This window comes from Vulpes vulpes, chromosome 13, assembly GCF_048418805.1.
Source record: "Vulpes vulpes isolate BD-2025 chromosome 13, VulVul3, whole genome shotgun sequence".
Taxonomy (NCBI): Eukaryota; Metazoa; Chordata; class Mammalia; order Carnivora; family Canidae; genus Vulpes; species Vulpes vulpes.
Genome location: NC_132792.1, coordinates 144,136,200 through 144,208,288, shown reverse-complemented (window position 1 = coordinate 144,208,288; position 72,089 = coordinate 144,136,200). Strand labels below are relative to the sequence as shown.

The following is a 72,089-nucleotide window of genomic DNA, read 5'->3' as shown; positions in this document are numbered from 1 at the left end:
AAGCATCTTGCAGACATTTCCTCATTAATATAAATTGCTTTATCGAAGAAGGTGGAGTTTTGTTTTGTTTTTACTCTTAAAGTGAGAAAGGAATCCAAGAAAAGATTTAGAGGTACATTTTGAAATTCACTGAAAGAGAAAAAAGGTCTACAATGATGGCTATTTTATTATTATTAATAATTATTATAGTTGTGGGTGTAAAGCATACATTAAATACTCATAAATCACTTAGGAAGTAATTCTCAACCATTGGTACAAATTGGAATAACCTATGTAGATTGGACCCCACCACAGAATTTCTCCCTCAGACCCAGAGAGCAAAATCCCAGCCCTGTGTTTTAACAACACGCCCTATGTGAGTCTACCACTGAGAGGGTTTAAAAACCACTACTGCAGAAGCCTAAGAAAGATAAAGTTCCAAGGAGGGAATGGTTTGGGGTTTGAAGGTGCACAAAGATGGAACAATATGGAGATGGAAAAAGGTGTATTTGGGGGAACATTAGTGACTTTGGTGAGAGCAGCGACCCGGAGCCATGGGGATAAAAATCCGATTACAGAAGTTTGCTTATCCTAATAGGTACTTGGCACTCAACAGGATATTTGAGGAATCATAAGCCTGAGACAAGAATAGAAAATAAGAAAATGGGCAGGGAGTACAGACTTTAAAATAGGGCTTTTAACCTGGGGTTCCTATTTCCCCTCCTCTAAGGGATCCATGAATAGAATTCAGGGACCTAATGAACTTGGGAGTGGAAAAAAGACTGCATCTTGATTTTTGCTCACCTCTGAAATGCAGCCTTTCATTCTATTATAATTGAAGGCATCACTCTTCTCTAATAGAAGCAGCACCCGTGACTTTGCCATCTGTAAAAATCACGGCTATTTTATTTTTATCTTATATTGAATTATAGTTGACACATGATGCTACATTAGTTTCAGGTGTACAACGTAGTGATTCAACACCTCTATATGTTATGCTATGCTCACCCCAGGTAGAGCTACCATCTGTCACCACACAACCCTACTGCAACACCACTAACTATATTTCCTGTGCTGTACCTTCTATCACTGTGACTTATTCATTCCATAACTGGAGACCTGTCCCTCCCACTCTCAACCCATTTTGCCCTTCCTCTGAACCCCCTACATTCTGGCAACCATCAGCTTACTCTCTGGGTTTATGGGCCTATTTCTGTGGTTATTGTTTGTTCATTTGTTTTCTTATTTAGAACCCCCCCCCCCATGTAAGTGAAATCATATAGTGTTTGTCTATCTCTGACTTATTTCACTTAACATAATATCTTCTAGGTCCATTTATGTTGTCACAAATAGAAAAATCCCATTCTTTTTATGGCTGAGTAATATTCCATTGTATATATATACACCACATCTTTTTTTTGGTTTTTATTTTAATTTTAGTTAGCTAACATACAATGCAATATTGCTTTCAGGAGTAGAATTCAGTAATTCATCACTTACATACAATACCTGGTTCTCATCACAAGTGCCCTCCTTGATACCCATCACCCATCTAGCCTAACCCCCACCCACCTCCCTCCAACAGCCTTCAATTTGTTCTCTATCATTAGGATTCTCTTATGGTTTGTTTCCCTCTCTCCTTTCTCCCCTCTCCCATATGTTCACGGTTTTGTTATATATATATATATATATCTTCTTCTTTATCCATTCATCAATCAGTGGACATTTGGGCTCTCTCCATAGTTTGGCAACTGTTGATAATGCTGCTATAAGCATCAAGGTGCATGTACCTCTTGAATCTGTACTTTTGTATCCTTTGGGTCAATACCTAGTAGTGTAATTGCTGGATCATAGGGTAGTTCTATTTTTAACTTTTTGAGGAAATTCCATGTTGTTCTCCGGAGTGACTGCACCAGTTTGCATTCTCACCAACAGTGCAAGAGAGTTCCCTTTTCTTTTCATCTGTTTCTTGCCAACATGTTTCTTGTGTTGTTAATTTTAGCTATTCTGACAGGTGTTGGTGTGAGGTGGTAGCTCATAGTGGGTTAGATTTGTATTTGCCTGATGAATAGTGATGTTGACCATCTTTTTATGTGTCTGTAGGCCATCTGATGTCATCTTTGGAAAAATGTCTATTCATGTCGTCTGCTCATTTCTTAACTGGATTATTTGGGTTTTGGGTGTTGAGTTTGATAAGCTCTTTAAAGATTTAGGAAACTAAGCCTTTATTTCCAAATATCTTCTATTCCATTGGATTCCTTTTAATTTTTGTTGATTGTTTCCTTCACTGTGCAAGTAGCTTTTTATCTTGATGAAGTCCCAATAGTTCATTCTTGCTTTGGTTTCTCTTGCCTCTGGCAACATGTCTAGTAAGAAGCTGCTGCAGCTAAGGTTGAAGAGGTTGCTGCCTGTGTTCTTCTCTAAGATTTTGGTGGTTTTGTCTCACATTTAGGTTTTTCATCCATTTTGAATTTATTTTTGTTATACTACATCTTCTTTATCCACTCATCAAATGATGGACCGTTGGGTTGTTTCCATATCTTGGCTATTGTAAATAATACTGCAATAAACATAAGGGTGCATATATCTTTTTGAATTAGTGTTTTCATTTTCTTTGGAAAAAACCCAGTAGTGGAATTGCTGGATCATATGGTAGTTCTATTTTTAACTTTTCAAGGAACCTCCATACTATTTTCTACAGTGGCTGCACCAATTTACACTTCCACCAAAAGTGTGAAAGGGTTCTTTTTTTCCCACATCCTTGCCAGCACTTCTTATTTCCTGTCTTTTTAATACTAGCCATTCTGACAGATATAAGGTGATATCTCATTGTGGTTTTGATTTGCATTTCCCTGATGAATAATGATGTTGAACATATTTTCACATGTCTTTTGGCCATCTGCATGTCTTCTTTGGAAAATGTCTACCAGGTCTTCTGCCCATTTTTTTTATTTTAATTCCAGTATAGTTAACATACTGTGTTATATTAGATTCAGGTGTACAATGTCGTGATTCAGCTATTCTATACATTATTCAGTGATCATTGTGATAACTGTACTCTTAATCCCCTTATCTAATTCATGCATTACCCCACCCACCTCCTCTCTGGTAATCATCAGCTCGTTCTCTATAGTTAACAGCGTTTTGGGGGTTAGTTTTGTTTCTTAAATTACACATATGAGTGAAACTATACAGCATTTGTCATTCTCTAATTGACTTATTTCACTTAGCATTATACTCTCTAGATCCATCTATGTTGCTGCAAATGGCAAGATTTCATTTTTTGTTATGGCTGAGTAATATTCCATAACATACACACAAACACACACACTCCACATTTTCTTTATCTCTTCATCTGTCAGTGGATACTTGGGTTGTTCTACATCTTGGTTATTGTAAATAATGCTGCAATAAACAGAAGGGTGTTTTTTTAATTTTCCTTGGGTAAATATCCAGTAATGGAATTACTGGGATATATGGTAGTTCTATTTTAAATTATTTGAGGAAACTCCATACTGTCTGCCATAGTGGTTACACCACTTTGCATTCCAACCAACAGTAGACAAAGGTTCCTTTTTCTCCATATCCTCACTAACACTTGTTTTTTGTTTTTTGTTTTTTTATTTTAGCCTCTAACAGGCATGAGATGATACCTCACTGTGGTTTTGATTTGCATTTCCCTGACAGATAGTGATGTTGAACAACTTTTCATGTGTCTGTTGGACATCTGTATGTCTTCTTTGGAGAAATATATGTTCATCTTCTGCCCATTTTTAATAGATTATTTGGGGGGGGGGTTGGTGTTGAGTTATAGAAAGACTTAATATATTTTAGATACTAACCCTTTATCAGATACATCATTTGCAAATATCTTCTCCCGTTTAGTAGGTTGTCTTTAATATTTCCTTTGCTGTGCAGAAGCTTTTTTATTTTGATGTTGTTCCAATAGTTTATTTCTGTTTTTGTTTTCCTTGCCTCAGGAGACATATCTAGAAAAATGTTACTTTGGCTGATATCAGAGAAATTACTGCCTGTGCAGTAATTCTGAGGTTTATGGTTTTAGATCTCACATTTAAGTCTCGAATCCATTAAAAAAAAATTTGGTATGATATAAGGAAGTGGTCCAGTTTTCCTAGCACCAGTTATTGAAGAGACTGCCTTTCCCCCCAAGTATATCGCGGCCTCCTTTGTCATGGATCAACTATTATAGATTAAGAGTGGGTTTATTTCCAGGTTGTCCATTCTGTTCTATAGATCTATGTGTCTTTTTTGGTACTAGTTCCATACTGTTTTGATTATTATAGCTTTGTAACATATCTTGAAATCTGGGATTGCAATACCTCTAGTTTGATTCTTTTTTAAGACTGCTTTGGCTTTGTGGGGTCTTTTGTGATTCCATACAAATTTTAGTATTGTTCTAGTTCTGTGAAAAATATTATTGGTATTTTGATAGCGATTGCATTAAATCTGTAGATCGCTTTGGGTGGTATGAAAATTTTAACAACACTAATTCTTCTAATCCATGAGCTAGTACATCTTTCCATTTGTTTGTGTCATCTTCAATTTTTTAAAGACTTTTCATTTATTTGAGAGAGAGAGAGAACATGAGCAGAGGGAGGAGCAGAGGGAGGGAGATAGAGACTCTGCTGAGCAGGGATCCCAAAATGGGGCTCAATCCCAGGACTCCATGATCAAGGCAGATGTTCAACCAACAGAACTACTCAGGTGCCCAGTCATCTTCAATTTCTTTCACCAAAGTTTTATAGTTTTCAGAGTATAGGTCTTTCACCTCCTTAAGTTTATCACCAGGTACTTCATTAGTTGTGGTGCAATTTTAAATGAAATTGTTTTATTAATTTCTCTTTCTGCTACATTGTCATTAAAGTATAGAAATTCAACAATTTTTATATAGATCATGGCCATTTTAATCTCACCTTACAATTGATATAATGTAAAATATTACAATCATCCCTATTTTGACATTGTAGGAGTTATTAGACACACTTCAAGATTTAATGCATTAACAAAAGACACACAAAAATAAAATAAGTACACTCTGTGCCAGTATGGTTGCCTAACTTAACTCACAGAACCTTTCTCCTGGGACCTTCTATCCTGAGCCCTCAGACACAAAACAGGTGGTATTCCATTCTTCCCTTCCCCAAATGATGATGTTGTCTTTAATCTCCTATCAACTCTCCAATACCCCTTAAAAATGAGGGCTAAGGAACACAGGAGCAAAGGAAGAGGAACTGGGATAGGGTTAAAAAAAAAAAAAAAAGAACAACAGTAGTAAATACAGGGCAAAAAGTGGTGAGTAAGTAAGGGAGAAGAATCAAAGGCAATCCATAAATCCTAGAAGCTGATAACATACACACTCCTCAATATTGAAATTCTCATCTCTCCTCTAACCTTGTTCTATCTCACTGTGCACTGTTCCCTTCCCTGCTCACAGTGTTGTCAGGGGGAATAAAGCCACTGGACCACAGAGGAAGAAGACAGTATCATACAGTGCTCCCCAAATGCCACCCCAGATGGGGGCTGTTCTGGGCAGAGCTTTTACAAGGCCCCAGCGAACTGGGAAAATTAATGACAAGGTACTGAGTATGCCACAAACTAATATATCCAATTTCGAAGAATGTTTTTTATTCTAAAATTATGGCTTTTTTATATTTTTTAAATTGAAAAGTCCTTTTATGAAATAGCTTTGTATTTTAATATTCTTACTTGGCAATATAAAGAATAAAATCCCTGTGTCTATTCCCTAATTTTTAAAACTATTTTTATTGCTCTATGAAATCCACAAGGCTGAGCACTACTACCTTATGCATTTTGTTTTATTTACTCCTCTCCTTTTAGAAATGAATTCCAAACAAGGCGATGTGGCTTCTACTCCTGAATGTGGGTTTAGAAGCACAAGCATCAGAGCCTGGTTTTGAGACCTGGGTTTGAACCCCTGGTTCTGCCTCTCTCCACGTGTATGACCTTGGGCAAGGAACTTGATCTCCCCAAGTCTGTTTCCTCATCCATAAAGTCAGAATCATTTTTACCTTATGAGATAAAGGAAAAAATGAGATAATGAATGTAAAAGTACTTTACATATTACCAAATAAAGTCATTATTATTACTATCATCACTATAATCATTTTTACTATTGTAACTCAATATCTCATGGTTAAATGGCAGAACTTGGCCTCCACTTTAGGCTGACTCCCTGTCCAGTGATCTTCAAACTATCACTTACTGAATCTATGCTGGATAGTGTTTTCAATTTAGTGCACAAAACATTAACCACTTATTTAATATTCCTGCCAAAATTGCATAAGCTGACTCTAATCATGAGGGAATATCAGACAAACCCAATTTGAGGGACATTCTAAAAAATAACTGGCCTAAATTCTTCAAAATTATTCATCATGAAAATCAAAGAAAGGCCAGAAAACCATTCCAGATGTATGATTCTGGATTGGATCCTAGACCAGAAAAAAAAAAAATTGCTATAAAAAATCATTATGGGAACAATTAGTAAGATGGAAGATCTATAATTACATAATAGTATGAGACCTAGTAGAGAAACTGGTAATTTTTTTATGTTCTCCTTTTCTCACACCAGTTAGAACACAATGCTCATGATATGTGTTGCAAATGAATTTTTACAACTTAAATAAGACTTTACAATTATTCTTATTAAGTTTATCCCTATTAAATTTATGTTTTTATATATATGGAAAGAGAAACAGAGAGAGAGAGAGGAAGGTAGAGAGAGAGATAATGATAGAACAAATTTTATAAAATGTTAAATGCAAAAAAAATTAAATTAAAATTTTAAAATGTTAAATGCACCCATTCCATGTAAGGTACTATGTATGATACTAATACCTGATATTAGGTAGGACTTCTTAGTTTACAATATACTTTCACATGACTTCCCATTTGATTTGATTCCTACTGAATTCTAAGTGAAGTACAGCAAGGCCATGTCTTATGGGATTAGGGTGGGGAAAAGTGGTCTAAAATTTCAACCACAAAAAATAAAATAAAATAAAATAAAATAAAATAAAATAAAATAAAATAAAATTTCAACCACAAAGGAAAAACTCATAAATAGTTTTTAAATATTATCTTCCAAAAATAAAATAAAATAAAATAAAATATTATCTTCGTAGAATACTTTTTATGCTTACCATTTTATCTTGTAAACACAAAGGATTTGGTCTTGTGTCTGACCCAGACTGTGACAATAATACAACTCTTTGATCACTTGGCTCCCTTTTCCAGAGTACACAAGCCTAGACAGCAAGGTTCTCTGACTGTGCAATGTACACCAAGGAAACAGACAGCCCATGTCCCCCTCCCATCACACACTCACACCAGATCTGACATTCTCTCCTGGAGTAGAGGGTTCAGCATAATTGCTAACCATATTTAACTCTCTCTCTCTCCCTCAGTGAACTGGTTTGGTATTGCTGAGCACATACTGTTGAATTGGACAGCTTGATGTGTATATAATGGGACTCAGGTAGGGCAAGGTGCAGGATTTGATAAACTGTGGCTCAGAATCTGTTCTCACTTCTTTCCAAGTGCTTTCCAATGTGACAGAGGCTGGAAGCAAAAAGATACACTTTCCAGATTCTGGTTAGAGGATGGTAAGCTATCTTCCTGCTGTTTTTCTATTTTCTGTGAACAGAGATGATTTTAGTGTTATCAGCACCTAGTCCCCACCTTTGTGAATGTGGAGAGGTGCTTGGGCCATCGAGATTACCAGACTCCACAGTCCACTGTTTAATTCCCCAACTCAGTATCAGTAGCTGCTTCTTAATGCTGTCTTTCTGATCTCTTGATCTATGTCATTGTGTTCTGAAAGTCTATGATTATAGTCTCTGGCTGCCTTTCCTAACAGGGAGAGAGATCCTCATGTCTCTCATGGGTCAGTTTTGCAAAGTACTCGGGGTCATTCTGGAGGCTTAGCCTAGAGCACATTCCTTCTACCTCTTCCAGTAATTTTGGAAGCACCCAGTCTCCTATGTTAATCCCCCTTCTGTTTAAAATACCTCAGGTAATTTCTCTTCCTGAACACAACCCTCACTGACATTTCCCTGTCTCCCAGATACAAGAGATACCTATGTACAAGAGGTTACAGTGGCACAGTGCTTGAATGAAGTTCTCAAACAATCACATACAATAGTTGGGATATAGTACACTTAGTCCATGGACACTACACTGACTTTGGGCCTCTGGACTCTTTCTCTCTTAGATGACATGGTCCTAAAACACAGATGACATATTAACCATTTGCAAAATAATGCAGCTCTGCACAAAGTATGTAAGGGTGCCTAACACTAAGTATTTTCTTCAGGAAAATAAAGCAAACTTCCCTTCATTATCAGTTCATTTTTAACATCCTAAGACAAGAAAAAGAGGGTAGTGTTCCAGACAGAAATGAATACAGGTGATGTTAACCCTCCAGATTCAATAACGAAGAGTAGTGGGGGAAGACACTCAGCAGGAAATTTAACCAGGATCAGGGGTTCTAAACCAAACAATCCATAAACAAATACAATCTCTATCTTACCTCTGAAAAGATAAAAAGAGAAAAGATAGATACATAATGGAGAGAGTTAACATTTATCCAACATAAAAGGCTCTTACTCAATTTTTACAGCAAACTTACGAGGCATGTGCATTATTACCACCATTTCCTGGGTGTGGGGACCAAGGATCAGGTGAAGTAAGCACTCAAAGTCACACATCTATTAAATATTCTAACTCAGATGGAGGCACAAGTTTCCTAGCCCAGGCTTCTGTAATGCCAAAGTCTATTCCTTTAACCATTTGCAAAATAATGCAGCTCTCCACAAGGTGAATGATTGCCAATATTTTTTCCACTCCCCAAAATAGTGTTTTCTAAGCTGAAATAGACAACCATTGATTAAACCCAGCAGCCCTCATTAATCAGTTTCTTGAGTGAAAATAAAACAGCAGGTTCCAGCATTTTTATTCTTAGCTCCCTTTCTAGGAGGAAAGAGAGGAAAAAGGAAAGGAAGGAAATTAGCATCAAGACCCAAGAGGACTGATTCAAATCCATCCTTGTGCCGCCCTAGCCAGTAGCCCCTGGAATCCCTCCTACAGATCCTTCCCCCAGTTCTACAACACCAGAACTCCTATGTCTCACCCCTGAACCCATGCGAGATTTCCATTCTCTATTTTCTCTATATTGTCTACCATTTATTCCTCCACAGTGAGTAAAGGCCATACAATTTTGTTTCCCTAATCTTAATAATGAGTTTTCCCCAAAACAGCAAGTAGCTAAAATTCTCCAGTTAGAATGACAATGGATCTGCCATGAGAGCCCTCTTAAGGCCTCACCTGCCCCTTCTGTCCAGGTAGCCCAGGTAGCCCCTGCTTCTCTTGATTATGGTGCCAAGGTTCAGACACCCTCCCGCCACCATACAAATGGCCAGTGATTCATTCATAACTGTCACCCAAGCCTTCACTGCTCACTGTTGCAAAAAGAACTTGTGAATATCTGGGAGTTGTAACCATCCCCATTTTTCTTTTTTGCTGATAAATTCTGGAGAGCAATAAGGATAGCAGTAAGACATCCGTCATCTTGTGGGGTTTGCAAGCAGCTGGCATGACATTCTCAGCCAATATAACTGCAAGCTGACTTTAATCATGGTCTGTTGATCTCAGCTTCCAGGAATATTGCCTTGATACATCATTCTCTCCCTTCTCTAAATGCTCTGAGGAAGGCTGAGTCTCACCATCTAAACCCCAGGGAAGGTGGTGGAGGGAATTCATAGCACTGTTATTTCATTTGCAAAGGTAACTAGAAAACAGTTGGATCTTGAAAGTCCACAGACCTGGAAAGAAGACAATTTAAGCTAAAATCTGAGCACATGAAAGTATTTGCAAATGTTAGGAAAATCTGTGCCAAACAAATGTTCCATCTTGCTGAATTTCACTGATTTCTTCCAATAATGTTCACTGAGTATTTCCACATTTTCTAAGATGACCCTTGGATTACCAATAGGCTAGTTGCTTTTTATATAATTAATGGCGATCTGCATTTGAGGCTTCCTAAAGATTTTCACTTTCTGCGAAACTAAAACTCAGCTTATTTAAACATCATTCCATGATAATTACAACTTTTAATTAAGTGAGGGCATGGCTTAGAAATGGCAAGCTGCTGTCCCCTGCATCTGACAGGATAAGACAACTCTGACATTTGCATTTGGCAAGTACTATGACCAGTGGCCTCTGAATATTTTTCACATGCATCTCAATAAAAAAATGTTAGATATGCTCCCTGTATGCTAAGCAGAAATAACAGAGACTGGGACATGTGTCATGACTCAAACACACAAAAGTTTATTTCTTGGTCCTGTAATAGCCTGAGGTAGATGTTCTTGGTAAGTGAGTAGTTCTCCTCCCAGCAATGTTTCAGGATGCAAGTTCCATCCATCACAGACCTCCATCATCCCCAGGACCAGGCTATTTTCTGCATCTAAGCCAGCAAAAGAGGTAAGAGTACAAGGGAGGCATGCCTGTTTCTCAAAAGCTTTGGTCCCGAACTGACACCTATCAGTTCTACTCACATCCTATTGGGGAAAACCCATAACAGCTACTTATGAGGGGTCTGAGAGAGTTGTCTCTGGCTGAACAGCTACTACAGCTACAACTACTCCCAGCTACTACTGTATAATCTGGAATGAAGGACAGACTTCAGTGAACACTTAGCTATCCACTACAACCCTCAGTTTATTCTTTTTTTAAATTTAGTCATTCTTATTTATCTATAAGTGATATGCCAATGTATATATATAAAGCATATATATATGCATATTATAAAGCATATGTGGACATACACTTTTAATAGGATGAGAAGAAAAAACAAGTTTAAATAGTTTAAATTTTAAATGTTCTTCCTTCAATCCACTGGATCATCTTGCAGCTCTCCTGGTCAAGATTGACATCCAAGGGACGCCTGGGTGGCTCAGTGATGGAGCGTCTGCCTTTGGCTCGGGTGTGATCCTGGGGTCCTGGGATTAAGTCCCACATGGAGCTCCCCAAAGGGAGCCTGCTTGAATAAATAAAAATAAAATCTTTAAAAAATTTTTTTTAAAGATTTATATCCAAAATTCATTGCTCAAGACTCTAGAAAGTCCCAGGAATTAGCAAGTGTTCTTCTGGCCGAGTTTTAAGAAATGAAGGACATCCCCTTCCCCCTAGACTTTCCTATCTTTAGACAACAACACACACACACAGCTACACAAGCCCCAAACCTGAAAATCATTTTCAATTCCTCACTGCTCTTTATGTCCATATCCAGTACCCAGCTGGTCCTATCTATTTATCTTCCCAACCAGATCCAGAATCCCCAGGTCTTATCTGGACCTCTATAATAGTGTATTGTCCTGAAAATCTGCTCTTCATGGGAGAGTTGGTACAATCTTTAAAACATGTAAAAAAACATTCTTGGTGACTACCCTGTAGATTCCCCAGTGGGTTGACACTTCAAATGAAATGTAACCTCCTCATACAAGCTTACGAGGCACAGCAAGAACTCAAATATCTCTTAAATGTTGTTAAATGTTGTATGCATAGTAAAAAGACGTCTGAAAAAAAATATAAACCACTCGGTAGTTGAGTGTTAATTTGCTCAAGGGCATCTTTTATAATTAAAAACAAAGTTATTTGCATTTTGTAAAGAAAAAGAAAGAGAAGGAAAGAGGAGGAAAATACAAAGGAGAAATGAAGGATATCTGCTTCCATGTAAATTCTACCCTAATGACCATTCCTGTTGTTTTTATTACTACTTTCCCCTTCTAATTCAAGTAGAGTCTAGCTTACATGCCTTACAGGAAGTTAGCAGCAAGAACAAAGAGAAAAGATACCTCACTTCCCAGCTTGCTTTTTTTTCCTTCTTCCAAGGAGAAACAACCCACCAAGGAGAATTGAAATTTGATCATTGAAAAAGAGCAAGAGCGTCAGAGGGAAAATGGGGAGGGATTTCCCTCTGAGAAAAAGAACTGGCCTGGCTTAGGGAGAAGAGAGACAGGTCAAAGGGATTTCAGAGGAAAAGACCCTGTGTCATTTTGGGGAATCTGAGAGGCTGGATTCTCACTTAGGTCTCCCAGATTCCTCATGGATTTCAGGGCCCCAAGTGCCAAATGGATCCTGGGAGCCGAAAGTAGCTAGTTGCTGTCTCCATGGAACCAGTATAGATAATTGTTCTACACCACGCTGGCCCTGCATCAGAGCCCAGAATCTTGACACAAGTTCACAGGGAGTAAGAAGGGTTAGCTCAAAATAACAGAGGCTAAACTTCCTCTCAGTCCAAGAGGCTGCGTGTCCAGAGCCAAATTTAAGTTGATTTACAGAAACAAAGGAAATATCATATTTCTCAGATACTTTTATTTGTGCCCTGAGATATATAGACACTATTTTCCTGTATGAAAATATGCAAAGGATTTATCATCTTCATAAATTCATTCTGATTCATAATAATGTCACTTACTCATGTGTATTGTAATATGCTTTTCCGGGGCAGGAGGGTGGGGTAAAAGGGGAAAGGACTGAAATTATGCATAATGCTGGTGTTGTCCCAGAGAATGTAGCTCATGCATGCCTCTCGGATGGCATACACTTCAGTGATCAAAAGACTGAGAACCAGTGTTCTGTACCTGTCTCATTCTGACTTGATTACAGTTTGTCATTTGCATCCCTAACCATGCCTGCTACAGAACCTTGGACATAAGGAGATGACTTGGCACAGCAGGTTCTGGACTAAGATGATCTGTGATGAAAAGCTCTCCCAGCTCAATAAGCTATGTCACATGGAGCAAGTTTCCTAATCCTTCCATTTTCTCCTCCAGGGGTAATAATGTTCCTACTCTGTGGGGTTATTGTGAAGACAAAATGTGATCATTTTAAGGTGCTTAGCACAGTGTCTGTAAGGGGTAAGCTCTACTAATGGTCATTGTTATTACCAGCTTTTATTACAGTGCATATTTAAAGATGCTGAAAGGATAAATGAATGACCTATCTCAGAGTATCGAGAGCAGAAAATTACCAAAGAAATATGGAATTGGCCAGGTGATTGATCCTTCACTTAGGTCCTGCTCTAGGACAAATATGGCCATACTTTGTTGTTGCTACTAAAGTACATACCTTCGAGCACACACCACGTATCCTGAGGAGATGGTAAAGTACGACATGGAACACACTATCTCACTTGGTGATCAACTGCTAACAGCGGCAAGAACTTTGGCCATGACCAAGAATATACTTTGTGGTAGATTTTCTTCCAGAAACGCTAACTGCCTTCTGTGGAAATCCATTTGCAATTTTGATCTCAAGTTGCAGTAGAATAAATCAATTTCAGGAATAATGGGAAATGAAGAAATGCATATCCTTCTGGGGATGTATTTAAAACAACCCTCAGCCGACAAGTTAGCAGAGTGAACAGTTGGACAGTAGTCATTTAAAAACACTCAAATTTAAGAAATGGTGTTGATAAATTCCTTTCCAAATATCCTCTAGGAAAACTTCTGCAATGAAAGAAAATGTGTGTATGTTGAATGGCTCTATGTTGCCTTCCCACCAAAATTCAAAGCAAGGATCACAAGTGTGTCGTATTTTCTCACATCCTTGGGCCTTTGCCTATGCTGTTTCCTCAGCCTGAAAAATCATCTACACCCCAGCTCATGCTATTCCAACCATTCCCCTAATCCTAGCAAATCACAGAAGTATAGTGCAGAGGTTAGTGGCACGGATTCAAATCCCATCTCTACGGTTCCCCAGCTAGTTGACATCTGGCAAGTGATTTAACTTCTCTGTGAGTCAGGTTCCTATGGGGACGATAACTGAACCAACCTTATAGGGTTTTTGAAAAATTAAATAGGTAAATATATGGAAAATGTTTAGAACAGGATAGTTCGTGGAACATAGTAAGCACTACAGAATTGGTATCATTCTTATCCTTCAAATTCTAGCTCCAGTTCTTTCATTCCCCTGGGCAGAGTGACACACTTGTCCCATGCTTGCTCTTATCTCTACACATTCAATTACAACCATCAATGTGTGCATGTCTGCTTTGCCACTATGTACAAATAGGAGGAATGAAAACAACACTTTACCTTGAGATTCTCCAGGCCTTACAACAGAACCATGGACACAATAGATGCACAATAAATATGAGTGGTTTTTGAGTTTCCTATGCAATCCATATGTTCCCATTCTCGCATGAAACTGCTGAGTGATAGCTGTTGCTGTGCGTGCCTCTAGATCCAAACAAGTAAGGTTCTGAGCTGCCTCAGACTTTGTACACTAATCATTGGCATCAGAAAAATTCATTAGCACCATTAACAGAGTGGACCAATGTTATCAGAGAGACGGCAGAAGGATCAGCCCAACACATGGTATCTCTCATGATGAGCCTTAACATTTCCCCCAGTAGCTCTCCAGCCTTGCATTCCTCCAGCACTGCTGGGACACAGGACAGGTCACCCTTCTGAGGAGTGATGCAAGAGTGCTTAGTCACAGCAGTCTATCTGTCAGCAGAGAAAGGCTTTGGCAGGGATGTGATCCAAGGAGATGCTGAAAATAGCAAGTCCATCGAAGGCCAAGGGAACTTCCTCTTTGAAAGTGGGGAAAAAGGGATTGATGAAAGAACCTGCTTCCTGGCAGAGGAAAGAAAACATCCTGTTTGAGCTGGACTGAGAGAGAGGAACCAAGGAAAGTTCTGGCTGCCTTGCAATGGCAGGGAAAGCACCAGATTTGGAATCAAAACAATCAAGTCTTAATCCTTCCATTTGGTAAGCTTTCTCCTCTTCAAAATGGAGCATCAAATGAAGAAAACTGTAAAGCGCCATATAAATGTTTAAGACATGATTCAATACTCTTGGAAAAGGTTCCTTCCTACACCAAATCACAAAAGGGGCTCCCACCTGAACAGAAGCCTCTCCATCTTCATTTAGGGTAGAAAGAGATGTCTATGCCTCCTGTTCATTTAAATTAGCAAGTTTTAAAGAAGTCTAGAAGGACAATACATGTCCAGGTTTACTTGGGATAAAACTTTCATTAGGAATCTACCTTTGCTTTATTGTTTTTTTTGGTTTTGAGCCAGTGTAGCTTTAAGATATATGAAACTAAACAGTATGTTTTATGGCCTACATTGAGTTTTCTTAAGATCAAACATTTACAATGCAAACAATGGCATGCTTTGGGAGCTGGCTGCCTCCAGCTAGCTAGAACTGATTTGCCCATGTCCTCCCAACCCCATGTTTTGTGACACCACATGGGTAGCTTGAAATTAGCCATGGTGGGAGTATTTCACTCTGGCAACTGACAAATGTTATAAATTAGAGGGTTTTTTTTTCCTCTCCAAAAGGTGGCTGAGCCCAAAAGGACTCAAGAGTCCTCCAACCATCACTTTCTAGTCTAAATGCCACAAAAAGATCAATGGAACACACATAAAAATATTGGATGGGAAACATTACAGAGACATATCACTATACAGTAGAAACACAAAAACAAAATGAAAAACCTTGGTAAATTAATTGTACATTCCTACCACACAAGGTTCTGGCAAGGAGGTGTCAAGTTTTGTTGTTGTTGTTTTTTTTAACTGAGAGTAACTGTAATATGCTAGAGAATTTTGAATCAGCCTTATCTGGAGTCACAAATGAATATACTCAAAAGACGTTTCACAGCTGAAATTCAAACATCTCAATTGCTCACTAATATAATGAGGGAATAACCCACTTGTCAAAATAGGTGATCTGTCACTTTCCCAGTGAGTGAATGTAGTATTGCATTTATAATCTTGTAATGGTCAATGAATAATAACAGTCAAATGAATGAATGGTCTTTGTATCCTCTTAACATGTTTTATCTATTCTCTTATTGTTTTGGAACTCTAAGTATTATGCTATGTTCCCAAGGCTGGCAATTGTGATAGGAGATGCATGGATTAGGTGCTTGATGGTTCTCAGAGACCTTTTTCAGATGCAATTCCTGAACGCTTACACACGCCCTCTAAAGTAAAGCACACCCATTTTCAGAGAAGGGAAAAGATGTCCACCATGAGAGTAAGTGCTGTGGACTCTGCACCCTACTGTCATCATCACTACTGAACATTGGAAGGTGAACATCATACCAATGAATACTGCAGCCACTAGAATGACTAGTCCTAGAATGACTAGCAAACTGCCATTGCTTCTTTGTCACTCTTACTGTTGGACAGCTCAGGACAAGAGCTTGTCTCATGTCCACATACTGTCTCATGTCCAAATTTCAAGCAAACCAGCATCTAGCCTTCTTTTGGCTTCTATGGGATGAAGATCCTTTACCTAGCAAGACTCTCAAAATGGTGGATTCCCCAAACAGAAGAGAGTTCAGATTCTAGACAGTAGATATCATTATCTTTGCTATTATGTTACTATTATTACTACTACTATTATGGGTATCTATCCTAGTCATGGCACCTTATTATCTTTTTTGAGTCTCCTTCCTCAATTTGGAAAAAATATTCAAATCATGAGTTATCACCACTTCAACATCGGAGTCCCAATGCAATCTGCAATCTTAGGATTCAGGCACATGGATTAGTTCCTGCCCATCAGGGACACCATCATAAGCTACTGATTCAAAAGTAAACAACAAAAAGAAAAAGGTTCTACATGGACCTTCCATCTTGGCATCTTTGCTGGTGAGAGGGAAGCAGAGCTGTCCGGTTTTTGTGGTGACTGTTTCTCATGGTTTGCAATAATACCTTTCTGATGTAGAAACAGCAGCTGTGGAGCAGCAGGAGTTTCCTATCAGATCTGTGGATTGGTTTGGGGTTTTGTATGCCAAGACTTAGCCTCAAGCCCAGACTTCCAGTCCACTCACCAGTTCTGTGATCCACCTGGTATTTTTTAAATAAAATGTATTTCCATTTATTCAGCCAAGAGTCAGCTTCTATTGCCTAGAGAACACTGACTAATACAGGAACTCTAATATAATTACTTTTTCTATTTCCTAGATATGAAAACTGAGCTTGAGGAGGTTAAATTGCTTACAATCATAAAGTTAGTCAATGAGAGAGCAAGGATTTGAACCAAGACTATCATAATCCAAAGCCCATCTCTAACAGAACATGAGAGACTCCTAACTGGGAAACGAACAAGGGGCGGTAGAAAGGGAGGTGGGTGGGGGGTGGGGGTGATAGGGTGACGGGCACTGAGGGGGGCACTTGATGGGATGAGCACTGGGTATTATGCTATATGTTGGCAAATTGAACACCAATAAAAAATAAATTAATTAAGTAATTAAGTAATAATAAATAAATAACAAAGCCCATATCTAAATCAGAAAGATTATATGAATTAGAGTTGAATTGTGGCTGTTTTTTTAAGCTAGAGTAAATGATATAAATATGTAGTCTTATCTAAAGTTCTGAAAAATACAGTGTCATAGCAAAGGTCACAAACCTTCAGACCTGATGCACTTTCCATGGTACCTCTCTTCCTCATCATCCTGCCACATTGTTGCTGATGAGTTTTTAAGTGTAACTGGGTTTAAGAATATTATACACGGAAGAGGTGACCGATTTTTTCTTGCATCCAACACTTTCCTTCTGTATTCAATGTCCACCTTACCAAAACATATTCTTTGGTAGGTCTTTCAGCAAAAGTCTATTTTTAAATTATTTATCAGAAAATGCCTTTATTTTTTCCTAATTCTTGAATGACAACTCAATTGGATATAGATTTCTAGGTTGAACATTATTTTTCATCAACACTTTGAAGATATTTCATTGTTTTCTAGTGTCTGTTGAGGCTAATAAAAAGTTTACTACTGATCTACTTGTCCTTCATCTGTGATTAATCTATTTTTTCTAGTTGTTTTAATATTTTGTTTTTCTTTAATAGTCTGCAATATTAGTCCATTGTGAGATTTGTTCTTAGTTATCTTGCTTGGGACATGCTCTAATTTTCATTCCTAGCACTCTTATCTTTTGTCAATTCTGGGAAATTAATTCCCCATCATGACCTCTTCTAGCATTGCCTCACTTCTGCAGGATAAACTGCTAGGTGTCCTCTCATATCCACTGTTCTCTATTTCCTTTGGGAGAAGAACTATCACTTTTTTTTTCTGGGAACACAGGACCTCCCCCTGCTTCCCTAATGGGTTTGTGATATAAGAAGTGATATGTGTATCTTCTAGATAGTGTTTTTAAAAGACATGGGCAGACATGACTCCTCTCTTCCCTTCAACTCCCCGCCCCACTGTCCCACTACTGCCATGCCTGCTTAGGATACAGACCCCAGAGCCTGAGCTAAAGAAATCAAGTGGGATCCTGAAATAAAAGCCACAGATTAAAACAACAGAGCCACTCACCAGCCCTTGGCATCTAGACTGTTATATGGGAAATAAATTTCTATATTTTTTAGGCCTCTATATTGTAGGGTCTTTTTAAGATTTTTTTTTAATTTATTCATTTGAGACAGAGCGCGCACAATGGAGGAGGGGACAGAGAAGCAGACTCCCCACTGAGCAGGGAGCCTGACATGGGGCTGGATCCCAGGACCCTGAGATCATGGCCTGAGCTGAAGGCAGATGCCCAACCATCTAAGCCACCCAAATGCCCCAGGATTGTTTTTTAAAGCAACTTCTATTATACCTCAACAATTGGACCTCTGTTCTATTGTCCCCTTTCCTTACACTTTCTTTAATGTGTGCATACATGTATGTTTGGGGGGGCATGTGCACGCACATGCACAAGTGACCTCATTTTAACCTCCATTTCTCTTATTCATGTACATTTTTTTCTACCTCCTTATTCCTCCATGCTGCATTCTAGGTGAATGTCTTAGCTCTTTCTCTCTCTTTTTTTTTTTTTTTGTCTTAGTTCTTTCTTATAGTTCACTCATTCTCTTCAAAAGTCTAATATGGTATTTAACAGGTCCCTTTGAATTTCTAAAGTCCACAAATATATTTTCTAATTCTTATGCTTTCTATTTGGTTCTTTTTCAAATAAACCTACTCTTCTTTCATAATACTCTTCTTTTATCCTGTGTCTTCCTTTATGTCTTTGACATTTAAAAGTCACCTATTTCATGATTTCTTTCAGATTTTTTAAGTTAGTTCACTTTTAGGATAACTAACTTTCCTGTTTATTTTATCTCCAGGTTCCCCTTCAGGATGATTCATTTCCTCATTTGGTTTGTAATTTTTTATTAAGACTTCGTTTTCAGCAGGACCAGTCATCCTAATGGATACCTGTGTGCTAAGTTGTAGAAATATCCCTAACATAGCAGTTTGTCTCTGGTGAAATTCTGAGGTTCTAAAGGTCCTAGACCAGTTTTTATGGTAATTTCTCAGGTTGAGATTCCTATATTCCATAGGTTATATAAATTCAAATCCTACATTAATTCATGGTAAGGCCTGGGGGACACTTACATTTTCCCACCAATAGCCCCAGATCAATTAAAGCTTCCTTTATGCTTCCTCACAACAGTTGTAAATGTTACCCCCAAGGTACTTAAAGTCAGGTAGTTCCACAACCCTTTCATGGATGAGACACCCCACCTGGCCCCCAGGATTTATTGAGAGAACTCTGTCATCGAGTTGTCAGACAAAATACAGAACACCTGGTTAAATCTGAATGTCAGATAAACATTTTTTAGTATACATATGTCCCATTCAACTTTTGGAACATACTTATCTTTTTTAAAAGTGTTCATTGTTTATCTGTAAACAAACTTAACTGGGATTCTGTACTTTTTCTTTAATTTTTATTTTTTTTTAGAGAGAAAGAGAGAGTACACAGAGGGGGAGGGGCAGAGAGACTCTTTTTTTAAGATTTTATTTATTCATGAGAGACACAAAGAAAGGCAGAGACACTCACTTTCCCTCCTTTCCGTTATAGTCCCTTTCACTATTTCTTATTCCACATGAGTGAAACCATCTGATGATTGTCCTTCTCTGATTGACTTTTTTCCTGTCCTTCTTTTTTAAGATTTTATTTATTCATGAGAGACACAAAGAGAGAGCCAGAGATACAGGCAGAGGGAGAAACAGGCTCCCCACAGGGAGCCCGATGTGGGACTAGATCCCAGGACCCCAGGATCATGACCTGAGCCAAAGGCAGATGCCCAAACATTAAGCCACCCAGGTGCCCCTTTCCTGTACTTTTAAATGCTAAATCTGATAGCCCTAGTCACAGTGCCCAGCCTAAACTTGGCGTTGGGGCTACATATCCCGTCCCCACATGGCCTTAATATCTGAGCCTCCAGATTCTAGGACCCACATGTAGCTCCAGCAACATTAGCTATCACCAACAACAATTATCACACTGGCTCTGAGTTCCTTTTTCATACTAAGAATGAGACTATTTTCTTTACTTTTTTAAAGACTGGTAGTATATAAATATTTGGTATTTTATCTAGGCTTTCTATGTGGCAGTAATGGAAGGGAAGGCTTGTCCATGTCAGCTCAGGCTGCTATTTGTCACAAATATTTCAGCTGGGCACTATACTTGTCTCATCCAATGGAAAGCCTGGAACACAGAGGGATTAATTCACCCAAATTAATTGAAAGACGAGGGAATGTGTAGGGACAAGTCCTCACAACTTGTAACTATGGGGATGCTGCCCACTTTGGCAAAAGGAAATTTTCCTACAGGATGGATTCTTCAAGAGAAGTAAACATGTCCCAGTTTTAGCTAAGGTTTGACTTCTCAAAAACCTAGGTATCCAGGACACCTGGGTGGTTCAGTGGTTGAGCATCTGCCTTTAGCTCAGGTTGTGATCCTGGGGTCCTGGGATCGAGTCCCATATTGTGCTCCCCACAGGGAGCCTGCTTCTCCCTCTGCCTGAGTCTCGGCCTCTCTCTGTCTCTCATGAATAAATAAATTTAAAAAAAAAAAAAAACAAAACCCTGGGTATCCAAGGAGTTTCCATCTATTGGGGAAGGGGGTGGGCACAGGAAAGATGGTAAAATTCTGACTTCACTGTACTTTATTTTCACTGGACCAACAAAGAGATGAGAAGCTAGATGAGGAGGTAAAAATAGAAAATTATTAACTAGAAGGGGTTGAAATATGTATATTTTAAGACTTTAAATTAGTCAAAATCTAGAAAATGGATGAAAATCTAGAAATGGAATTAGTCACCAAGTCATCAGATAAGAAAATATCGTGCTTTTGTATTGAAATCTTTCAGAGAAAGGCCCTTTTCAACATAGTTCTAAATTAAGTTCTCAGAATAGAAAAAGAGTATTTTGTTTTCACTTTAGACATGGAAAATCCCCTGAACCCAAAATTCCAAAGTCTTTCCCAGATATTTTCCGATGTTTTTCAATCATCCCACATCCCCCACATGGTTTCCAGGCAGGGCCTAATTTAGCCTGGACTCAAATATTCACCAAAGATCTCAAATCCACACTTTCAACATATTCTTAACATGAAGTTTAACTTCCTGTTTTTGTCTTCTCTGTGTTAAAGGTACTGATTTCCTCAAGATAAGCATTTTTAGAACACCACAATTTTTAAAACTCTATTTTGGTACTCTATACTATTTTCTTTTTTTTTTTTTTTCTTTTAGTATTCCAGAAATCCTAAAAATTGATCCATGTCCTGGGCTTTCTGCCCCCTGACAGGCTCTGCTTCTAAAAATTTATGTTTTAAAAACTTTAAAGAGTATGCATACTTCTCATTACCTCCTAGCTTGATGTGAGTTTGTGAAAATACGTACACATTCTGCTAGATAGGAATTATTTATGATTCAAAGAAAAATGGAATAATGTTTCTTTTTTAAAAAAAGATTTTATTTATTCATTTGAGAGAGAGAGAACATGTGAGCAGGGAGCCTGATGTGGGGCTCAATCCCAGGACCCTGGAATCAGGACTTGGGCTAAAGGCAGATGCTTAACCAACTGAGCCACCCTGATGCCCCTGAAATAATGCTTCTAAAGCTTATCTCTTGGCCCAAAACTTCTTTGCTGCATAGTATCTGCAGCTCTCACTTACCTCCACCTTCTAGGTCTGAAGGAACCCTCCCAGGACAGGTCTGCTCCACTCTCAGGATACTTACTGGATGATGACAGTCCAAATTGTGACTCTCCAAACTTTCAATACAAATCAGAGAACCACAGGATTTTGATACATGTTTTCATTCAGAGTAAACCATGTAGCTTAGAAAACATGTGGAAATTTCACTAAAGCATAAAGAAGTGGAAATAACATATATCTTCACCATTCAAACATGTTTCTCTGCGTAAAACACGTGTTTCACAAAAATGGAATCACACTCTAGGAGTTGTAGCATTTTCTTTTCTCGCTTATCTATATATTGTGAACATTTCCCATCACATTAAATGGTTTTGCGTGGCCACATTTTATTGATGACACACTCCATTTTTACAAGTATGTTGATTCATTTCATTGGTCCTCTATTTGGGAGCATTTAGATTGTCCCCAGTTTCTCTCAACTCTTCGACAAGGATCCTTGTAGAGGAGTTATTCTTACAGTCAGCCATGATTACGCCGTTAGGATAAATTCCCAAAGAAAAACTGATAGTTGAAAGAACAGGCACATCTTCAAGGTCTGAGGTGCCCACTGTCAAGTTACCTTGCATAAGGTTTATCAATCCTGCCACTAGTAAACAAGAGTATCTATTTACCTGCTTTAAGAGGTCTCATACAAACTAGTGATTATCTGTCAAGTACTCTTCATTAACGAAAAGGATTTACAACATGAGTTCTGTAAACACTGAACTCACCTAGTACCAAGGAGACCATCATTCAATTTAAAATATGATTAAAATCATATTTTAAAAATTAAAATATCATTGTAAATCACTTCTGATCCCTGGGTGGCTCAGCGGTTTGGCACCTGCCTTCGGCCCAGGGCGGGATCCTAGAGTCTCGGGATCGAGTCCCACGTCGTGCTCCTTGCATGGGGCCTGCCTTCTGCCTGTGTCTCTGCCTCTCCCTCTCTCTCTCTCTCTCTCTCTCTGTGTCTCTCATAAATAAGTGAATAAAATCTTTTTAATAAATAAATAAAATATGACTGTAAGTTTCTGTGAAAATTTTCTGTAACACAATTAATAGAAAAAATAAGGTATTTCTTTACTGGATCTTTATTTTAAATGGAGAAGGCCACCTCTCAAAGAATCCTTTCCCTTTCTGCCCTCATCCAGACAGAGAAGAGATATCAAAGTACAGCACAGTTATTCTGCTGTTCATCCATCCTCTATTTCGTATTCAGTTTCCCGTCATGCACCGGATAAACACGGCAGCCCTGACATGATGAGAAGCCTTCCCTGAAGACTGCAGCCCACACTCATCCATCCCTTCACTGAACTCCTATTATACTTATTGTCTGTACCACACAATTAGCACTTTATTATATACTGTCTTGTTCTCTAATTGTCTGTACCACACAATTTAGCACTTTATTACATTCTGTCAGATTCTGTAATTGTGTCACGTATTTTTGCCTCGTCTCTCCACCTAGATTACAAGCACCAGGGTGGCAGGGGCCTGTCTGGTGCGGCTCCGGCACTCCCCATAGCATTAAACGCTGACCGAGGAACAACAAAGTGGGCCTGTGACAAGTGCTTTACTGGTTGGTGGGTGGGGTGGGAGACCGGTAGATTGATCTTGTGACAGGTTCGAAGAAGGCAGAGCTAGGGAGACCCCCAAACAGGGGACACACTGGGTGGTGGGGGGCTCCAGGGCTGTGGCCTTTCCCGCCACTCCCCTTCCGTATGACCTGCTGTCACCTCCCAAATCATTTCGTCCCTACATTTTTCTATGTACATAGAACATGGAAACCAAAACATGTGACCAGACAAGACCTTCTTAAAATCACAGGAGAGTGACGTTTCTCATCTGAAGATTTTACACCATAACATCCTCCAATGGCGGAGGCGCTGCTGTGAAGAGAAAGAGGCCACGCTCTAGAATTAGAGAGACTTCTTCCTGGGTGTGACCTTCGACACACTGCTTAACACCTCCCTCTAAAACTAAACCCTCCTTCCCCATCCCTGAAAGTATTCAGCGACTGTGATTATTTGTGACACTGCCCCTGAGTATCCAGAAGCCTGCTGGAATATTCTTCCTTTTTCTAGTTTCTGCAAATGCGGTGCCTTGAAGCCAGTGTGGAATATTGTTATTATTATTATAATAAACATAATTAGTACCTCTGTGAGTCTCACACGCGAGCTGAAGAGTGTCTGCCTCGGCTGTGATTCATGGGTTTGCTTCTCAGAGAATAAAGTCAGGTAGTTACACAACTTCTTTCTCTTTCTGGAAGAGTCGTTTACGCTTAGTGGTCTATTACATGACATCAGACTTACTTCTAGTAAATAACAAGAGAAGGGACACCCGAGAGCCAGCATTAGCAGATCCGTGCCTTAGTCTGTACTTCTACTTCCTCTGTGAACATCTAGGTGACTGGAGCGCAGAGTTAACCAAATTTCTCCGAATTTGGGATGATACAAATAAAAATGTCCTTTCCCTGTATGCCATCTGCCTTTTCCCTTTCCGATCGGTATGTTTTGCCAATACTGTACCCTGTCATGCTTTTGTCCTTGTTTTTTTTCAATTGGCAGGTGCACAATACGATGTAACCAGACAAACAGTTGCTCAACATGTTATTCTCTTGAAAAGACCAGTGCAAGCCTCTCCCAGAAGTGCCACTCTGCCCCTGCATCTTCTCCTCCCCTGAGGACTCAAGGAACCCAGAGAGCCCTGAATGGCTATTTTGTAGGGTCGGGGATATCCCTTTAAAATAGCTCCCCCTCCCTCTGTGTGTGATGCCTGGATGTCCCTCTGGTAAAGACAAGAGGTTTTCTTTTTCGTTATCTATGCAAAATGACTGTATTTGATTCTTCTTCAAAAAATATGCATCAAGGTCTGCCACGTGACAGGCAGGGGCTGGGTGCTGGCCATACAAAGATGAATACCACACAGTTAGGAGCTCCTGCTTGAGGAACCAGCAGTCTAACAGGGAAGCCGACGTGCCAACCGATAATTACCACGCAGTGAGATAAGTATGAATAGAACATGTGTGGCCAGGGTGCCAGCCGGAGCCCAGCTGTGCCCACCACAAAAGGTCAACTTCGTTTGATAAATCTATGGGCACAGTTGACCGGGTTAGGAGTTGATTAGACTCAAGGAAGCCACTGCTTGAAGATGGTTTTGTGACAGCCTTGGGTGGAGAAAAGGAGGACAGGAAGGGTTAGCCTTGGGGTGGGGAAGCAGGATGGGAAACCAGAAATGCCTTGTCTCCTTCTTTGGTTCCCTGCCCTGGCTCCATAGACTCAAACCTGAGCCCTGCAGAGGCACATCCTGGGTGACAGGAAGAGACAGGGCTTCTCTCCACACCTTGAGGCACCAGGCACGAGCCACCTTGGCTGAGTGGCTGAGACGAGACACTGCCCCCCAGTGGCTTCACAGCAGGGGACACCAACAAGGAGCTCCAAGCTTAACAGGAAAGGATGGAAGGGGGCCCACTGCTTGTGCCACCCTGCCTCCTGGACACAGCGGCAGGACACGGAGGCAGGGGTGGTTCTGCACCAGCAGACGGAGGCACACAACAATGCAATGTGAGTTATCACCGTGGTTACAATGACCAGTACCATTGAGGCTGATGCTCAGACAAAACTTAGGGAAGTGCAGGTGCTGCAGACACAAGAGTTGTGTGAACACAAAAAAGCGCTTATTGTCTGTCCGCGAGAATAGGCCGAGTAACATCTCTCCTAGCTAGTCATGGACCTGAGGTCTGGTGAGGTGCAGAGACAAGAGATGCAGGATAAGTAACCAAAGGAGACTGATTCAGACACCCACATAGAGCACTGGGGGTGGAGATGGCGCGGGTGCAAGGGGGTCAGCCAGGTGAGCAGAGGGGTGTAAGCAGAGCCCTGGGTGGGAGGGCTTCTGTAGGACAGCAGTAAAGAGAGCAGCCCTGCGTCTGTAGGCAGACTGGAGTCGGATGACTCGACAGAAATGTCCAGAACCAAATGCTAAAAATAAGACTCATCCCCCGAGCCAAACAAAATTAAATTCGATCTCCGAGTACATGACTGAATAGGATTCAAACAACAACAAAACATCTCAAACAGTACTAAAGGGCATAGTGAAAAAGAAGTCTCTCCAACCCCTGAGCCCCCCCAACTTCCAGGAGAAACGGCTGAGAGCTGTCGTCATCCACTAGGATAACCACACGTTGTTGAACCATTTAAAGAGTCTCTAGATTGGTACCCAGCTGCTGCTTGAAGCCCTTGGAGTGATGCCCCGCTGAATTGCAACCCATCATTAAAGAGTTAAAGCTTAGGGGCACCTGGGTGGCTCAGTGGTTGAGCATCTGCCTTTGGCTCAGGATGTGATCCTGAGATCCTGGGATCGAGTCCCACATCAGGCTTCCCATGGGGAGCCTGCTTCTCCCTCTGCTGTGTCTCTGCCTCTGTGTGTGTGTGTGTGTGTGTGTGTGTGTGTGTGTGTGTCTGATGAATAAATAAAATCTTTAAAAAAATAAAAATAAATGAAGAGTTAAAGCTTAGATCCTTGAGGATCTTCAGCATGCTTCCAGATCTAAAGCCAGCAGCCACCCTTTTCCCAATGCTGACCCAGTTGTTAAATATTTGAATATCACTGTTAATTCCTCTAGACAACATGCCTACACATACAGGCACGTCTCTACGCGCACCTTTTTTTCGTTTAATACAAATGGAAGAATCGAATAAATACCGTTCTGTACTTCGCTTTTCTTTCTTGCTTTTTTTTTTTTTTAACCTACTCGGCCCACCTTTAAAAGTATGGCCAAATATAGATTGTAGGCATTTCTTTCAGAGTTGACATAGTTTCGCTGTAACTAAGATAACTAAGCTGAGAAATGGAGCACAGGAGTAAGAGTGAGACTGTAGAATAACTTGTGGGAACTCTTGGGTAGGCTCAGAAGGACCTGGTCGATGGGGGACGTAGTGGAAGCAGAGTCTGCTAGTCCAAGACAACAGCACCCAGATGGCTTGGGCACAAGTGAGGCCCCAATGCCCCCTCCAGAAGCCATCTGAGCTCTGGCCTCATGCTACTGGCTGACAGGAGGCGCCCCAAGTTCCCTGAACCCAGACTGTTAGTGCTGGAACTAGGCTATTACCCAAAACTGAAGCAGCCTCAGGTGGAAGCAAATGAAATTTCAAGTTGCACTTACCTCACTGAACGCGCTCCAGAGAGTTTCTCCTTCACTCAGGAAGGACATAAAATGAAAGTTCTTCATAAATGAGCTACAATATATTTCTCCTAAGGGCTCCATCTTCACTTCAAATGCTGAAAGGAAGCATAGAGTTATATTCGTGAGGGAGAAAATCCTCATAAACTAAACCTAAACCAGATTTTTTTAAGTATTCCCTACACATCAAAAAGTCAAGACCACTGAGAGTACTCTTTTTACAGCCATATTTATCTCCAAAACCCAAAGAACTCGTTTATGGGGGACTGAATTTTCTAGGTCTGATTTCTGTTTCCACACATCATTTTTTTCATTATTTTAATACTGAGACAGAAATTGAAGAAGAATCTTTAAAATGGAGGATGTCAGCTCTACCAATTTTTGGGAAAAACAGGATACGGAAATGGGGTCAGAAGAAGATTACTTAATGTTTTTATTTTTACTGATATTCCCAGAAACTTTCAATGGGGGAAAAGTCATTAACTGAGAAAGCAATTTCTGCTGAGAGACTGTCACCTAGTGGTGAGTTTTCACCTAATTCATAATATGAGCTGCTTGAGCATTGGGATGCTTTTGACAACAGGTTTATTTCTCTCTGAGATCCCTGAAGAATCTTACAGGGTACTGTCACAAGTAAAACAAGCCGCACTTGTGTGCTTTCCAACAGCCTAATGTTCACGTAGGCAATACCTAATACAGGCTGGACATCCTTCAAAAGGAGGTTTGCCTCTGTAAGTATTTTAATATTGTCAAAGAAGCCCTGCCAAGCAAAATAAATATTACTAACTTCCTCTTCTGTCTTCAAACTATGGCATCCTCATAATTCCCCCTTGCTAGTCATCAAACAAGGCCCAAATTTTCTTTTTTTTTAAAGATTTTATTTATTTGGGGATTTACCCCAAAGATACAGATGCAGTGAAACACTGGGACACCTGCACCCCGATGTTTATAGCAGCAATGTCCACAATAGCCAAACTGTGGAAGGAGCCTTGGTGTCCATCGAAAGATGAATGGATAAAGAAGATGTGGTTTATGTGTACAATGGAATATTACTCAGCCATTAGAAACGACAAATACCCACTATTTGCTTCAACGTGGAGGGACCTGGAGGGTATTATGCTGAGTGAAATAAATCAATCGGAGAAGGACAAACATTATATGGTCTCATTCATTTGGGGAATATAAATAATAGTGAAAGGGAATAAAGGGAAAGGAGAGAAAATGAGTGAAAATATCAGTGAGGGTGAGAAAACATGAGAGACACCTAACTCTGGGAAATGAACAAGGGGCAGTGGAAGGGGAAGTGGGTGGGGGGTTGGGGTGACTGGGTGATGGGCACTGAAGGGGACACTTGGTGGGATGAGCACTGGGTGTTAAGATATATGTTGGCAAATTAAACTCCAACAAAACAAATTTTTTAAGATTTTATTTATTTATTCATGAGAGACACAGAGAGAGGCAGAAACATAGGCAGAGGGAGAAGCAGGCTCAGGGAGCTGGATGCGGAACTCGATCCCGGGACCCCGGGATTGTGACCTGAGCCGAAGGCAGATGCTCAACCACTGAGCCACCCACGTGCCCTAGGCCCAAATTTTCAAAAGGTTTTCCAATTATTATGGAGATGATAAATCAACGTGGGTAGCCCATTGGCATTCCAATCCATAGATACAATTCAGAAAGAGGGTCTCAAAGTCAGCAATAAGGCAACCTCCTCCAGACTTAATCCACATCAGGAATCCCGCCTTCCTCCTCTCAGAGGGGTATTACAGTCCTTTTTTATCTGGCTCCTGTGTCCTCAGTGCTCCCTAGGTCTAATTCTCTGTGTCAACACCATCCCTTTTGGCCACGGGGGTCCTTAATCTTGTATCAACACCAGTGAACAAGGAGGTACCCTCCTCCCATCAGTTCAAAAGTCTATGTTCAGGCAACAGAGCTAGGATACTGCTCTCACCTATCAAGATTCATTCTGCATTGCGTGTCATTTCAACTATTTTTGAGTGCCTACCATGTTGCAGGCACTATATGTGTCCCAAGGAAGAGAAAAAACAGATCACTGTCCTCAAGAAACTTACCACCTCATGGGGAGAACTAAACATACTACTGACTTGTGATAGGAAGGAAAAGCATTGGGTGCCAAGAGGAGGGTCTGTGCAAGTGAACTTCTCCAGAGGGTTACATCTGAGCCATGATCTAAAGAATGAGTCACTGTCAGCCTGAAGCAGAGCAGCCCGGGCACATGCAAAAGCCCGGACCTTGGTAAGGACTTAACTCCACTGGAAAAAGGATACCACAATATTCCAAGAGATCTAAAATCTGCCATCACAATAGTGGATTATTTAATAATCCATAATAACTATGGATTATTATCTATAATAGCTAGAAAACAGAAATAACTCAAGTATCTATCAACCAATGAATAAAATGTGGTATATCCACACAATGGAATATTATCTGGCCATAAAAAGGGATAAAGTACTGATTCCTGCTGCGAACCTTGAAAATATTACACTAAGAAAGAAGCCAGACTCAAAGGACTCCATAATGTATGATTCCATTTAGGTGAAATGTCCAGAACAGGCAAATCTATAAAAACAGAAAGATTCACCGTTGCTTAGAGCCAGGGGGAGGAGAAGAAGGGGAAATGACTGTTACCTATATGCATTGTTGGGGGAACATGAAATTGTTCTAAAATTGATTGCAACAATGGCTGCACAACTCTGTGAAATTACAGTAAAGAATAATAAAATTTGCTAAAAATAGGTGAATTGTATCGTATTGAATAGTATCTTAATAAAGATTGGTATTATTAAGATTTAGATTATTGCTATTACAAATAAAAATCTGTAGTCACAGATCCCAGGCTAAGAATGCCACATATGGAAGTGCATGTCCTGTTTATTTTTCCCTTTATGTTGGAACCCAATATGCGTTCATCAAAGGGCTAGGTCAAGAGACAGTTGACTGCTCTCAAAACTATCCCTTCCTGTGACCCCAAAACGGTTCTCTGAAACCCAGCTTCTGCACAGGACTTTTCTCCCCTCAAGAGATGTCACTCTACTAGTTGGCATTCAGCAGAAATAAAACCCTAAAAGGGAAGGGTCTTTGTCTGGGGGCCAGCAATCTGTCCTCAGGGCCTGCTCCCTGCTCTAAATATCTCTGGACTTTGATGTAAAATAAACTTCGGCTTTTCCATCAGCCCCATCGACATGCCCACACAATCAGAATTTCCAGGAGTAATTCTCCTACCTATGACTTGATTATATGTCTTTACAAGGAATGCAAAGGACTCTTCTTGCTCACCTCTGGACTTTTTCAGGCCCACCAATGGATTGCAACACTTCCAAGATCCAAATTATGTTCTCCTTCCTTCGTGAGTGTTCCCCAGTGTAGCAATATTCTGGCTGTCTACAATCCGTTTCCTCTTTTCTGGTAAGGACAACTGTCATATTGTGATTTATAATTTTTTTTAAAATGTGTATTTGGTCTTCCATTTCCAGCACAGAGCTCCTAAAACTCTTGGCATTTTCTAAGAGATGAGAGCAATAAATGTCTTTTGTTATGTTAATAAGGTGACTTTGGAAAAGCACCTTAGGATGGGGGCTGGTTGCCAGGAGAACCAACCTTGTGATTAGAAGGTTGAAACTTTCAGTTCCACCCCCAACCTTCTCCAAAGTTGAATTAATCACCAATAGCCAGTGATTCAATCATGCCTATGTGATGAAGCCTCCATAAAAACCCAAAAAGGAGGGCTTTCAGAGGGCTTCCAGTTGGTGAATATGGAGATTCTCAGAGAGTGGTGAACTCGTACTCAGAGAAAACATGGAAACTATGAGCCCTTTCCCTATCCCTGCCCCAGGAATCTCCCCGACCTGGCTATTCCCAAATCAGATCCTTATATAAAAGCCAGTGATGGCGACGCCTGGGTGGCGGTTGAGCGCCTGTCTTTGACTCAGGGTGTGATCCTGCGGTCCCAGGATTGAGTCCCACATCCCTGTTTCTCCCTCTGCCTATGTCTCTGCCTCTCTCTCTGTATCTCTCATGAATTAATAAATAAATAAAATATTTTAAATAAATAAATAAAAGCCAGTGATCTAGTAAGTAAAATGTTTCTTTGAGTTCTGTGAGCTGGTGTAGCAAATTAATCAAAGAAGGGGTCATGGGAACCTCTGGTTTAGGGCCAGGGGGTCGGAAGCATAGGTAAGAGCCTGGGTCTGATGTGGCATCTGAAGTAGGGGTGGGGTGGGGAGGGCATACTTGTAGGACTGAACCCTTAATCTGTGGAATCTGATGCTATCTCTGAGTAGATAGTATCGGAATTGACTTAAATTGGAGGACACCCAGCTGGTGTCAGAGAACTGTTCCTTCTTAGCATGGGGAGTACCCTCCGTACACTAGAATTGGTACTCAAACATTTCAGCATCATTACACGAAGGTGAGGGGGAACCCTCCTAGGGAACCACCTTCTCCCCCCTGTCAGTTCAGGAGGCTGCAATAGGGCTACACTGCCGGCTCCCAGGATGGAACATGTATCCCCCAAGCTCTTTTCCTCACATCACTGAGTTTCAAACTTGAATTATAACAAACACAATATGATGTGGAACCTCAACATATTTTTTAAAAAACAAAGGAGAGTTGAAGGGAGTAAATGTCCCTAAATCCCACTCTCTAGGCCTGTAGGTAGATAAGCACCGCATTCTGCACCGTGGAAAAACAAAGAAACAAGACATAGCACCTGCCTTGACCACCTCGTAGTGGAATTAGGGGGCAAGAAATAAAAGCGTGAAAATTAATGATTAGACAATACTGTATAACCACAGAAGAAAGGTCCCAGGGCCCATGCCACTTATCAGACAAGTGTTAGAGGACTTCTGGCCAGTAGTGAGCCTTTTGTTGTTGCCTCTCCCTTCTTCTAAGGCCTACTCCTTGTCTAAGACAGCACAGCTCAGGCGTCACCTCCACCAGAAAGACTTTTCAAAAAGACTCCACTGCCTCAACATACACAAACATACACACATACCCACACACTCACCTCTCTGCCCAGATTAAGGTCTTCCCCTCCCTGTTTCATATCTTTGCACAGGCATACATATTCTTAAAGACCAATGTTTTCCCTACAATTCATTGGAAAAGCTGTGAGTTTCTTAAGGGCAGACAGTGGAGGCTCTGATGCAATGCTTCCCTCATTCCAGTGAAATTCGTCCTTCTCCACCCTCTTGTTTCCATAGCTTCTTCCACAGGTGTCAGCCCTGCATGGCAATCAAGGCTCTCCCTGCCTTCTCTGGGTCCCTCCTCCCAATATATTTCCTGCACACCAAATCCCATTTTAGCATCTGTTTCTTAGCAAACTCCCAACACATTACTAGAAGGCAGTGCTTTGTACTACTGTATTTATTTAAACAGTAGTTTATTCATTTAGCGTACTGGTTTAGTGGTTGACAAAATTCAGCCGAACGTCCTATACCTTTGGGGTACTGAAATATTTAATTTTGCGTGCATTAAGGTGTGACTTTGAAAAAAAAATTACTAACCTTTTCCCAGTAGGATATAATATTCTTATCAACCTTACAAGACAAACAGATACACCTAGGCCTTTTTCTTTCCTTTTTTGCAGGATAACATAAGAGTAGTGGTTCAAAGTATCATCTCGGGACACCCGGGTAGCTCAGCAGTTGAGCGTCTGCCTTTGGTTCAGGGTGTGAGTCTGATGTCTTGGGATCGAGTCCCGCATCGGGCTCCCTGCACGAAGCCTGCTTCTCCCTCTGCCTGTGTCTCTGCCTCTCTCTCTCTCTCACGAATAAATACATAAAATTCATTTAAAAAAGAAAGTATCATCTCTCAGACTACTGGAATCCAAATACCACTCAACTACTCGCAGGCACGCTGGCCTTTGGCAAATCACTTTAAACTCTCTAAATCTCTGAACGGGATGGTGCTTCCCCAACTGTAAAATATGAACTTAAAGACTAGTACGCACCACAAACGATTGTTTTATGAATTGATAAATGAATTAATTTCTGGAGCTGTGTGCAATGAAAGAACTTCTCTACTGGATTTTAAAGCACGTTGCAAACTAGAAGGACCTTTGGGAAATTTATTTTTGCTAAGTGAAATCAAGCATCGGTACTGCCTTTTACGGAAAATTGAGGTTAATTCACCTCAGCAAGAGGGAGCTGAGGCCTTGTTTATGGCTGTGTTTCTGATTTATTAGCAATAAGCACACGATATTAGAAAATAAACTCTGGACACTCCTGCAAGTAGAGGAGTAATTTTTGTCTAGAACGACTCCTCCCTTTCAAAACTCCTTCAACTGTTCTCCAGAATATTCCGGAAAGCTACCGCTTTAGGAGCTAATCCGCTTCTCATCCCCGTCCCGGCTCTGAGCTTGAGAGCAGGCGGGGCTGGGCCCGGCCGCAGGGCGCTCCGCGAGCTCCGGAGCAGCAGCCGTCCAAGGCCCTCAGCCGAGGTCGGCCCGGCCGGCTGCTGCGGGGCCCCGGGGAGGAGCTAAGGCGAAAGGGAGCCCGGGGGCACCGCCCGCGGGAGGACCCGCTGAGCAGCGGACCAAGAGGCAGTTTGCCTCCGGAATCCGGGCGCGCGGCCCCACGCGGCGGGAACCGCGGAGCCCGCTCAGGTGCTCGCAGCCCCGGGCCTCGCCCCGGCCGTCCAAGGAGCGGAGGGAAGGGAAGCCGCGCGCGTGCGCAGGGTCTCGGGGCCGCGCTGAGAGTACAGCCGCGGGCCCTGCAGACCCCGGCCCGGCGTGGGGGCACGTGGTGCGGGGCGGCGGGGGGCGCGGCGGGGCGGGGACAGGGGCACAGCGGGGCGGCAGGGGGGCACAGCGGGGCGGCAGGGGGCGCAGCGGGGCGGCAGCGGGAGCAGGGGCACAGCGGGGCCGCGGGGGCACCTGGTGTGGGGCGGCAGGGGGCGCAGTGGGGCGGGGGCAGGGGCACAGCGGGGCGGCAGGGGGCGCAGCGGGGCAGGGGCGTGGCAGGGCGGCTCGCGGTGTCGGGGAAGAGAGGGGCAGCGGGGCGGAGCCGGGGGCAGAGGGGCGGCAGGGGGCGTAGCGGGGAGGAGGCAGGGGCGCGGCGTGGCGGCGGGGGCAGGGGGCGGCAGGGGGCGGCGGGGGCAGGGGGCGGCAGGGGGCGGCAGGGGGCGGGGCGGGGGCAGGGGCGCGGCAGGGCGGCTCGCGGTGGCGGGGAAGAGGCGCAGCGGGGCGGCGCCAGGGGTAGGGGGGCGGCAGGGGGCGCAGCGGCGGCGGGGAGGGGAGGGGCGCGGCGGGGCGGGGGCAGGGGCGCAGCTGGGCGGCAAGGGGCGCAGCGGGGAGGGGAGTGGAGGGGCGCGGCGGGCGGCTCGCGGTGGCGGGGAAGAGGCGCAGCGGGGCGGCGCCAGGGGCAGGGGGGCGGCAGGGGGCGCAGCGGCGGCGGGGAGGGGAGGGGCGCGGCGGGGAGGGGAGGGGCGCAGCTGGGCGGCGGCGGGGAGGGGAGGGGAGAGGCGCGGCGGGGCGGGGGCAGGGGCGCAGCTGGGCGGCAGGGGGCGCAGCGGGGCGGCGGCGGGGAGGGGAGGGGAGGGGCGCGGCGGGCGGCTCGCGGCGGCGCGGGGAGAGGCGCGGCGGGCAGCGGCGGACGGGCGCGCGGCGGGTGAGCGCGGCGGGACCGCAGAGAGCCAGCCCCCGGGAGGCTGGGGCCGAGGGACGCGGGACGGGACTCGGGGCTGGGAGGGGGCGAGAAGGGCCGGAGGAGGCGAGGGCAGAGCGGCTGGACGCGGGGCTCTCCCGCCCGGAGGCTTCCCGGCCCGGGGGCTTTCTCGAGGGCTCCTTCGCTCTAAGTGCCCCGAGGCAGCGGTGGAGCGAAACCCCTTCTGTCCGTGGGAACTTGCTTGTATTTCTGGGTTTTCTTTCTGTGTTTGTTTCGTTAGTTTCTCCATTTTCTGTTTCCTTTCCATGTAGTTTTCGAGTCATACACCATACCCAGAACCGCATCCTTTTCCCCCAAGAGACTTTTATATTTTTAACTGTGTCGTTTTAAGAAGATTTGACTTAGGCAACTTGAATTCTTTGTACTTAGTGTCTTCTGTGAGTAGAGGTACAAGATTTCGAGAGTAATAGCCCCTTCCCAGCGTTTCAGTGTTAACATACAAAATTCACGTCAAGCCTTAGGCTGGAGAACATTCTATTTGCTTCCGATACACACTATAAAGAATACTAAAGCTTGGCATTACCTAGTTTATTTAAAATTCAAACTTACAAAATAGCAACCATTATCTGTTACCGTTGTTGTGACCTTTTCCCCCTTCTCTTCCTGGAGTTTCAGTGTTCACAGAATCAGCAAATTTTGCTCATTTAGTGTATGGCTCTGTGCAAAAAGATAGATTTTTGAAGCTGTTCCTGCCCCCTGGTGGCTTATCTTGTAGAAGAGCCTAATAACTGATGCAGTTTTTAAGGAAAAGCAAGTGTTTGAGGAATAAGAAATTATCTTGGCAGATCAGGGAATGTTTGCTAGCTTTCCGGTGAGTTTTAAAAGTTGGCTGGCCTCGAGGGCCTCAAGTGGGAGATGTCATTCCTGATGAGAGCGCTTCAGGAGAAAAGAAGCAGGCCAGACAAGGTAGGGAGGAGCAACTGCGATCAGTTGAGCAGGTGCATTCCGGCATGAAGAGATCTATACAGAGACCTAGACTAGAGAGTTTGGTTATTTCTCCTACAGGAGCCACGGGGGAAGTTATTGGCCTTTCTGAGCAGGGCAAAGGCAGGACCAGAAATGTCTGTGCTGCCAGGAGATTAGCCGGGCAGTCTGTGTGGATTGATGGAGGAGAGTGGGGATTAGAACAATCATTCCCAATTCTGACCCCACACCCCCACAGGCTCTATGTTTCTGAAATTTTTTAACCACACTGCATGTACATGCACTTGATTTTATTTCTTTTGATCAAAAGCAGATATAAAACTACCCATCCAAGCTTCTGACAGTCCTAAGAATGTCAATGCCATTGCCCTAAATATGAAATGGATGCAGCTGAAAGCTCAGAATACAGAAGTCTAGTGTGAACAGCCTGGTAGTGTTTGAATCAAGAGACTTTTAGCAATGAACCTGGCTCTTGAGAGTCTTATCACTTGAGCCTTCTTGAGTCCCTTTGGGCCCCTTGTTCCTGAGGTTGTGCTTGTTGGTCTAGATAAGAAGTAACAAAGGGTAAATTCTGAGAGGGGCAGTAAGGGGTGGGGGAGGGAAGGATTGTAGGGAAGGAAGAGAAGAACACTGAAACGACTTAGTCCCTGGATGGACCAGAGTAGTGAGAGTCGGAGAAGCAGTACCAGTAAAGCTGAAATGGCAGGAAAGAAGGCCCTGGTAAAAAACAAACGATCCTTGCTAACATCCTGTAGCCATCTGACAAAACTTCATAGTTGTACTTACTATGTGCCTGGCTCTCTTGTTAAATCACTCTATAAGAATTAATTCATTTAATTTCAACAACCTATGAACTATGACTACTGTTATTTACAGGAGTGAAAACGAAAGCACAGAGAAGGTGAATAACAGTTCCAGGGGCACCCCGCTGGTAAGTGGTGGAGCCAGGATGCAAACCCATGACGTTTGACTCCAGAGCTAGTGCTCCAACCCCTCCACTGTAAGGAACAAAGGAAGAAATCTGAGGGGACAGGTTGGCAGGTTCACTTTGAGGTATCTAGAGTACAGATGCTTGTAGGAGTGCTGGGTGAGGATTTGCAGCAGGCATAGCATCCATCTCAGTTAATGCACAGACATTCCTCTGGGATGGACAGGGCCTGTGTCATGGCCTTGTGTTTTCCTGGTGGACTCCCATTTATCTCTCAAAACCTCTAACAGGATTTTAGTTTCATCTTCAAACTAGGAAAAATCCGAGAAATCCTAGTATCCCATATATCAGATAAGGTGCCCCTTTATTGCCCTTTTGTACAGAGCAAAGCTACTTGAAGGATTTGGGCTTAATTTCAGGAGCAAGTTTGGCTAGGCACATACCTATAAGGGGAAGTATCTTGTTGGTTTTCTACAAAAGCAGTACATTTTGCCATCCTGTGCCCTTTCATGTCTTTTTCCTTGTTTTGTCCTGTTTCAGATTTTAAGGGCTCTCCCAAGCCAGAACTCTTGGGGGATATAGAAAGAGTAGAAGATATGATCTTTGTACTCCATAAATTTATATTCCCGTTTAGAGAGATGAGATGAACAGTTATAAAGAGCAAACAAAATGAAATAGTTTGTAATCACTGCATTATGTAGGTCAAATTTAAGTATAGTAGGCACTGGGATTTTAAATGTGCCAGTGACTTCAGAACTGTGATATACCCCATCTTGTCCATTACATATAGGCATCACTGAGCTTGCTTTAAGCCAACCATCTTTTGTTTAATTGTCACGAAATACTATCTGATTGTATTTTCTTCTGTAGTTGTTAGACTTTGCATTTGTGGCTTTGAATTTTTATGTCTTACAGCTCAAAAAATAATGCACTTCTATAACTGGTAAATGGCAAAGATGATAACTGAACTAGCGGTCAGCCTGTGGAATTGAAGCTATTAGCTATGATATTCTGTTGCCTCTCATTGCCTGTTTTCAACAACCTCTAGACTTTCTTCCACAAGTTTAGACAGGTGTACTGTCTGCCAGATGGTGAGAGATCCCTTTTGCCCCAAATGAGTAGAGTCAGGTTGAGTCTCTCAGCAGATCTCCCTGTGTGTGGAAGTCATCATCCAGCTACAGTTTAAACACCTCACTCAGTTACTCACATATTCATCACTTTTTTTTTATTTTTATTTATTTATTTATGATAGTCGCACAGAGAGAGAGAGAGAGAGAGAGGCAGAAACACAGGCAGAGGGAGAAGCAGGCTCCAAGCACCGGGAGCCTGATGTGGGACTCGATCCCAGGTCTCCAGGATCGCGCCCTGGGCCAAAGGCAGGCGCTAAACCACTGCACCACCCAGGGATCCCCTATTCATCACTTTTTAATTGAACATAAGGTGTCCAGCAGGTAACTCAGCACAGGAAAAGCAAAGACAAATGAAATGTATTCCCTGTCCTTGGGAGCTTGGTCTAGTGGGTTGAGAGGTGCATAAACACTTCTGATGGAATTTACATGGTTTACTAGAGGCAGGAAAACAGGGCAGAACTGGTCAAAATTAGAATATGAAAGGGAAATCTGAAGATAGTGAAGCAGATCACACTGAAGCCCTTAAAACTTGTAAGCGCTGGATTTAGGTGAGATCATTGCTTAAAAGAATGAAGATACAGAAAAAGGGATTTCCTTTTTCTCCTGACTATATTATAATTTAAGTAATAGTTTCTTTATGTATTTGACCTCCCTGAGTTAGATTCATGTTCCTTCTTGAGTCTGCTTTTACTTACCCCTGCTCCTCAAGGTTTTAGACTGCCTGAATCACCTGTATAAAGTGGGAGGCCTTTCTGATAGTTCTCTCCCAGCACACTGCTCCCTTCTCGTCTCCCCGCTTCTCTTGTCTTTAAAAATAGTCTCCTCCTCTGCAGAATTAAGCTCTACATTTTACATTCTGTTCGTTTGCTCTGAGTGTTTGTGTACGTATAAGCATTCTTCATAGTTCTAAACTGGGAATGGACTTTGCCTGGGAGTTTTATCATTAATTGACATTCCTTGAAGAAGGAGAGGAATTGCACTGTATGTTTTGCAGACTTTTTTCAGCAGCTCAATGGCCTCCCCGAAGAAGAAGCTTCAAGGTCTTGTTGCTGCAACCATCACACCAATGACTGAGCATGGGTAACTATCATTTGGGACCTAAGGGGGTCTGTTCTCCCTCCACCAAAATGGACAGAAGTTCTAACAGCAGTCACTTAGATCTCTGTGGTACTGTTGCCAGGTAGCTATTTCTGTCATCCTCTCTGTACTGTCTCTAATCCCAAGTCAGAGAAGAGGTCTCTATATCACAAACTACAGAAAGAAAGAAGGTGAAATAGGATCTTGCCTTTCTCCCAGTGTCGGTAGCTCCACAAAAGAAATTCGTTTTGGATTTGCCCTGACTTTCCCAAATAAGGCCAGTGGAGTTGAATGAGGAGAATCTCATTTTAGCAGAATTTGCTCCAAAGCCCTGGCCCGGGCCCCTCTAGATCCTGTCCCTAGGTAGCTGCATGATTCCACTTCAGGCTATTCACAGATGTGATGAAAATGTCCTACCCTGAGGAAATTGGGAAAGTTAACTGCAGGATGGACCCCTTAGTATATTTACAGTCTCATTTCCACATGGGTTAAATGTTGGGGGCCTGCAGGAGTGAGAGGTAGCAACAGATGATTGCTGAGAACTCATTATCCAAACAAGCACTTAACTCCCAGGCGAATGTTATGGCAGTCCTTTGCTTGTACTGTCAGCTAACGGTCATGTGCCATGGGTGTCCACACGCTGTGTATAGCCCCTCTGGACATTGCATGAACATAAGGGGATTTATCTAAATACATTTGACATGTTAGGGGGCTCAGTCTGCCAAAACAGAATTCTAGCTTCTTTAAGCCTCTGGTTTCTTTCTTTTTAAAATATAATGATAACCTGCATGGTGGAGTTCTGAGCGTCAAAGCGAGATAATCCACATAATGGTGCTCTGCACAGGGTCAGGATGCACTTAGGTCAGTAGGTTCCTTTGAACCATTATTGTGGCATCAGATGGGAATAAAAGGAAGGTGTGGCACTTAAAGTATCTTTAAGAAAAGCTTTTAGTTAGTTTGGTCTTCTGTTGCTGAATTTGCAAACCTTTACCCTACTCCTTTATTTTTTAAAATATTTTGTTTAGGGGATCCCTGGGTAGCTCAGTGGTTTAACGCCTACCTTCGTCCCAGGGCATGATCCTGGGGTCCCGGGATCAAGTCCCACATCAGGCTCCCTGCATGGAGCCTGCTTTTCCCTCTGCCTATGTCTCTGCTTCTCTCTCTCATGAATAAATAAATTAAATAATTTAAAAATAAATAAATAAATAAAACATTTTGTTTATTTATTTGACAGAGAGCACAAGCAGGGGGAGTGGCTGGGAGAGGGGAAAAACAGGCTTCCTGCTAAGCAGGGAGCCCAACTCAGGGCTCCATCCCAGAACCTTGGGATCATAACCTAAGCCAAAGGCAGACAAACAACTGAGCCACCCAGGTGCCCCTACCCTACCCCTTTAAAATATTGAAGTTTCGGGATCCCTGGGTGGCGCAGCGGTTTGGCGCCTGCCTTTGGCCCAGGGCGCGATCCTGGAGACTCGGGATCGAATCCCACGTCAGGCTCCCGGTGCATGGAGCCTGCTTCTCCCTCTGCCTGTGTCTCTGCCTCTCTCTCTCTCTCTCTCACTGTGTGCCTATCATAAATAAATAAAATAAAAAAAAAATTTGAAAAAAAATAAAAATAAAAATCTATAAAAAAAATAAATAAATAAAATAAAATATTGAAGTTTCTTAGGACTTAGTATTCTCATTCCAAGTTGGCCGAATCACAGTTTACCCTTAGATCACTGGAGTTCAAGACTTCCAGCTTCTCAATTTCATGAAAAATCCCATCCTGACTAGATCTAAATCAAATTCATGCTGAGATAGCATTTAGATTACTCAGTGATTCATACCAATTTCTTTTCTGTTGCTTCTCCATCTCCGTAAGTTCCGAGGAAAGGCTGAAGTCAGCTCTTTGTGGATGTGCTAGCCACTTGTGAGGCCAATAAAATAGATAAATCATGTGATTGCATGGGCAGGCAGGATTCACTTCCTGTTATTGAGAAGGATTCTGTTTGCAGGCTCCCAGCACTACATCTGGTTGATGCTGCTGTAACTTTTTTAATCAGACCCCTCAGCCTAGAAGACACTTCTCAAACAGTCTCATTTGTACATGTGGGACTCAATGTGTTGGTGTGTTCTTCCTCCCTATTCTGGTATTTTCCAGAGGACGCCAGACCCTGTGTATGGAGATAAATGACTCTGCTTTTCTGGATCCTTCTCTATCCCCCAAGACCTCTGGCCCTGCTTCCTCTATTTCTCTGTTTCTTCTTTTTTCATCAATTCTTTTCCCTCCCAGGACGTTCTAGGACCTTCACTTTCCTGATGTGTGAGATCAAAATAAGAATGCATTTTTTTTTTTTGCGAGGGTCTTAAGAATTAAATTAAATTAAAACGTATGTCAGTACATGGCATGTAGTAGGCTTGTAAGCTATATTAGCTCCCCTTTCTCCCACCATCTGCTCCATCCAAACATTACTGTGGGTACAAAACAAGATTGGAGCAGCCACCAAGAGCAGGTCGGCATTTGCCTCCTTGCCCGCAGGGAAGTGTGAACTTCTGACATGTTTCTGGAAAGAAGGGTCCAATGGAATCGAATAACTGGAAATTCTGGCTGGTGACCTGCCATCAGGGGTGTTTTCCTAACCTGGCTCATAACGTAGGCCACAGTCTCCATGATTAAGAATGGCTGAACAAGAGCTGTTGCCCTGCGTCCTTTTTTCTTTATAATTCTAAGAAATACTCAGATTCAAATCTGAATATAAGTTGATGTTTAAAGTGGAGAAGTTGGCAGGAAGAACGTAGTTAAATGGGTTTTAGTTAGAGTATCTGGGTTCTTGAGCTCCAACTTTACCATCAACTAGCTGTCTGACTCTGGGGAGGCCTTGTCACCTGTTAAAAGAAAAGTTCTCTGTCAAAGTAAAGGGTTCGGCCGTATCATCTCCAAGGCCCATTTGAATTCAGAGAGGGTAGCCTCTGGTGTTAAGAATCTCTGCTGACTCCTTTTTGTCTCAGGCTTACTACTCATCATATGGTCCATGGACTATTTGCTCTACGTCACATAGGAACTTGCTAGAAAACCAGAATTTCAGGCCCTACTACATACCACTGAATCAGAATGTGCATTTTAACTGTCCCTTTAGCACCATAAAGTCTGAGATGAACTGATCTAAAATTAAAGCCCAGACTGCCCAGGATACTTCTCCTGCTACATTTGTTTCCCCAAACACTTTGTGTTCTTTCTTCTCTCTGTGCCTTTACACATTCTGTCTCCTCTGCCTTTTTCTCCCATCATCCTCTCCTCTCTCTACCACACATGAACACTTCTACTTATCCATCAAAACCATCCTCTGCTGGTGCTTCCCCATTTCCAATAAAGAGTTAGAGAGTCCTTCCCCTGTGATCCCACAGCAGCCTGTGCATGCCTTTTCACATTACATCAGAATTATTTATGACAACTACTATAATAACTGTTTGTTACATGCCTGTCTCTCCCAACAAGCATTGAGCTGCTTCACTTTATTCCACAGATATTTTTTGAGTACCAAGCAATATACAAGGACTGAACATGTTTATTATTTATCTTTGTTATCTTTAGCATCTAGCACAGTGAATGGTAAATTTTGTTATTTCATGAGGAAAAAAAGCTAACACTGATTGGCTAACTACTATTATGTGTCAGTCATGCCGGCATTTTAATGTCCATATTCTGATTTACTCTTCATAACAACTCTGAGAGAGAAACACAACTTCTGTTTCTGCAGTTGATGAGACCAAGATCCTAAACATTAACATGCTGCACCTCGCCATATAGCTGGAGAGAAAGGTCTTTCTCTACCTATCTCAATTCTCGTCTTTCTACACTAGAGTAGAAGATGTTTGCTTCCTTTAGTTGTCTCAAGAAGTCACTTCTTCCCATGGAGCAGGTGCAGTTGTTAAAACAGAAAGTCCATTTCAGATTGGCTGCAATGTTAGGAAGAAAGTTGTTTTCTTCCTCAAATGCCTTTGGCTTCACCATGGGAATCCTCACAACACCCTTTAGTAAAAACAGACCGGTTACCCCCGTCAGAAAGGGCCTGGACCACTGGAGTCGGAGTTGTGTATTGTCTTTTTCACTGTGTTGGGAGACTACATGACCCAGATTCCCAGAACAGAATGTTTTCTGGCAAGCCAGGGCAGCTGTGGTTTCTGAATACTTCTCCACCAAAGGAGTTTTAAAGTAGCCAAGTAGTTATTATGCCTAAAGCACACATAACTCATCTGATTTTGAAGGCTGAGAGTTATATGTAAAAGGCAAAAAAAAGAAAAAAAAAAAAAGGACATCAGATTTTTTGACAAGTATGCCAGTTATGGAAAGACCTGCCTGGTGATTCTGTATTCTCAAAATGAAAGTCTTTCACTTTATGTCATATACCAGGAGAGGAAATGAATAGCAATAGAGACTTTTCTCTGAAAAGCCACTTTAGAAAAATTCTATTACCCTTCTACCCTAAGAGAAAAGATACAGCCTACATGCTATTTCAGACTGTTTCTACTCAGGGCGTCGATTTGTGTCAAAAATAATTGGATAAACATTCTCTCCTCTTACATAGTTTGGAAGTAAACTAAATGTCCAAGGGTAGAGGATTCACTAAATTAATTCTGTTTGTTTATACGATGGAATGCTGTGTAGCCAGTAGAGGAACAGAAGATCTGAAGTTGTGAGAAAATACTCCACATGCTAAGTGAAAAATATTACAATACTTTGTACAGTATGACCATACTTATTTAAGAAAATACTGTATTTTGTACTGGTGAATAGAAAAATGTCAAATGTAATAAGAGTAATCATCTCCAAGGAGATAATGAGTGGGTTTTCCCCTCCTTTTTTATTGTATGTACTTTCAAAAATAAACCGCATAGCTTCTATAATATGAAAAAAGTTAAGTATTTTTATTAAAAAAAAAATCGTGGACCTACGGCAAGGAATCCGAACTCCTGGGAACTGAAATTAAGATCCTAAATCAGAATTAAGTAGGGGAGTGACTTCAGCAAGCATGGGATTTGGTTCTGGGTTACTCGGTCGAGGTGGCAGTACTTAGTGTGTTCTTGGGGCTCACAAAGGTAGAGACATTGCCATGGAAAGCCAGTCCTGCCTTTGGAAATGAACTGGCTTGTGCCACTTCTCACTCCTATGAGCAGTGAGCCCCAAGTGGCCATCCAGCAGGGAGGAGAATAATCTGGTCTTACTGCTTGCCTTATCTCTAGTGACTTCCAAATACCTGATACAGTGCCTGCAGCAATAAACATAAACCGACATACCACGGAGAGGTAGATTACAGTGAGAAAACAGGAAAGGGAGCTAAGTACCCAGAGAGAATTATCATCCCGCTCCCACCCTGGTCCTGCTGTTGGGGTACTTTGGTGACAGCTATGGAAACAGCTCTACGTGATTTCCCTGGGCTCACTGGTGACTGTAGCCACTGAGCAACAACACGAAAGGCTGCAAACTTGGACCTCTCGTCAGGCAGAGATCTGAAATCCCTGAGGTGGTCTGGGAAGCTTCTGTGCCTCCAAAGGGGACAGCCACTGCTTTTCCCAGCCATTTGGTGCTGCATAGTAATGTAGGCCTGTCCTCGTTAGATCTTCTGGCTTTCATTTTTTTTTTAAAAACAAGAAAACCAATTTTTAACATCATAGAAGTCAAAACATATTTAGTCAAAACATAGAAGTCAAAACATAAAGTCAAAACATCTCTTTACAACCTTTCTTTCTCTAAGGATTTGGTAGTTCCAAAAGACTATCCATCCAAGGACATTTTTGCGTGACTCTATCACTGCCCAGAGATTCTATTATTAGTGTCACTCCTGTAGGCTAGGGACGTTCTATAAGAAGCAACCAACTGCCTTCTTGAAGGGATAGATAATGTATCACCCAAATTAGCACCCCTAACCCAAGGGAAATTACAGCTGTCATCCAGCAAAGCCTAAAGGCATAGGAGGACGGGGTCAATGTAGATGTAAGCACTACCCACTGAAGCCATAAAATAGTGTGGAGTTCACTGAGGAAGGAGAAGAAACTGGCTTAGATCTGCCTAAGGGTGTAGCTATCTCCCTAGAAAGAGAAGGACACCAGCACAGGGCCAGATAGCAACCGAAGAACATCAGAGGGAAGAAAGAGCACAGGATTTCATCCTCTTTATTCCAGATCCACCTTCAAGGAGCAGCCTCCCTAATTGGGATGATTCATCCCTCATCTGAACCGCTGTACACTTTTTAACTCAGTCATAGCCTTCAATATATATTCATCAATATTGTAGTTATTTGTATACTGTGCCATCTCCTTTCTTCAGTTAATAGTGAAGTTTAAGTGTAACCTGCAGGTGTGGGGATAAGCTGCTTTTAAGGCAGAGATCATGAGAGTTTCATCATCATTGAGCTTCCACACTCTGCCAGGTGCAGACTAGGGATTGTAAGGTATAAATGGCACAGTGCCTACCTTCACGAGGTCCTTGCTCTAGCCTGGAGGGTGTGCATAAACAATTTACAAGATCATCCTCATAGTAAGAGAGAGATGAACTTTGCTGAGGGTGTGAGGTATTTCTGGGTTTTGTCATGAGGGAGTAGTGACAGCAGCAATGATTGTTTCAGTGGAGCCAGGTAGAGTGCTGAGCCCATGTACTAGACAGGCCATTAGAGGCCTACTCACAGAATGGGTCCCTAACTGAGATTAGAGTCCAATTTGGAGATATACACATACACCCCCTAACAGAAACAGTTTCTCTCCTTAAGTATTTCTGAAAATGGAAACAAGCTCTCTCACTTCCCTTTCCAAAGAAACATTAGATCAAACCAAAAAAACACACATCAAAGTGAGTACAATTACCTACCAGCCCTTGACCATCTGAAGCTCTACAGGCTCCTCCTTGGTGAAGAAGCCAAGCCTACTCTAGATGATCTTGAGTACACAGGCTGGAATAGCATTGAGGAGGTGTCAACGTTTCAGTGAAAGTGTACAGGAGCCACCATATTGAAATCTGTGATTCTAATGCAGGCTGTTGCCCACTAGGTTTATTTCCAGTTTCCAACCTGTGATTTGGAAGTGTGATTGGGAGCTCTTTCCTGGTTGCTTGCATTAGCAGGATGGACATTATTGGTCAAAAATCTGAGTTCATATGCAAACAAAGCTGCTGCTGATGGTTCCTGCATCTCAGAGCTTATCCCAAGTGGTGATGGGCTGGTGGAAGCAGCCAGGAGCCAGTTCCAAATGGTCAGGAATGTCTGAGGCGTAGACATTTCAAGTTGCGCAGGTCAAGCCCACCTAAGTGAGGGTGTTGAGATAGATTATCTAGGCAGATAACTTGCCCATCCTCCCTTTAGGTGAAAACAACCTAAATTTGGTCCTGTTGTGCATTCAGGGAGCCTCCCTGCTCAGCAAGACAGAGGCCATAATTTGGCATTTGAGCAGGTGGGGCAGGGAGAGCAAGGTTAAAATACCAGGAGCCATCAAGGAGGGAGTCTGCTCTCTTTAAAGCAGGTCTTCCCAAGTGGCTGGCTCAGCTGTCATTTGCATGTTGTGAGCAGTGATCACCTGTGCATTCTTTGCTTTTATCTCTCCTGTTCCTATTACCTGTGATAATTACATTTGATTTTTTTTTGTTTTTTATATGCATCAGATTGATTTTTGTTTGTTTGTTTGTCAAGGAATACAATAAGATGAAAAAGATGTTAATAAGATTGAAATGAAACTTAATTCTCTGGCCCCATCCACAAAATGTAAATGGAAGCCAACTAGTACTTTTTGTTCTTGGCAATGTAACTGTGGGTTCTGTGATATTTAATACCTGCTAGCCATAGCCACAGTTTTCCTTTGGATTTTCACTCTCCATCCCCCATCATCCTCACCTGCATTTTGATTGAAAAATCACTAGATTCAAAAAAAGCAAGGAAAAAAAAAGGAAACAAGGAAAAATCCAGGGGTTATTTAGAGCAAGCTAAGAATTTTACAAACTAGGTAGGTGGACTTTTTTTTTATTATTATTCAATTTAGTTAACATAGAGTATATTATTAGTTTCAGGGGTAGAATTTAGTGATTCATCAGTTGCATATAACACCCAATGCTCATTACACCAGTTGCCCTCCTTAATGCCCATCACCCAGCTACCCCATCCCCCTACACACCTCCCCTCCAACAACCCTCAGTTTGTTTCCTTAGTTCAGCATCTTTTATGGTTTGCTTCCCTCTCAATTTTCATCTTATTTTACTTTTCCTTCCCTTCCCCTCTGTTCATCTATTTTGTTTCTTAAACTCCACATAGGAGTGAAATTATATGGTATTTGTCTTTTTCTGACTGACTTATTTTGCTTAGTATAATACGGCTGGGTGGACTTTTAATAACTATTAACAAAAGAGAGCCACTTATAGATTTGAGGATTGGTTGAATAATAATCTAAAGACTAAATATACATTATTTTTACCTTTTTTTTCCCATGTCCTTTAGAGAAATCAACTTTTCAGTCATTGGTCAGTATGTGGATTATCTTGTGGAAGAACAGGGAGTGAAGAATATTTTTGGTGAGTCATCTTTAGAGATTTCTCTACATATCTCTAGTCCACTCCTTAGAAAGTAGCTGTCACCTGGTTACTAGTTAGGGAGTCACAGTGTCTTGTGTCATAAGTTATGATTGAGCCTAGCTAAGCTAAGTAAAATTTGGGAATCTGTAGACTCATCAATTTTAGACCTGGAAAGTACCTCAAGAGATTATCTAATTTGGTGGTGTACCTTCAAAACAGATAAGGTATTGTTTTTATCCCAACTTAAAGAAGAAAATTTATGGCTCAGATATATTATTTACGGTGCCTAGAGGCACTTAGCCAAGAAATGGTAGAGTAATAGCAAAATCCAGACCTCTCTCTCTTAAGAATGAGCTTTATTGTGTCTTCACCCAGACCTTTCATACAATAAATGTAGAAAGGCTCTAAATTCAGAACACAAAAGAGTCACAGGTCCAGTATTACCCTCATTTATGTCATAGACAGTAGAAATTTTAAAAATCAGACCTTGAACATTTTAGGACTGAGAACTATACTTACCTATGATTGAGTTGCCCCTTGCCTAGTGTTCTGGGTGCTTGACCCCTTAAACTGGACACTATAGCTTTTTTTCAAGCTAGTATTCTACCAACAGGGGCCCCTCAAGGACTGGAAGTACAAGGTCATAATCAAGGCAGATTAAAACTGCAAAAAGGTGTTCAGGGCACATGTCAAAACCAGAATCTGATTACAGAATCATTTGGTGTCCCCCTACAACTCCAAGCCATGGTCGGGGAAGCCATGGTCGGATTCTTATTCTCCAAAGGGCCACAGATCTCCCCTGGGTATAGGGAAGAAGCAGGAACATTTCTACTAGTAGAGCATACTTGAAGTGTCTCAAGAGCCCAAAAGAGTGATAAAAACACCCTTTCCTACTCTCACCCTTGCTTCTCTACCCCAGCTGAGTGCTCAGTATTTGGAGATCCAAAATGCTGCCATATACATTAGGCTCCAGTAATGTATCCTAGTGCCATTTGCATACTTTCTGTGGTCCATTAAGAGATTATTGTATTAGAAGGGAAAGTTTTGGAAACACACAGCTCTGGTTTCAAATTTAGTGATTCAGAAACTCATCTTTTTCATCTGTAAATGAGAAGCATCGTTTGTACTTTGCAGGGTTGTTGTGAGGATAAGTAACCACGCAAGAATGCTTAAACAAGAAATATTAATATCCTTGGTGTTTTCTTATGAATTACCATGGCAAGATTGTCCTAGAATCTGCTCATCATGTAGAACTATAACCTGAGGTCATTGTAGACCTGTAGTATGCACCACTGTCCTTGTAACTCCCACTTATGCCCCTTTGACATCCCAGTACTGGGCGGTGTTGATTTTCCTGCCATTCAAGCCAAATAATAGAACTGGGAGGTGTGTTTAGAGGGTTGCCTAAAATGAGGATAGTTATCTAAGTCTGTATTCAAGTACTTGCTATCTGTCCCTGATAGCAAGGACAGATTTGTAATTACAAGTCATAATTCACCTGCCTGCTGCTTTGAACAAGGTGAAAATTTAAAAAAAAAAAGTCTTAAAAAAAAAATTTTAGATAAAAATGGAAACATGGCATTTCCCATCCAGATTCCATCCTCTGATCTTTCCCCCCTTCCTCTTAAGCAGGGAGGTCTGACTTCAATGTTGGTGTTGGAGGAGCAAAAGGAATTGGTTGGCCCCACTAACTGTCTCTCTGTTTGGAACAGTGAATGGCACAACGGGAGAAGGCCTGTCCCTGAGTGTCTCAGAGCGTCGCCGGGTGGCAGAGGAGTGGGTGACAAAAGGGCGGAACAAGTGAGTGGCATTACCAGGATAAAGGCACTCTTCAAGAGAGCTGCCTAGAGTATGGCTCTTTTCTGATGACACAGCCTCCCACCTTCTGGTCAGAGGTCAGGCTCAAGGCATGAGGATCTTGGCATTTTGGCGAGGAGCTGAGGCAGAGGAGCGCCCCTCCTTTCTGGGTGTAAGGGCAGCCTGACTGTATGGCCCACCTGGCTCCCAGAGGGCCTATCTAGAAGCTAGAAGCTGCCCCTTATCTATTGACAAAGCCAATCCCCTGGGTTACTCATCCTTGAACTGAAGGGATGAGAAGGGGGAGTGCTGATGAAAGACTGCTGTCCCCTTGCCCTTCTGAACAGCTCCTGCCCCTTCCCCTCTCGGGATGAGTACCTGATGCTTCTTTCAGCCCTTGCTTCCCTACATCTCTGTGCATATGACTTAGCCTGCTCTTTATGGTGCTTCCTTTTATAGACTTAGGGAACTTTTGGTATCCTTTAAACTTCAGTGTAATGGTATATTTTTGTTATAATGCTCAATTCATGCCATGGTAAACAAATAGGACAGGATCAGTTCAGTAAGCACACTCAATTCACCAAGAAACAAAGAAATTGTTGTCTGTGATGTTGTGTGTTCCGCACTGTGCTGGCACTGGGGAGATGAAACCATGTTTCTGCCTTCAGCTTGCTTGCCATCCAATGGTGATGTCAGATCATGAAATGTAACACTGATTCTTCTGATAAATAGCATAAATGGGGATGAGAGAAGGCAGTGAGAGATGTTGCCTTAGATGGAGGCGAAGATCAGAGGTAAGTGCCAAATGAGCCTAGAGCAGATATTGTCAGTGTGAAGCCCATGACCTCCTTGGGGATCCTTAAAGGGCTTCAGAGCACCTCGAGTACTCTGAGACCGTATGCAAGGCTGAGTGCATGTCCACAGAGACAGTTTCTGGTGATGCATTGGCTTTCAGCTCATTTCCAGTCAGATTGTGGGCCCCAAAAGATTAAAGACTGTGGACAGAGAAATGAGGAATGTTAAGGATCAACATTAAGAAAAGCACTAGAAATGGTGCAGCAAGGATTCACACAGTGCCTGGCATGTAGCAAGTATTATACAGGAATTCATTGTAATCATTTGCAGTAGATGCTGTGTTCATCATCAAATTTGTTATAAAAGTTGGATGTTGTGCAAGTCAGCAGGTGGAGGGCTGAGAAGACCGCTTGGTTTGAGGTGACTGATGACCTCAGAGAGAATGGAGCCGGTCGGGTTGTTGAAATAGACGCAGTGTGCAGTGAACTGTGGATGGCTGCAGAAGTGCAGGGGTGGGGGGGCATGAGTACAGCTCATTCTCAGAACATTTTCTGGTGAAGGAAAGGAGAGATGGAGTGGTAGGTTAAGGAGGAGGAAGCAAGATTAAAAGAAGGGTAGTTTGTTTTAAAGTGGGGAAGTCTTGAGCATGTTTCTCTGCTGAAAAGACATTGTTATGGGAGAAGAGCTTAAGAGAGAGAAGACAGCTTATACCTTTGAGAAGGTCTGGGGGGTGGCAGGTTAAAACAAAACCAAAGATAGAGTAACTTCAGAGGACACCTGGAAAGAAAGCATAAATGAGGATGTGGCTAAACATAGAGGTACACAAGAGGAAAAGTGTGGCAGTCTGTGTATGAAATGTCTATACTTCTGGTGTGTTGTAAGTGAGGACATCAACCAGGAACAAGGAGTTGGGTTGGAATCAAGAGCTTGAGAATAGTCCAGATTTGAAGTAGCCACTGCGGGGAATTGGAAGGGAAGTAAGTCATGATGACCGGAAGGCTTTTTGGAGCCTCGTTCTCTTAAATTGGGAAAGGACAGGTTGGTATGAAAGCCATAGGATGGTTTTCTGTAGCAGCACTTAGCAGCAGGGGGAAGGGGGAAGGAATGGGATGGCTCGTTTTAACCTAAGCCAGGAGAAGGAGTTTGAAAAGTTTAAGGAGATTGTGCAAAAAAGCTGCTGGTAAGAGTCCAGCAGTCAACCTTCCTTTCTCCTTTCAGAGGTCTTATACTTTAAAAATATAACCCTGAGGTTATATAACCCTGGGTGGCTCAGTCTGTTAGGTGTCTGCCTTCAGCTCAAGCCATGATTTCGGGGTCCTGGGACTGAACACTTTGGTCATTGGGCTCCCTGTGCAGCTTAGAGTCTGCTTCTCCCTCTCCCTCTGCTTCCCCCACCCTCTCTGTTGACTCTCTCTCTCTCTTTCAAATAAATAAATAAAATCTTTAAAAATGCAACCCTGGGGCACCTGGATGGCTCAGCAGTTGAGCAGCTACCTTTGGCCCAGGGCATGATCCCGGGGTCCAGGATCAAGTCCCGAGTTGGGCTCTTTGCATGGAGCCTGCTTCTCCCTCTGCCTATGTCTCTGCCTCTCTCTGTGTGTCTCTCATGAATAAATAAATAAAATATTTTTTTTAAAAATAAGAATAAAAATGCAACCCTAATCACATTACTTCCTTAGTGAGGGCCCATTTCACCTGAGGCACGACAAGTCAGAGTCACTGGGGACTCACTAGTGAGACCTAAACAAGAATGTTGTGTTTCCATCCCTTGAGGATGGCATGTGAGTTTTTCAGGGTCCCTCAGAAGAGTCGTTGGGATGACTGGACTCACAGCTGCGTTTTATTCATCCTATTCTGAACACCAGTGTCACTCACTGTGGCCTCTGCCCATGGGGACACATGGAGCAACCCCAAAGATGAATATTAGGGTCTCAGAGGAAACCTCTCATAAGAGGCCAAATTCCGAGGACTTACAAGACAGGAAAAAGCTTTTTACAGTGAATTCATTTCTCATATGGCTTGTTCCTGGCTGTACTCTTTGAAGAACCTCTTAATTTTTATCTCTAACCAAAAATACCTCCATTTCATACCAATCTCCATGCACATATCACCATCAAATACACCATCTAAAACAATGCTTCGTCAGAATATATCTTCAAATACTGATTAATTGATTCATGGTTTCAAAATTCCATTTGGTTGGACCTTAAATTTTACTCTCTGGACATTCTTTTTTTTTTTAATCCATTATTAGATTAATTTCAAATAGACCATTATAGAACTTAATAGTTTTGAGATTGAGATTAGTGAGACATTAGTTCACTGCCAAAACCAGCACAAACCTGTGTGGTGCAGCCCTTCTATGTTACTGTAAATTTCCAAGTGATCCAACAGTGTTTTCTCTTTTGCAGGTTGGATCAAGTAGTGATTCACGTAGGAGCCCTGAGCTTGAAAGAGTCACAAGAACTGGTATGTATGTAGGTCCATCTGAGAGAGACCACTCAAGGGACCTCCTTTTTCTTTTATTATTGGAGCACAGTTAACATATACAGTGTTCTATTAATTTCAGGTGAATGACATAGTGAATTGATAATTCTGTGTGTTACTCAGCACTGACCATGATAAGTGTAGTCACCATCTGTCACCATACAATGTTAACAACATTATTGACTACATTCTCTATGCTGTACTTTTCATCTCTGTGACTTGCTTATTTTATAACCAAAAGTTTGTGCCTCTTAAAAAAAAAAAGTCTGTGCCTCTTCATCCCCTTCACCTATTTTGCCCATCCTCCCGCCTTACCCTCCTCCCCTCTGGCAGCTACCAGTGTGTTCTCTGTGTTTGAGTCTGTTTCTGGTTTTTTGTTTGTTTATATGTTCATTTGTTTGATTCCACAGAAGGGAAGGAGCTCCTTTTTTATGCTGAAGTTAAACTCAATACCGTTTTTGCCATATATTAGTTACTGTCATTGGGGAATATGAGATGTGAGACCTCAGAACTCCCCATCCAGAAGCAGGCACAGAACCACAATGAGTAGCCCAAGGTGGTAACTCCTGGAGCAGAGTTTTGAATAGGAGACAGAGGTCCCTCTTTCTCTGAGCGAAGTAAGGGTGGGTATAGACATAGCTCAGTTTGCAAGTAACGAGAACTTAAGCCAACCTCAGTTGCTCTCAAAAGCAGAAGGTGAAGTCATTTGCTGGGCCTGAAGGAGATGGAAGATGGGGTCCAGATGTGAAGAGTGGTAAAAATTGAGAGTCGCTGCCCCGGGAGAATGAGAAGGAAAACTGAAACACAGGAAGATTGTCCACACCCATGTTAATATCAGCATTATTTTTTAAATATTTTATTTATTTATTTATTTATTTATTTATTTATTTATTTATGATAGAGAAAGAGAGAGAGAGGCAGAGACACAGGCAGAGGGAGAAGCAGGCTCCATGCCGGGAGCCCGATGCGGAACTCGATCCTGAGACTCCAGGATCGTGCCCTGGGCCAAAGGCAGGCACTAAACCACTGAGCCACCCAGGGATCCCCCTAATATCAGCATTATTTACAATAGAAAGAGGTGGAAGCAACCCAAATGCCTGTTAGTGGACAAACAGATTTAAAAAAACAAAAACATGGTACATACATAGTATTAAAGGACAGAAATGCAACTAAGTCATTTAAAAGATCAAATTGGCTTTATTGAGTGATTCATGAATCCAGCAACAACCAGTCTAGCAAAGAGAAGGGAGCTCCATCAGGCTATGGAAAAGGAAAGGTTTTAAAGACAGAGAGGAATCAAGAAAAAGGAGATTATTAGCAAAGAACACATTGTTTTAAGCAAGATTGCCTTCCTAAGGGGAATAGTAGAGGTCTGGCAGTAAATTTCCTAGGGCTGACCAGGATATTCCATGTGGACAGTTTAAACGTTACATTCCTGGGAGAATTGAAACTGCAATCAGGTTAGGTATTAGGTCTTGGTTTGCTGATGTGGGACCTAACATAAGTGACTCCATTTGGGTCCTGTGGTTTTCTTTTTAACAATACAATGGAATATTATCCTTAAAAATGAAGGGAATCCATCCTGTCACATGTAGTAATATAGGTGAACCTCTTTTAGAACTTTATGTTAGGGATCCCTGGGTGGCACAGCGGTTTGGCGCCTGCCTTTGGCCCAGGGCACGATCCTGGAGACCCGGGATCGAATCCCACGTCGGGCTTCCAGTGCATGGAGCCTGCTTCTCCCTCTGCCTGAGTCTCTGCCTCTCTCTCTCTCTGTGTGTGACTATCATAAATAAATAAAAATTTTAAAAAAAAGAACTTTATGTTAAATAAGCCAGTCACCAAAAGACAAATACTAAATGATTCCTCTTAAATGAGGTATCTAAAGTAGTCAAGTTCATAAAAACAGAAAAAAGTACAATGGTGGTTACCAGGAACTAAAGGGAGAGAGAAAGAATTATATAATGGGTATGGAGTTTCAGATTTGCAAGATAAAAAGTTCTGGAAATCTGTTTCATAACAATGTGAATGTATTTAAAACTACTGAACTGTACATTTAAAGATTATTAAGGTGGTAAATTTTATGTGGTTTTGTCACATTAAAAATTTTTTTTGAAATAAGCTTATATGCCCAACATAGGGCTTGAATTTATAAACCTGACATGAGGAATTACATGCTTTACCAACTAAGCCAGCCAAGCACCCTTAACTAGTTAATTTTTTAAGAAGTACTGCTCAGAAGTGCTAAAAACCAACTGAAGCTATAAGTCATAAATTTGTCTTGCCACCATTCAACTAAGTTATAAAAATTTCTTTCTAGTTACAATCTTCTACCAGAACATGGGTTCAAGAACACAAACAATTGGATTGCTCCAGGTTTAAAGATTAGCAGATTACATGGAGCAAAGGGCAGGAATGGAAGGAGTTAAAGTTTCTGGCAGAAAAGTACCTGACCTGGTGACTTTGAGGACTTTGTGAATTGGGTAAAAAAAGAAAGATCAAAAGTATTGAGGTGTTTACCAGAAGGCCCAATACCTGGATCACTACTAAATTAGTCATGTTTTTAGAATTTATATATTCTGATTCCAAAAATTACAATGACTTGATCTAGCCCCAACATCTTCTTGATGGGTTTTGCTTGTCTTTCCTATTACTGAATTTACAGATGGAACGTATAATACATATTCACAAAATTGCAATTCAGTACTCTTAGGCAAGCCACAGGGAAGATATATTGCTAGATGGTTGTGTAATAAACCTAGAATCAGGACTTGGAGGCTTGATTTATCCTTCTTATGCTTGATTTGTTCTTAAAATAGACCTTTCAATTAAGGTAGTAGGAAGAAGGAAATTTGTTTTCATCTCTTTTTAACTGCGTATGTGTAATATAAATTTTAAAATATTGTCATGGCATGAAAGACTGTCATCCATAGGGCTGAACACTTGAATAGTATAGAAATAATCTTAGTATAATCTCCTGCTATAGAGATAATCCCTTACTATGGGGAAAATCTTTCCAACAAGACCATAATTTGGTATCTGCTTAGCCATAACTCCATTGGATGATATTTGAATGGGCATAGCCATCAACTGTCTTTTAGCTGTTTCCTTTTTCCTTGTTTTCAGCTAAAGTTATCCTTCTACTCTTGTCCAAAACAGAGTGTTAAACAAATGTTCAAACGTATTACATCCAACTGGTGTTAATGAAATTCTACCCAATGTCACAATTGGTCTTTGGACTATATCCCGGTCTTCTCTTTGGTTCTCCTACTTCTGCAGAAAGCAAATCACATCTATTAGAGATCGATATTATTAGTTAAAGTCTCAGAGGAAAGCGTTTTTCCCTTTTAGGTTGGGGGAGGGGGCATGTTCTGAAGCAGTCAGCAAATCCCTTCTATGTGCTCAGCACCATAATTAACTAACTGTACACGAGTGATTAAGATCTGACCCCTGCCTTCGGGAACTCCTTCTGTTTGAGAACAGTCGCCGTATACACTCTCTTGCAATGTAGTAGATTTAAGGTACTCTACTTGAAATAGATAAGAATGTTTTGAGGGCCCAGCAGAAGGAAATGGTCATTTTTGGAGGGAGAATTTGAGAAAACTTCAGAATAGTGGTACACTGAATCTTCCTTTATGTACATAATCTTTTTCTTCTGAACCTTTCTCAACTGCATTCCCAATCCATAAATTAAAATTTTTTAATAAACTTAGAATAAATTTTAAAATATGACTATTATATCATTGGACAGGAGAGACTCCTGGGCTGAACACTAGAAGAGAAATTATACTTGTGAGTTTCTCTATTCACAGTTATAACTTATCACAATGAACCACTCATGTCTCCTTTAGCAAAGTATTTTTGCACTCACAAAGTCTGAAGAATAAGATTAAATGCACAGGTCACCTCCACCCAGGGTCTCTACTTTGCAATTTGGGATTTTCCTGGTAATGACATTCATTATTACATTTGGCTTATTTTCTGCTATCTTGTGGTGTATCAGTTGGCAAATTTGAAATTTATTACAACTATCAGTATCTAAGCAGTAGGTGAATATAATAAATCACTTATTCCAAGATGGTTGTGATATTGTGATTTATAATAAATATATATTTGGTCTTTGTCCAGTTTCTGGTGCAGAGTTCCTAACACTCTTGCAATTTTCTGTGATGAGAGCAATAAAAATGTCCTATTATGTGAATGAGGTGACTCTTAGAAAGCAGCTAAGGATGAGGGCCGGTTGCCAGGAGAACCAACCATGTGATCAGAGGATTGGAACTTTGAGTCCTACCTGACTTGCACCTCTGTGGAGAGAGGAGGGACTGAAGGTTGAACCAGTCACCAATGGCCAGTGATTTAATCAAATATGCCTATGTAGGGAAGCCTCCATTATTTTTTTTTAAGATTTTATTTATTTATTCATGAGAGACAGAGAGAGAGAGAGAAAAGACACAGGCCGAGAGAGAAGCAGGCCCCAGGCAGGGAGCCCGACGTGGGACTCGATCCCGGGTCCCCAGGATCACGCCCTGGGCAGAAGGCGGCGCTAAACCGCTGAGCCACCCAGGCTGCCTGGGAAGCCTCCATTAAAACCCAAAAGGGCAGGTTTCAGAGGGCTTTCAGGTTGGTCAACATGTGGAGATATAGGAAGAGTGGTGCACTCACACTTGGGAGAAGACAGAGAAGCTACAAGCCCTCTCGCCATACCTTGCTCTTGGCATTTCTTCCACCTGGCTGTTCCTGAATTATGTCCTCTTATAATATACTGATGGTCTAGTAAGTAAAATGTTCCTCTGAGTTCTGTGAGCCACTCTAGCAAATTAATTGACCCAAGAAAGGGATCATTAGAACCTCCAAGTCGGTGGCCAGTCAGTCAGAAGCACAGGTGATGACGTGGGCTTGTGACAGGCATCTAAAGTTCAGGGAAGTAGGCTAGTCTTATAGGACTGAGCCCTTAACCCGTAATCTGATTCTGTCTCCAGGAAGATAGTATCAGAGCTGAGTAGAATTGCAGGACATGCAGCTCTTATCGGAGAATTAATTGCTTGTTGATGTGGGGAATCACTCCTCAACCTACAGACAGAATTGTGACCAGACCCATAATGGTCTTCTTTCTTCTCATAAAGGCCCGACATGCAGCAGAAATTGGAGCCGATGGCATCGCTGTCATTGCACCTTTCTTTCTCAAGCCATGGAACAAAGGTAAACAGATAGTCTAAAACACACAGTGCCTTACATGGTCCACTTCTTTTTGACTTCATTCAAACTGGTTATATTGAACTTACGAAAGTAGTTGTATGGACTAACGGTGTGCAGTTGCAGCAGTACAACAGCCGTCCAGAATATCTGGTCTCCCTGGATCCATGAAAGAAAAGGCTCCTTTAAGAAGGGCTTCAACTCTTTTTCCAAGTGACCTGATTAAGTCATTCACCAAGCCCCAGGTCAACCTACAGGTGCCTGTGGTTGAGTCAGGTGTCCATTCCTAGTCGAGTTGGCTGTGTAGAATGTCAGAGTCACATGGCTTGGAAATAGTCCAGCAAAGCATGACTATTTTTCTCAAAAAAGAGGAATGTAAGTGATGGGCATCTTGAGACTATGTGTTCTATTCAAGGTTGAGTGACTAATGAATTTGAGGGAGATTTCACAGAAAGATCCATTGTCTCCCAAAATACCAAGTTAATTGCTTTCTCCTTCTTCTCTGCTTTCTCTATGGAAACTATTTGTAGTTTCCAAGTATACTGAGTCTTTTTAATCCTTCTGATTAGCCAACAAAGAAATATAAATTTTGAAAGGATTGAAAACAGACAATCCATGATTGCATGCATGACTAAATAAATTCATAGCCAAATGTGATTGAATCAAAATTATCGTGAAATATCATCTATTATTGGTAGAAAATAATTGTTAACATAGGATAAGTAATTTAAATTCTGCCATTTGGGGAATTGAAGATGAACATTTTAAACGTTTTTTTCACATGGTTATAAAAATTTTACATGAATACGTTTCCCAAAAAGAGTAAAGGAAAAATAATGAGTTCTACATAATAATTTTGTCAAATATTTATCAGGGACAGAGTACATCATCACAGTATTCAGATGGAGTACCTAAGATTCTCTCTCCCACTATCCAGTATAAGCGAGTCTGCTGGATCCTCTACAGTAATGTCACAGTGAAAGCTTACAGAAGATGATGTTGGAAATTGCAAATCCTCAGTAAACTAGAATGAATGCTCTTCTGCTGCTGGATTTCTCCCCAAATGGGAAAAGTGCCAACCCCTGGTTGAATTATTGTGAGATGTGCCACTATTCTTACAACTTCCCTCTTTGAGCAAATGTTTATCTTTTGTTATAGAATTTTCTCAGTTACAACTTGATGATTCTGATCCTAATGCAAAATCCTGTGTTCACTGACCACATTTACCCCTGTGGGGTAAGAGCACAAGAGTCCTACTGATGGGCTTCTGGCTTTTATAAGAGTATTCCATGAGCTTCTCTTATTATGTGGGAAGGTTCATGCCAGTTTTTTAATGGTATTTTAGTACAGTAGGAAAGCAATCATCTTACTTTGGCCTTTCTACAGAAAAGTAAAACTTTGAATGAAGCAAGTTGCAAAGACATTGCAGTAACCATCTCAGGGATGGTAAGAGTGATAGAGAATTTTCAGCTCCTGAGAGGGAGGTTGCAGTTCAATAGACGGTTAATTTTTTACCAGGGAAAGCCAGTGTTTTATACTTGTTCACATCATGGCTTTTCCTGCTATTCTTTCAGATGTCTTGATTAATTTCCTAAAGGAGGTGGCTGCTGCCGCCCCAGCATTGCCATTTTATTACTATCACATTCCGGCCTTGACAGGAGTAAAGAGTAAGTACCATTCCATGTTTCTCTCAATGTTTCTTTCCCTCCATCTCTCACATCTTACCATTTCACTAAGAAACTCCCACTGCATTTCACTCCACCTCATGTCACAAACATAAAACTGTTCACCAGATGGTTCCAATTGGCTCCAAAATAAGTCAGTCTTATCAAAAATAAGTCACTCTCAGGCAGCCCCAGTGGCACAGTGGTTTAGCCCCGCCTGCAGCCTGGGGTGTGATCCTGGAGACTGGGGATCAAATCCCACTTCGGGCTCCCTGCATGGAGCCTGCTTCTCCCTCTGCCTGTGTCTCTGCCTCTCTCTCTCTCTCTCTCTCTCTCTCTGAATAAATAAATAATCTTTAAAAAAAATAAAGCAAAATGGTCTCCTCTTTAAAAAAAATAAGTCACTCTTATCATTGACACTAACTTACAATGAAAGTTTTTAAGCATGAAAGATGCCTTTCTAGCAGACACCTTTTGTCTATCACACATACATCCACTTCTTATATGAGAAGACACAAGCCTATAAGCCCTGGAAGGACATCCACTGTGTCTACCTTGTACTCTATTGTATTCTCAGTGCCTGGCACACAGGAAGTTACTCTGATCTTTCCTCACTTTTCTTTAGGGCTTTTCTTTTATGGTTACTATGCTTCTCCAGGAAGGAGATTGTTAATTAGAGGAAACTTATTAGGGGATTATTATTTTTATTACTTATGAGAGACACAAAGAGTATTTTTTAGATTTTATTCCTTCCTACTTCCTTAAAAGAAAAAAAAGTAGAAGTTGTGCTTTGGAAACATTCATATGTTGTCTTTGAGAAATGGAAACCTTGGGGCTGAAATCTGATAAATATATAGGAACTACTAGGTGAGGGTCAGTGATGTCCATTAAAGAATAGCCCCTGGCACTCAGTGCAAATGTGAGCGGTGCTACAAGATGGGATTTGACATTTTCTGGATGTGTGCAGATTAGTGAGGTATTTACTGTTTTGAGCAGTTCGTGCAGAGGAGTTGTTGGATGGGATTCAGGATAAGATCCCCACCTTCCAAGGGCTGAAGTTCAGTGACACAGATCTCTTAGACTTCGGGCAGTGTGTTGATCAGAATCGCCAGCGACAGTTTGCTTTCCTTTTTGGGGTGGATGAGGTAAGTCACCCACTGGCCTATCCCAGCCAGTTAGTTGCCCTCCAGAACAATTTGTAAAGCTGTTTATGTAGCAGCATCTTGTCTCTTACTCTTTTTCATAAAAGTGAATACTCTGTGTCTGTTTTTGATTAGCAACTATTGAGTGCCCTGGTGATGGGAGCCACCGGAGCAGTGGGCAGGTAAGCCTAGCTCATTTTTCCCAACAGTTATAAATGGAAAGTTCCCCCCACCCCCACCATGGAGGCATTGCCGCCTATGTGGTTCTACTTCTTGTATGGACACCATATCTAACAAAAAATGGCCTTTCCTTCCCCTAGTCTTTCAGTAAAAAGAAATTAAGTATGGCTTAGCAGTTTGTTAGCAACTCAGTCATTGTTATTATATTAGAAGCATCTGTTGCAATTAGAGGTAAGGCCCAGGAGCTAAGAGCATGCACAGAATTTGGCAGAAATTACTTGGTTGCTAACAACAGAAACCCGTTGAAAGTAGCTAATGTGGAAGAAGATACATTATTATAAACTACTGGGAAATTACATAAAACTCAAGAGGAGGAAATGCAGCCAAGCCTCAGAGAAAATGAGAACCCAGGACAGCAAAGCTGTCAACAGCCATGGCAGATGGCTCTCCGTCTATGGTCCTCTGGAGATTCTACCCCTGCATCTCTTTGCACACCTCTTTATTTCCCTCTCTTGCTCTCCATGTGTATTTTTCATGCTTCAGTGTACACATGGCCACTCGTGGCTGCCCAGTCATGGCATCTCAGGATATTACTGGCTAACACTCCCTGTTCATATCTGAGTCCAATCAGCTGCAGCCAGAGAAGTAGAATTCTGTGGCCTGATGCCTACTCAGCAGAGGCTTAGGGAAGGCAGGGAATTCAATTAGCATCTCCACTGCACATGTTAACTTAATTCATTAGAAATGTGCCTGCAAGTGATTGATTGAAATATTCATATTAACTGAAAGTGCATTTCCTCCCTATAGGAAAAGTGTAGGAGAAGCAAAGTAATAGTGATAACGTGTCTTGGTGAGCATGGCTTTGATGAAGAATAAGTTAGCTGTATAATCTCAATGGCTTATTCACCAAGCCAGATTGGCCTGCAACATACATTGTCACCACAAGGACATTTCTACCAAGGGAACCTGAATGCCTAGATCTACTGACCATGAAATTCTTACTAGTTTTGTCCCCAAAGATGACTTTTGTTTTTTGGCCTCCATACTAGGCATTTTAATTTTGTCCACATAATCTGTGAGCGAGGTACATTTCATTAGACTTTATTTCTTCTTCATTATAATTATACTCCTCTCTAATTTAATATGCCTAAGAGCCCTGAAATTTGAATTTTACTATTCTGAAGCTCCTCAAATATGTTGTGACTTAGGAGTGTTTCACATCTATAAGTGACTTATCTCAGCTATTATATTTTATTTTTCCTTACTTTCTTATGAGAAGATAATGTGAACATCATATTCTTGGAATCCCTTACTGTTCACTCTAGGGTCTCCATATGTGAAATACCAACAACACTCTGTTCTTGGTACATCAAATATATTTTTTGGAAACTGACTATATGAGAAGCTGCTAGAAACTGGGGAAACATCCCTGTTAAGAATTTCTATAAATGTCTACCTTGATGGTTTTTCTAAGAATTCTGTGATTAGGGATCCCTGGGGCGCAGCGGTTTGGCGCCTGCCTTTGGCCCAGGGCGCGATCCTGGAGACCCGGGATCGAGTCCCACATCAGGCTCCCGGTGCATGGAGCCTGCTTCTCCCTCTGCCTGTGTCTCTGCCTCTCTCTCTCTCTCTCTCTGTGTGACTATCATAAATAAATAAAAAAAATTAAAAAAAAAAAAGAATTCTGTGATTAGTCTGAGGTACTTGTCTTTACTAGTAAAGTTGGAGGGTTTTTTTAAGTCCACATTTTCTCAGATCAAATAACTTATTCTCACTTTCATTTTTGCTGAATTGTAGATAGCGGCGTGATGTGATAAAAGCCTTTGCCACAACTATATAGCCTTCTTTAAGTCATAGTTTCCTCACAATGAAACAGAAGCCAGGGCTGTGAGAGGACGAGACATGATTTATGTCAAGCACCTAGAACAGAATAGACCAGAAATGATCTCTCATTTTATTATGATCCTTATTATTATTAGAAAGTAATTGCTAGGTAATATGTAAATTATATAAGCATATAAATTACAGGTAATGTATAAATTGGCAGAGAATTCAGATAATCTGCTGGGGCTTGCCCCATTCACCCAGTTCCTCAGCATAAGGCTTTTAGGCCTCACCTCAGATACTATATTTTACCCAATAGTTCGAATCTATATTTGTGCCTGTGCCTGTGCCCTCGGGCAGGTGTTTAGCTACCAAACACACCTCCACCTCTAGCTTTATCCCCTTTATTCTAATTTTATCCTTTTCCCACTTTCCTTCCTTTCCCTTTATCCCCTCTGGTACTCTGTGCCTCCTCTTGGCACTGCTTACTGTTGCTGGACAACTCAGAACTGAAGACACTTGATCTCTAATAGATTAGGGCCAAAAAAATAGTCTTTTGGAAGGCCTGGTATATTTTTTCCCTTTTAAGCATCAAAGGGATTTAAAGATCTAGACCTCTCCTGCTGAGTTACTGATCCTGCAGTATGTACTGTTTTCTTTCCAGTACCTATAACTACCTGGGAAAAAAGACAAACCAGATGTTGGAGGCTTTTGAACAAAAGGACTTCTCTTCAGCCCTGAACCATCAGGTTAACTTGTTTTTCCCATCATATAAATCACAGCCACTTTTTTCCCCCACTGGATAATTCTTATTCTCTCTCATGTGCACTCCTGCCACACCTGCCCTCATTAAAATTGCTTATCTGCATCTGTCTTTACTTTCCTTCGGCTTCTTACTGGCTCTTGTTTAAAGCCAAACCTATACCCATTGTCTGTGTTGCCTACGTGTCTAATCAGGACAGGCCCCGTAAGGGAATGACCTTCTCTGTCCCTCCTGGAAATGATCTTATTTGTATTCTATGTTCAAAGTATTTTTGTGACAATAAAACAATAGTGATAGATTTTTGGGGAAATGACCATATGCCATCCTCTTGAGGACTTCACACCCCAATCTCCGGAGGATATGAAGAAGCTGTGAAGCTGGTAACCTAAAATAGGGAGACTTAATCCAAAGTCAGAGCAGGTCAGTCATCTTCACCTACCATGTGCTGAGAACTGGGAGCATCTACCAGGCAGAAACAAGAGCCAAATGAGTGATCTTAAAGCAGATGCTGGCTTTGAAACAGGAAGACAAAACCAGCAGGAGCTGATGGATGACAGAGAAGACCCCAGGGGAAATGATGGCTGCTGTTGATGTTACACGGAAGGCAGGCTAGATGTCCAGGGAATGAAGAGCCTCATGAAGGGCAGAACCAGTCTCGCAGCTGGGTAATATGTGTACTTGAGGTAAGTGGAATGAGGTGGAAGGAAACAGCAGAGGCAGAAGAGAAGGACTTTTCGGAGGCCAAGAGGTGCAGGGATTTTCAAGGTAGTAAAAGTAACTGGAGTATCCCAAGAAAGTAAGTAGGAGTGAAAGGCATAAGCAAGATCAGAACAGGTGCTCAGTCCCAATAAGTTAGTCTCCCAAAGAAAATTATTTCTGAAAATTCCAACCTGTTCTGAGTTGAATGACAGGGAGCCCTTCTGTTTAGTAGTTTCTTTTAATGTCTGGCTCAGTTTCCATTTCTTTTTACCCCATGAGTCCCACTCAAATAGTCATCCCACTCAAAATGGTATTGGTATGGAATGTAGTTTACCACATTCTTTGTCTTTTCTTACAGAAGGCTAGTGTGAGTGGGTCTCACTGACTCCTTTATTCATATGCTAAGGGCTGAGTCAAGTGCATAACTTAAGGAAAGCTGGTCTCTTGCTATAAAGGAATTTGCAGTCAAGTGAAGAAGCAGACAGGCAAAAAGGGCAGAATTTATTCATTCTCATGGGCTTAAATGCCATCTGTTATATTTACATAAGTGAAATGACACATATAAGTGATGTTCCTTACTACATTGTTTATAATAGCAAAAGACTGAAACAACCCAAATATCAGTCCATAAGGAAATAGTTAAAAACATTATGTTTCAGTTATGCAATGGAATTACATGCAGCCTGTAAAAGGATGAGATCATTTTCTGTGTATAGATCTGAAAGGATTCCATGATATATGATATATTAAGTGTACAAAAGCAGCAGACTACAGAGTTATGAATGTAATGTATTACAGTTTGTGTATGAGGGAGAAAAGAACATATACATAGATGTTTGTAAGGCTCTGGGTATTAAAATTTCATTCTTCACTGAATTTTTTGTTACTAAACTAATGATTAAAACAACGTAAAAGTATTATCGAAAATGCATCTCTTAAATGGATGAGAGTCTGTCTTTTATGAATTAGTTCACGAATTCATGGATAAGTATTACATAATGCTAGAATGAGTTAAATTTCAGCATCGATACTATTTGTTTTTTTGTTTTTAGAGAAATAAGTGCTATGAAACCCTGTTCTTGTAAATCAGTAGTAAGAATGAAAGAAATTTTGTCATCACAATGTCACTCAATTCTTTGCACAGTTTTTTGGGTTGTGTTAAAAATCACAGAATGCTTTAGTGATTTTCAGCTGACAACCTGAGTAGCAACATTGAAAGCAAAAAGTTGAAAGCCCTATGATTTTTTAAAGGACTCTTTCCCTGTTAATTAGAGGAATTGCTTTGTCATTTTGTCGATGCCAATACCAATATTTTGATCTGCTCCTTTATTTGGTTCCCAGGGGTGTCCCAAGGCAGTGATATAGAAGATATGTCTTTATTTCCTTCAAAAGTGGGATAAGAAGCACTTATGAAAGAGAAATCTAAAATGACAACCTGCACCTCCATGCAAATTCGTAGTCTCATCAGTTTTAGAAAATAGCACTTAATGGAAGTGGAGGATCCAGAAATTATTTATTCCCATAAATCTTAGCCTTGGCTGAGCGCCCCTTAGCTATCTTAGAGAGTACCCCAGAAGCTAGTGTACCTCACTTTAAAAACAATCACACTAACTGATAAGTTTAGATGGATAAAGATCAGCTAGATGGATAAAGGGTGCCTACCGCCATCTTAAGTCTATTGTTCAATTCTATCTTTGGTGCTGCTTTTCTGCATGGACCTTTCTTATAAAACTTACATGTATGAAAAAATCTTACCGTATCCTGGCTGGTTTTCAACCATCCTCACTTGGCTGTTTTTGTCCACTCTGACAGGGCTTCAGAAAACTAAGGTATATGGGCCTTTTAGTTTGGGGTTTCTGTCCTTTGACCTCCAAAATTCTTTAATTGTTATCACAGCTTAGTGATGCTGACTGTAGATTTGTTTTTCCTTTCCAGTTTTGTATTCAGAGATTTATCAACTTTGTGCTCAAACTAGGTAAGTTTCCTGCTTTGTTTGCTAATAGGATAAAGGAAATGGAACACTATCACTTTCTTTGAGGGTTCAGTGAGGACACCTTTTAATGTTCTGTTGCAAGCAGAATTTTATTTCCATACTAGCTTCAGGGCCCACCCTATAAAATGGAACCTAGTTGGCAGGTCTCTGGCACCCTTCAACAAATCTCATTCCCCCATCTTAGCACTTTGTTGGTCTCCCCACTCTGCATCCCATCTTTTGATCCCTCTGAGCACTCCTTCCTGCTACTTGCCTCTACTCATTAGAGTTCTAGCACACTGTGGCTGATTGCAGCCTGAGTACTTGGAGGAAGGCAGTCTGAATATAGATCTTACTAAATTGTGAATGACTGACAGCTCCCCCAAGAGTATTTGCAATGTAAAAAGAGTTTATTAACATAAGTAAGCTCAAGTGGATGGAGGTTTAGATAATATGACAAAGTAAAAGTTGAGGGAAATACAGTGAGTTTGCATAGAGAAACCTTCTCAGGGTCTCCTAAATATTACCCCATCACAAATGACAGATGCCACCATTCATCCCACTCCTGAGGAGACTGACCCTTCCTGAGAACCTGGGTCGAGTCCAGAAAAAGTTTTAGGTTTATTCTTGGCAGACCTCCCACCTCCCCATCAGAGCCTGTCTTGTCCTGGCAACTCCTGCTGAGCCCCAAGCACCTATTATGTGGTATGTCCCTCCTTCTTGCAGGAGGGAAGAAGCTCTCAGCTAGCTCCCTTAATCCTTCAGAGACAGTGTTTCCCATTTGCTTTTCACTTTCATGATTTTTGTCATATTTATGTGCCATAAGTACAATTAATTACCTATTATTATTCCCTTGTTCTAAGCAATGCTTTTCACAAAATTGTGATTTGGCATGACAGCTATGCATGTTCCTAAGGTGCATTTAAATAAATATTGAACTATTAAAATTAGAACTACACTCGTACCTGTGTATATATAAGATCATTCTGTATACCAGTATGATACTGCGACATTTTTGCCAACTACAGCTCTGAGATATTAGCTGAAAGAATTTACTCTCTTGCCAGAATATTTGCATTTTAAAAGTGGACTGACTCAGGGCATCTGGTTGGCTCAGTCGGTTAAGCATCCAACTTGATTTCAGCTTAGGTCATGATCTCAGGGTCATGAGATCAAGCTCTGTGCTGGGCCTGGAGTCTGCTCTGGATATTCTCTCTCTCTCTCTCTCTCTCTCTCTCTGCCCTTCTAGATAGATAGATAGATAGATAGATAGATAGATAGAAAGAAAAAATGGACTCATGAAGATAATTTTTATGGTTTAAAAGAGCATATCTTTAAAGAAATCATTTCAAACTTCCCTGGCGGGTTGGAGCATTCCTGATTTAGGCGAGGAGAAACTTAATAAACTCGTAGTCTTATTATGAGAGTAGCTCCCTGATCTGCCATTTGTAAGAAGCCTGGGACGGCCATTTTGCATTCATCAAACTATTCTCTGTATCTTTGGTCGTGCTATTTTTCTTCCAGATGCTCAACTGTTATGATTAGTTAGCTTAGCAAAAGAAAGTTACTTCTCATTACCTTGGGCTTAAAAGCCATAGCCAGTTAAAAAACAAGTACCTTTTTTTCTGTGCTGTGTTGTTTCTTTAGATCTACCTTCAAAATCCCTAATTCTATCTTCAGCTCTGTTTTTTTTTTCTTTTTACATTTTATTTATTTATTCATTAGAGACACAGAAAAGCAGAGACATAGGCAGAGGGAGAAGCAGGCTCCCTATAGGGAGCCCGACTTGGGACTAAAACCCAGGACCCTAGGATCACACTCTTAGCCAAAGGCAGATGCTCAACCACTGAGCCATCCAGGTGTCTCAACCACTGAGCCACCCAGGCGTCCCTTCAGCTCTCTTTTCTACTATTTCATTTCACTAAATATATATTTTTCATTCCTAGTATTTTTGTTTGCTTTTTCCCAGGTCTTTTTTTTAAGATTATTTATTTATTTTTTTTAATTTTTTAAAATTTATTTATGATAGTCACAGAGAGAGAGAGAGAGAGAGGCAGAGACATAGGCAGAGGGAGAAGCAGGCCCCATGCACCAGGAGCCTGACGTGGGATTCAATCCTGGGTCTCCAGGATCACACCCTGGGCCAAAGGCAGGCGCTAAACCACTGCGCCACCCAGGGATCCCTATTTATTTATTTATTCATGAGAGACAGCAAGAGAGAGAGGCAGAGGCACAGGCTAAGGGAGAAGCAGGTTCCCTGCGAGGAGCCCGATGCAGAACTCGATCCCGGGTCCCGGGATCACACCCAGGGCCAAAGACAGACACTCAACCGCTGAGCTACCTAGGTATCCCAATCTTCTTGTTCTTTATATATATGCTCTTCTATTAGCCTATGGCTTCTAGTCCAGTTCTTTTATCTCTGTGAGGTCTCTTTCAGAATTTGGTATCCTCTAATCTCAGGATGTGGGATTTGTCAGTTGTGCATTTGCTAGCTCTTGTGCAGCTTCTTTTTCTCATGTGTTTTGTAATTTTTAACTCTGAACTTGTTTTCAGAGACTGTTGTTTTCTGGAGAATCCATTCTGCTCTGGGTTATAAGGTGTCCTAACAAGTGGTTCTACATTTGCCTCTGTTGGACACTATAATTTCACCAATTCTAACCAGTTTTTAGGTTAATTTCTTAGTCTGGTTTTTACACCAAGGGTCTAATGCAAATATGGTTTCAGCATTCATATGTGGCACAGGCTTGGGATTGATTCCTTTCATATGATCTTTTTCCATCCACAACCTGGCAAAAGTCAAGCTTCCTTGCCTCTGTCCCCAGGCCAGCAGGCCAGGTTTTCTTCTACTGCCTTTCATAGAAGGCTGGCTACCAGTTTTGCACAGGGAGTTTAGTTTCAGCCCCCTGCTATGCACAGACCCAAGGCTTCATCTAGCATTCCTGCCCCAGCTTTATAACGCCAGCTCTTAAATAGCAGCATCTTAAATAGCGTCATTCTCAGAGACTTCTTAGATGTGATTAAACTAAATTCTCTCTTAGCAATGAAGTCCTGTGTCATGTGATCCATGCAGTATATCCCTGAATCAGATTATGCTCATGCACCACTTGGCTTCAGCAACTCACCACACCGACCTCTTTATTCCTGATACCATTGGTCCCTCTTTCTTGCTTTTGAGGTTGACATTGAGTCTTCCTTTGCTTTGTTTTGCAGCTTGTCAATTTTTTGAAAAACTCTCTACTTGTTCTATATGTTCAAGGCAGAAAGAGGGATTCCCTATGTCTGCTCAGTCTGCCATAGTGATAACAAATGTTCCCCTCTCTTCCACCTTATCCTATTGTAGAAGTCATTGTAAGAAAACGATTTCTTCTTTGGAATGTTTGTGGCAAAGTGGATGCTCCTGGTCATATTTCCTTGTTTTCCCATCTAGGTTTTGGAGTGTCGCAGACCAAAGCCATCATGACTCTGGTCTCTGGGATTCCAATGGGCCCACCCCGGCCTCCACTGCAGAAAGCCTCCAGGGAGTTTATTGATAATGCAAAAGCGAAGCTGAAGAGCCTGGATTTCCTTCTTTCCACTGATTTAAAGGATGGAAACTTTGAATCCTGTAGCTAGTGCCTCTCTCATCAAATCAGAGTGTGTACCTTGTAGTGCATTCATTTCTCAGAGACTTTTAGGTGAACTAAACTCTTTTCTAGCAAAGGAAATCTCACCTCAATCAACAAGTGTTTAAGTATCTTCTGTGATGCTAAAAATGTTTTATTTTGTGAAGGGGCAAAAACTGTAAAAGGAGTCATGAGCTCTGAGTCATTCGATATTTCACAAAGTTTTTGTGGAGAAATTTCTACTTATATGGATGAAATGGAATCAAGAGGAAAATTATAATGATTCATTCTATCTGCCTTTAGGAGCTTTCATGATTTTGATTTCTGATTCTTAATCCTATTTTAAAATTATCTAATTTTAAACCATTATAATGTACTTTCATTTTAATAAATATTCATTGGACTCTAGGACAACTCTGAGTTTAGGCAGGTACACTTTAATGCCAAATTACAACATGACTCAACTCTACACAACTATTAACACCCCAACTCACTTCACTGCTCAGTCTAATTCTAGAATAGAATTCTAGTTAATTCAGATTAACTGTGATGTCTCAGTTTCCCCCCAAAACACTGGGTTAGGTGAAGACTTGCTTTAGTTTTTACCGCTAAAGGGCCCATTTAGAGTAAGTTTTCATGAAACAAAGAAAAGGTTCTCCCCAAAGATGAACGCAAGTCTCCACCTCTTGCTATACAGGGAATTTCTAAAAGCTCAAAGTCTCAAAGAACCAAAGAGCTCTCCTGGGCACCACACACTTTCCCTTTCCCCATTGGGAAGAAAGTATCTCCCCCATAGTGCCCTGAATTATTCTAAGTGAAGGCCAACGTCCCTTCAATGGTAAGCCCAGGGGCTACTATTATTTCCTGATCACACTTCCAGCACATTTCTTCAGTAAAGAAAGATTTGGGGAGAACCCAGAGATTTCATTCTGGCTTTCCCTACACATCCTCTTTACTCTCTTCGTTCTCGGTATGGCTGCTTAGTCTCCTTTCCAACAAATCCTGGTGAGTGCTTCCCAGTAATAAAGTGTATTGTCAGTAAACCCTTGGTAATTAAACCTTACTTTCCAGGCTATCAATTACCTAGGATTTTGTTTTTGTTTCTTCTCTAATGAGTCTCCTCATTGACAAAAGGAAAGTATTGAAATTCATAATAGTTTTACTCTCTATATTTTATCTCTTAAAAAGAGAAACCTTTTTGAAATGAGAATTTGAAATTATCTGTGGATTTAGTTACCCTTGCCAATTGATCAGCTGGTTAAGGGTTATATTTATGGCTCCTCACTCTTTTTTTTTTTTTTTTTTTTTGCTCAGGAATGACATGTGCCATTTTCTCCTATTTCCTTCTCCTTCAAGAATAAGACATCAGAGTAAAAAAATGAACTGCAGTGACTTATGTGAGCTTATATTCTCTCACTGAAACTTTTCTTTATAGCCATTAATTTGAAAAGGAAGAAAAGGGAGATTTTTGATTGAGGAGGTGTCATATCCTTACATAAGTATACTAAAGCCAAATTAATTTTTTCAATGAAGATAAATCTTGACTATCCACTAAAGAAAGAACTCTGTTTTTCTGTTTTCATTCTTCTGAAGTCAGTGCTTAGATAGCTTTGAAGATGTTTAATGAAATCTTGTGAACACAGAGAGAAATGAGAGAATTTTTTTTAAATGACCAGGGTTGAGTTTAGCTCTGTGTGTTCTAACATCCAACTCCTTGGAAACAAGTGTTACACAGCAATAGTTACTAATAATGCCTTCTATCAAAAGTAAACTTTTAGAGTATTATAAATTTACTGTTACCTTTGAATTTAGTTTTTAATATTGAAACTAAAATAATGATATGAAATTCTTCACTCAGCACACATGGATTTTTAACCATGTTTGTTTCAAGATAGAATTATGAGATTAATTCATTGAGGCTGGTGGAAGGACAAAGTGATTCCAGGGACTGGTTTTACTTAGGATTTATTCACAGATGTAGGAAAATGCCATCTCACTAGTGTACATGGGGAGTGGGTAATGCATATTCTTCCCTGAAAGTCTGTTTGCTACAACTTGAGAGAAATTTCCTTTTTATGATCCATGAAGGGTACATAAAATCCCTTCTGTCAGGACTCTGAAGCCTGAGAGAAGGCTAGGTTGGGCTGGGATAAGGGACATCCTAAAATGACTGTAGTCCAAGACCAGGACCCAACTGGGCTCCCTTGGGCTTTCACATGAGGAAGAATGGAGTGGGACTTACATGCCTGTCAAAGTAAGAAAAGCAAAGAATGGATCTAATCCATTCTTCCACTATCTTTATCACACACTCACTCAACCCAATTTCCTTCAGTTAAACTAAGAAGGAATCTTGGAATCAAAGTTGTACAAATGGCAGAGCTAAGCCCTAGGTAGAGGTGGGGCATTGCCTTGCACTCTGGGTTCCTGGGGCTGAGAAATGGCTACTTGGTGGACAGAATAACCCAAATCATGTTTTCACTGCCAACTCCTTTGA

General features: G+C 41.4%; 1 protein-coding gene across 7 annotated transcripts; it reads left to right on the top strand.

The window, feature by feature from the left end:
• Positions 1 to 33,666: 33,666 nt before the first annotated feature.
• NPL (N-acetylneuraminate pyruvate lyase) lies at positions 33,667 to 71,155 on the top strand. Of its 7 annotated transcripts, none has more exons than XM_072733231.1 (13): positions 33,667 to 33,828; positions 36,689 to 36,743; positions 38,865 to 38,950; positions 47,404 to 47,477; positions 49,190 to 49,277; positions 52,481 to 52,538; positions 57,680 to 57,755; positions 59,324 to 59,416; positions 60,410 to 60,558; positions 60,691 to 60,737; positions 63,224 to 63,308; positions 65,957 to 65,996; positions 69,421 to 71,155. In XM_072733231.1, exons 3-13 carry the CDS (start codon positions 38,883 to 38,885, stop codon positions 69,603 to 69,605), a joined length of 963 nt encoding a protein of 320 aa, XP_072589332.1. In that variant the 5' UTR covers positions 33,667 to 33,828; positions 36,689 to 36,743; positions 38,865 to 38,882; the 3' UTR covers positions 69,606 to 71,155. The 7 variants fall into 7 exon arrangements, 6 of the variants coding, with proteins under 6 accessions (XP_072589332.1, XP_072589331.1, XP_072589327.1 ...); XR_011996365.1 differs by lacking the exon at positions 33,667 to 33,828 and adding an exon at positions 34,760 to 34,831 and having other exon boundaries at positions 63,224 to 64,005; positions 69,421 to 70,674; XM_072733226.1 differs by lacking the exon at positions 33,667 to 33,828 and adding an exon at positions 34,760 to 34,831.
• The last annotated feature ends 934 nt before the right edge of the window (positions 71,156 to 72,089 follow it).

What these genes read in the sequence shown, in the direction of transcription:
- NPL (XM_072733231.1), top strand. Translation starts at nt 38,883, where the DNA reads ATGGCCTCCCCGAAGAAGAAGCTTCAAGGTCTTGTTGCTGCAACCATC. An exon ending in GGCCTTGACAGGAGTAAAGA is followed by an intron (nt 59,417 to 60,409) that starts GTAAGTACCATT and finishes TGTTTTGAGCAG; the next exon opens with TTCGTGCAGAGGAGTTGTTG. An exon ending in CAACTTTGTGCTCAAACTAG is followed by an intron (nt 65,997 to 69,420) that starts GTAAGTTTCCTG and finishes TTTCCCATCTAG; the next exon opens with GTTTTGGAGTGTCGCAGACC.